Consider the following 72,089-nt stretch of genomic DNA (forward strand, 5'->3'; position numbering starts at 1 on the left):
ATCACAGCACTGATCCACCATCCTGGGAACTCCCCCCTAACACTCTGGTGTTCCCATGTAGCATCTGGGCTTAAACCTAAGGCCTCAAGTGTGGTAAAGTGCACACTCTGAGTCACCTCCAAGTCTCTATATACTCTCACTAACAGATAATGTTTACATTAGCACAGACCAGCACAAGGGTGTAACATTTTTTAAAAGTTGTTAAAGTCACAATAGTTAGTAAGAAGTAGAGGTGCAATCTGAGTTGAGGCAGTCTGGCTAAAAAAGCTGGAACTCATCACCAGATAACTGTATTTCCTCTCTACCTTCTAATTAAATAGATATCATCTGCAAAAGATGATCTCTTGGTTCATAGGTCAAATTACATTCTGCATTAGCTTTTCGAAATGTTCAGCTCATCGGAAGTCAAACTCTCCATTCCAGAGTCTTCACTCACTTTTTGCATATCCAATAGAAACCACAAAGACTTTGCTGTCCCCCCCCTACTCCCCCACCCCCCCACCCCTGCCTGAAAAACTCCAACTCTAGAAATGTTAATGATCCTGCTTAGGAGTCCAAGATTTTGTTTTTCTTCTCTTGTTCTTGTCTAGCTGTATGTTTCTCATCTTCTGTCCTCTCCAGCTGATCTTTCCCTCTACAAAGAGAAGTTACTGTTTCATGAGGCAACTATCTCATGCTACCCCACAGACTGGGTTTAAATCCTTTCCAGTCCATCCTACTTAGGTGGGGTATACTCAAGTCAGTGCATGCAGCCACTAAAAAGACAACCATTTCTGGTCAGAGGGTAAAAAGTATAATGGTTATGCAAAAGACCCTCATGCTGAAGGCCCCAAAGTCTCAGGTTCAATTCCCTGCACCACCATCAGCCAGAGCTGAGCAGTAGTTTGTTAAGAAAAAGAAAAAAAGATGATTACCTTGGTGTGGTCCCTTTCTTCTGAATTGCCCCTCCTTCTTTAAACTCTTTCTGATTTTATCTTCCATCCCAAGAGTCTACTCTTGATCTGCCTATCTTCCTATACTGAAATACCTACCCCTTCAGAAAGAAACAGTATGAGAATGTTTCTTAGATATTGGCCTTGAGTTTAAACCTCTTACCTGAATTCTTCTTCAGCATACTAAGCTGACTTTAGGCTGTTTCTTCTTGGGTGACTCTAGGTCAACTCAAATAATCACCGCAAGGCATTACACTCATTCATTCTCTTTTGAGAGTCATTTTCCACTTTGCTATATCAGCTCTTTTCCTTTCACACCATCCCTAGCTATCTTATTTCAAATAATAGCATCTCACCCTCACCACCGTCTATGTCTGCCGCCTCCTCTAGAATCTAGATGTAGAGACCCATTCTCAGGTAGGGGTAGATAGCATAATGGTTATGCAGAGACTCTCATACCTGAGGCTCCAAAGTCCCAGGTTCAGTCCTCTGCACCACCATAAGCCAGAAGTCAGCAGTGCTCTGGTTAATTAACTAATTAAAAATAAGAAAGGAAGGAAGGGAGAGAGAGAAAGAGAGAGAGAAAGAGACAGAGAGAGAGAGAGAAAAGAGCCATCTCCTTGTTCCCACCTCAAGTCTGCCTAGACCCGTCCTATTTCCCATGCAATGTTATAAACACACATCTAGTTACATGGCTGTAACTTTAAACAAATCCTTCAAAACTTTTTTTTTGTGTGTGTGTATAAGTAATTAGCATGGATATCAGTTTCACACTCTAATCTTCACCATCCTCACCAATCTCATTTCTGGCCACCTTCCATAAGCATCCTGTACTCTACCCAGTATTCCCTAAATACTTATGAATGAATGGTCCTATGGACAGAGAGGCCAAGTCTTTTCATCAAACTATCAAAAGATAAACTGAAACTTCTGAAAGGCTATTTGAACAAAAATCTATTTGGGAATGGGCAGTAACCAAACCAGGAAGAACTTTTTTTTTTTTTTTTTTTTGGCTTCCAGGGTTATTGCTGGGTGAGCTTGGTGCCTGCACCAGGAATCCACTGCTCCTGGAGGCCATTTCTTTCATTTTGTTGCCCTTGTTGTTTAACATTGTTGTTGTTATTGATGTTGTTGTTGTTGGATAGGACAGAGAGAAATGGAGAGAGGAGGGGAAGACAGAGAGGAGAAGAGAAAGATAGACACCTGCAGACCTGCTTCACTTCATATGTGTGTTTAACCCATTGTGCTACCACTGGACCTCCTGTCTTTGTCTTTTTTAATGGAAAAGACATGACAACAAAGCAAAGGGATTGCTTTGTTGCAGGCTACAGTTTAAGCTCATGCAGTTTAAGAAGATCTGACTGGCTGCATGTTAGTGTGTGTTTTGCTTATCTTGGTTCTTAGCTTTTGATTTGCTTATGTACAGGCCAGTTGAGCTTGAAGGCCTCTTTGTATAATTACTTTAACAAGACTCCATCACATAGCTTCCATGTCTACAAAACCCATCCCTCCTCTGTTCACTGAAGAATTCCTATAATTTTAATAAACTCATCCATAATGTTTAATGCAAATCACTCTCACACCAGATTCCCAGACTGTGTTGGGTTCCCCTTTATGGGGAATTTGTGGGTGGAGAACCTTAGCCAGTTTTGCCAGGGCCCTGAGATTGGTGGGCCCTGTCCCACTGTAGAGAGAGAAAAACCACTGTCAATCACCATATAGCTGATCAGAAGAGGATAGTGGAACACACACATATCCCCCGCAAGCACAGTATCAAATGTGTGCCCATCCATCCCAAGCTTCCAAGGGCATTTATTAAGGTCCAAGTAAGAGGTGGTTAGACATCATATAGACAAAGATCACAATACCTTTCTAAGGGAGAAAAGAAAACATCAGGGCAAGGGTGCTTGAAACTGTCATTATCCAAATGTCATTACATCAGGTACATTCTTTTGATGCCATAAGATATTGAGTTTATTCTAACTATCCCATGGGCACGCTCCAGACTCTGGGCAACAGTCAGACATCAGAGTTATGGATGACCTGCAAGTGGCAATACAACCCTCTACTTCGTATGGGCAGAAATTGCTAAAATATCCAGACCTCACCCTAGGACAGGATTTTGTGATAACGGGACAGAGCCTGAAATACAAGCCTCATGGGATATTATTCAAAAGCATGTATCTTGTAGACAAATAACAAACAAAATATATATTTTGCAAATGTAGATGCAAAGTAACAATCAGTAGGATTTCCAATAACAAGTATCAGGAGGGCTAGATGGTGGCACACTAGTTAAGTGCATATACTACAGTGCACAAGGACCCAGGTTCAGATCCCCAGTCCCCACTTGCAGGGGGGAAGCTTCACAAGCAGTGGAGCAGGGCTGTAGGTGTTTCTCTGTCTCTCTTCCTCTCTACCAATCCCTTCCCTCTCAATTTCTGGCTATCTATATCCAATAAATAAATAAAAAGTAAAAAAAAAAACTTTAAAGACTTTTTTTTTGAAAAAAGAATACCATATTTAAAAAAAAAAAAACAAGTATCAGGGAGTCTGGGATCAAAAAACTTCAACACACCTCTCAGTCACAATATTCATTGTATTTTATTGCTTCTGATGTATTCTAAATGCCACCCTCCACCTGATTGTGAATTCCAGGGGACCCAGGTTCACTCCATTGTACCCTCCTTCACCTACTGCAGTGTCTGGGATATTGTAAGTGCTTGGAAACATGAGATGGAAAAATGGCCTCCTCTGGGGACCTAACACTGAGATTTATTTCCATAAACATGAGGATGGAACAGATTACGAGGAGTGTACAAAGAAATACTTACTCTGGCCCAAGTGTGTGAAAAGTGTTTTGCCTCCTTTTGCAGGGCAGTATAAAGAAAATAGAAGCCACAACCTCACAGGACTAAAACACATTTAATAGTCTGAAAGTGGCTTAGTGAGTAGTCAAGATTTCTGGAGTCAACAATTGCCATTGTTGCCACTGCCTGCCTCTAGTGATGGGAAATAAACAGCCCATCTCCAGCCCACAAAAGACACAGATGCCTCCTAGGCCACAAGTTTGCTCTGTAATCTTGTCACATCGTCAAGCCTGAGTGGTGACTTTCCACAGATGCTGTCCACAGACAGGGTTGTTGGGGGGGGGGAAATGCAGGACACGGGGTCCTGGAAGCTACATTTTGTTTTCACTAGGTTTAAACTCAGAGAACTGAAATGCACACCTGCATATTTTGTTTTCACACATGGAATGGAGGCCCACATGGTTCCCTTTTTTTCCTGCACTCTATAGAGGGGGAGGAGTTTATTTCCTCAGGCCAATGAAAAGTGGGTCCCAGTGTGACCTAAGAAGGGTTATAAAGAAGAGGGGGTTTGGGCCTAGGTTTTTCTTTTCTTTTTCTTGGGCTCCTGCCATAATAGATGAGGTCCAGAGACCCTCAAGGAATCTATCCCCCAAGTCTTTTTTCCTACTTTACTTTGCACAACTCATAAAGAACGAATTTAGAAACCATAAGCCTGAATGCATGTCCTTTGAAATTCATTTTAAGCAAAGCAGTGACATTATTCAACAGAAAAAGGGGGATCCTTCTGACTTCCAGATTCCCTCAACAGGATGATGGTATTGTTGCTACAGGGGTAATTAATAAAAACAGCCTCAAGAATCAAGCAAACAAACAAAAGCAGTCCTTTCCAATTTGATCATGAAAATGTGAGTGTTCATCATCTGAAAGTTCATATGAAACAGGAAGTCAAGGAACCTGAGTCATTCAGTTTCACACCAGCCAGCGCAGATTACAGTACAGGCAGCAGCGCAAGTGCTCCAAAATGTGTGACAAGTGAAATTCTGTAAAATGCACCAGGTTAAAGATTCCAAGAAGTGGGGACCAGGCGGTGGCACACCTGGTAAAGCACTCACATTACAGTATGCAAAGCCCCTGGTCCCCACCTGCAGAGGGAAAGCTTCACAAGTGGTGAAGCAGGGCTGCAGGTGTCTCTCTGTCTTTCTCCCTCTCTATCTCCCCCTCCTGTCTCAATTTCTCTATCTCTATCCAATAATAAATAATACATTTAAACACTTTTTTAAAAAGATTTCAAGAGGTACATAATGAAGTGAGGATATAAACCAGCTACTTGTAAAATAAATAAATAAATAAATAAACCAGCTACTTATAAGGTTGTTTTAAAAGGAGAATTAGCCTTAGATTCTGGGCAACAAAGAAAAGGCTGAGGAAGTCAGTGCTTGCAATTTGGCCTACTCTTGGATCATCAATAGCAAGAGGCAAGGGGGAAGACCTAGGGGAGAGGGTGAAGACTGCTATACAGAGTGTCTTGCCACATAATTGATCAATAAGTCACCTGGCAGAGGGCCCCCAGCCAGAAAGCTTCGCACTCCCGTGCAACATGATCATCCCTGTCTCTTGCTGCTTTGAGTCAAGCTCAACCTTTAGATTCTGAGAGCACTAAGCAGAGAAAACAAGCAGTCAAATGAAGACAAACCCTTAGACCCAGAAAGCAGAAGTTACAAGGCCCAAGAGATTTTTTGGGGTATATATTTTGCCCTAACTTATGGATACATGTACATATGCCCACTGGGGAAAGAGATACAAACTGGGAGTATGGATCGACCTGGCAACACCCATGTTCAGGGAGAAGCAATTACAGAAGCCAGACCTTCCACCTTCTGCACCCCACAATGACCCTGGGTCTATACTCCCAGAGGGATACAGAATATGGAAGCTATCAAGAGAGGTGAGTAGATATGGAGTTCTGGGGGTGTGAATTGTGTGGAAATGTATCCCTCTTATCCTATGGTCTTGTCAATATTTCCATTTTATAAATAATTTTTAAAAAAACCCACCTTTAGAGTCTGTTTCAGGTAAACATAAAAGAGCCAAGAATTTTCAAAATTTTCAAAGCAATTTAGGATCTCTGTTGTCTAAAGAACTAGGAGGGGGGACAGTGAGTCCTCCCCAAATAGAATCTTTTTTATATGTGTCAATCAGGGTGGAGGGAAATAGCATGACAGGTTATGCAAAAGACTTTCCTGCCTGAGGTTCCCAGGTATTACCTTCAGTCCCCAGCACCATTGTGAGCTAGAGCAGAGCAGTGATTTGGTAAAAATAAATAAACAAATAAGTAAATAATTCAAAATGACTTAGACTGAACTCAAATTTTATTTTCCTACGGCTTCCAGGGAAGCCACTCCATTTTGTAATGAACCAGATCAGTTTTCCCTTCTGCTCTTCCCTGCTTTGCTTTCTGGGAGACTCACTCCTGTGAATGAATCACCTGGGCTTTTCTTGCCCTCTGGCATCTCCAGTTTCAGTCAGCCAGTTAGAGAAACAGGCAAATCAAAAGATGAGGGAGGAAAGCAACCCATTATTCCTGGGCTTTCCTTCTGCACCTAGATTCTGGCAGTAACCATGGGCTGCTGTGATGACAACTCATTCCCCAGTTCCAACTTTCTTTCCTCCCCCTCTTCTGGCCTAGGGGTAGTAGTCGACCAGCTCACAGCTGGCTGCCATTGACTGCCCCATATTAATCTTTGCTACTGTCACTAAATCTTCTCTCACCTATGCAATCATGTCTCTAATGAAATATTTTCTGTGGTCCGGAGGTGGTGCAGTGAATAAAGCATTGGATTCTCAACCATGAGGTCCCTGGGTAAGCACACATATCAAAGTGTACAAGGATGCAGGTTCAAGCCCCTGGTCCCCACTTGCAGAGGGAAATGCTTCATGAGTGGTGAAGCAGGGCTGCAGGTGTCTCTTTTTCTCTCTCCCTCTCTATCTCCCCCTCCCTTCTCAGTTTCTCCCAGGCTCTATCCAGTAATAGATAGATAAATAATTTTTAAAAGTAACTCTTGGGCTGGGGTAGATAGCACAATGGTTATACAAACACATACTCATACCAGAGGTTCCGAAGTCCCAGGTTCAATCCTTTGCACCACCATAAGCCAGAGCTGAGTAGTGCTCTGGTGAAAAAACAAATAAAAAAACAAATAAAAAGTAACTCTTTGGGGAAAAAAAGTAACTCATTTTTTTTTGTTTGTTTGTTCATATTATATCATTTAGCACTGAATTTCAGCATTGGAATAATGGTCACAACTTTAATTTAGGATATACTTATTTTGAATTACCTTTAAGATATCTGAGTAGACAAGTATAGGAGTAAATATCTTTTTAGTATGTATTTCTTTTTAAAAATTTTTATTTATAAAAAGGAAACATTGACAAAACCATAAGATAAGAGGGGTACAACTTCACACAGTTCCCACCACCAGAACTCTGTATCCCATCCCCTCCCCTGATAGCTTTCCTATTCTTTAACCCTCTGGGAATATGGACCTAAGGCCATTGTGGGATGCAGAAGGTGGAAGGTCTGGCTTCTGTAATTGCTTCCCTGCTGAACATGGACATTGACAGGTTGATCCATACTCCCAGCCTGCCTCTCTCTTTCCCTAGTGGGGAAGGGCTCTCATATTGGTGGGGTTGCCTATCCAGGGAAGTCTGGTCGGCATCATGCTGGCATCATGCTAGCATCTGGAACCTGGTGGTTGACAAGAGAGTTAACATACAAAGCCAAACAAATTGTTGACCAATCATCGACCTAAGGGCTGAAATAGTGCATATTTTAGTTATATTCCAAAGGGCCTGTGGCTATACTAGTTCTTTTTTTTTTTCTTTTTGCCCCTGATCCTGAAATCTGATATGCCAGTGAATCCAAGTTATTGTCTGGGGAGATGATGTCATGGCTGGAAAAAGGACCAGAAAGCTGGATCAGGGAAGAGAGTAGCTCCCTAATATGGGAAAGGGGTGTAAATTATTGTTGACTATAAACCCCATCAATTTGATGTGATCCGGGGCCCTAATCAACTTAGGAGCCTATGTGACCTTAAAGGAGCAAATCTAACAACTCAGAGTAGGTGTCTAAACTTGAACTTTCCTTTAAGAATTGTCTCTACACAGGTTTTGATTAATCTGATGAATTAATAGCCCCTGGTAGTGAGAAGTGCTTTTAAGATGCCAGATAAAAATCTTATGGAAACTCCATCTAGACCCTAAAAATGAAGACATGTGTGTGTGTGTGTAAAATGAATCTGCCCATTGCTTTTTTTTGTTGCCCAGATCTGATGTAAACATTTGAATACAAATATTAAAATATAAAATGACAAAATTGCTATATTTTATGTATGTATTTATTTATTTATTTCATCCAGGGTTATCACTGGGGCTCAGTGCCAGCACTATGAATCCACTGCTCCCGGAGGCTATTTCCCCCATTTTGTTGCCCTTGTTGTAGTTGTTATTGTTCTTGTTTTTATAGCTGTTGTTGTTGTTGGACAGAGAACAGTCAAGAGAGGAGGGGAAGACAGAGAAGGGGCAAGAAAGAGAGAGACCTACAGACAGGCTTCACCGCCTGTGAAGCGAGTCCCCTGAAAGTGGGGAGCTGGGGGCTCCAACCGGGGTCCTTCTGCAAGTCCTTGTGCTTTGCGCCATGTGCGTTTAACCCGCTGCGCTACCGCCCTGCCTCCCTCATCTTTTATTAAGCACACATTATACCATTTTTATGTTTTGTCTGTTGCAAAAATTTTAATGCCTTTAAAGCTAAGTGAACAAAGTACTATACTTATGTCTTCAGAAAAATGTTTTTACCATGAACGATAGGACTTTATATTGCATACATTTAAGTGAAGTTGCCGTGGTGACTAACTACAGAGGATTACTGTCATTTTTGGTGCTAGTCCATGGCCTAGAAATGTGACCTAGGTTTCAGTCCATCTCACCCACATTGAGTTTGAAAAACAATTTCATGATCCAGAATTCAGTCTTAAACAGTTGCCAGAGAAACTCTCCTCTATTTTCATTCCTAACTCTTCTAAGAACTGGATGCTATAGAATCTTACCTTTATCCATCTTATAGTTTTTTGTTTACTTATTTTAAGGAGAAAGATACAGAGAGAGGCCAGAGAACTGCTCAATTTGGGTTTATGGTAATGTTAGAGATTGAGCCTGGGAACTCAGAGCCTTAGGCATGAAAGTCTTTTGCATAATCATTATGCTGGCTCCACTACCCTATCTGTTTTATGATTACAATGGCTCTATCTGAGTATTAAAGACAAAAATATCATTTTGTAAATATAACCAAATGAGGCTACTTTTTGACACAATAAATGGCTGTGAACGCACAGCATACGTGTGCACTAAAACATCTCATAAAATAATGTTTACTTTCTGTCACCTGCAGTCTATTCTGAAAACTGCTATTCTACCATATTTTGTCTTTTCAAATGCTCATTGAGATCCACTTACTTGATTTCATAATTCACTTTTGGCTTACAATCACCAGTTTGGAATATTTTCTCTTCTTTTTTTTTTAAGTGTCTTTCTTTCTTTTTTAAGTTTGTTATTGGATAGAGCCAGAGAGGAATTGAGAAGGGAGGGGAGATAGAGAGAGAGAGACACCTGCAACTAACTCTACTTCATCACTCATGAAGCCTTCCCTTCAGGTGGGAACCAGGGGCTTGAACCAAGGTCCTTGTGCACAGTAGTATGTGTGCTTAACGAGGTGCACCACCTCTGCATCCCATTTCATGCTGGTTTCATTGTTTCACCACTAATGCCTCTGTGGACTCTCACAATGAACTGCAAGCTGTCAATGGTCTCTCAGTTACAGAGCCAGAGAAGGAGGAAGAATGGCCAATGGCAAATGACTGCTGCATGAAGATGATCTTCTACGCTCAGGTACGTGAACACCTGCACTGCTCACTGTCCCCACTGTCCTTATGAACTTCTCACTCTGTCTGCTCTAATACTGAAGGGTTTATCTATGTCATTTAGGAGAAATACTTTCCTGGACTTAATTACTTCCTGGAGTGGTACTTCTGCTAAGCAATTAGTATGTGTGTAACAAGAACACAGGGCATGGTGAGGATGACCAGGTTTCTATTTCTTGCTGGTTGCCAGAAACTCAAGCTGAACACAAATGAACATTCCCTTTTAGACCCATTTCATTTTTTTTTTTTTTTGATGAGACAGAGAAATTGAGAGGGCAGGGGAAGTAGAGATGGAGAGAGACAGAGAAACATTTTTTAAAGAATTCATTTATTAATACATGAGAAAAGAGAGAGAGAAAGAACCAGACATCACTCTGATACATGCGCTGCCAGGGATTGGAACTCATGGTTGTTCTCAATCCAATGCTTTATCCACTGCGCCACTTCCCGGCCCACAGATTCATTTGGTTCCAATCTTTATTTTTTTCCTCATCCCTAACTATATGTAATTTGCATTTTAAATATCTTTGGAAACCACCTTGAGACTTCTTCTCTCTTTCTCTCTGAACACCTTAGGCTATAGCAGAACAAAGGGTATAAAAGAAGAGTGGGAAGCCTTGCAATAAGGAGGATAAGGATGCGAGCTCTGGAATCTGGAGGTCTGCCATTACTTCCTGACTCTTTCACACTCTACAGGAACCTGAAAAGAGGATTCCTCACTTAGCTCCTCTTACTGCAGATTTTCTCATTGACTAGATAAAGGGGAAAAAGAAACACCTTCCTTAGGTGCTACTGAGATGCTTATGAAATAACAAACATAAGGTATTTAGCAGACTTTGTATTGTTCAGTAAATACTCAATGTTATTCACTGTAAAATATATATGTGTATATTATATATATATATTAATTTGTAACTATCTGGACACACACAGGAGCACACATCCCACTATTCTATAGACATATGACATGAACAAACATTAACAGCCGTTTATTACTTCAACACTAATGGGATGTGTGTGTGTGTGTGTGTGTCTGTGTATGTGGGGTGTTTTCTTAATATCTAGTCCCTTCAGAAGATTGACATGAAGTGTTTGCTAGGCAATTGTTAATCTACTTAGGCTTCCATAACAGAATACACAGACTTGGAGGCTTAAGCATCAGGGATTTATTTTCTCATAGTTCTGGAGACTAAAAGTTCAAGATAAGGTGTCAGCAAATTCCCTTATTAGTGAGAGATCCCTTCTTGGTGTGTAGACTTTGCCTTTTCCTGTGTTCTCACATGGCCTCTTCTCTTTACATGGAAAAGGTGGGGAGAGGGAGAGGGGGAGGAGAGAGAGAGAGAGATAGAGAGAAAGAGACCTAGACTCTCTTATAAAGATGCCAGTTCTGAGGGATGGGGGCTCATTTAACCCTAGTTGCCTGCTTAAAAGACCCACTCTTTGGGGTGGGGTGGTGGTACACCTGGTTGAGCACACATGTTACAATTTACAAGGACCTGAGTCTGAGCCCCTGGCCCCCCCACCTGCAGGAGGAAAGCTTTGCAAATGGTGAAGCAGGGCTGCAGGTGTCTTTCTCTGTCTCTCCCCTGCTCTATCTCCCACTTCCCTCTTGATTTCTGTCTCTACCCAATAAATAAATAAAGATAATGAAATGATCACCAAAAATAGACCTACTCTGCAAATATCATCACACTGTGGGGTTTGATTTCAACATAGAGAATATGGGGGACTAGAAATGGACCTACCCTATGATCCTAAGGAACCCAACACACCCATCCAAAAAGATTTGTGTATACCTATGTTCACAGCAGCACAATTTGTAATAGCCAAAACCTAGAAAGCAACCCAGGTGTCTAACAACAGATGAGTGGCTGAGCAAGTTGTGGTATATACACACAATGGAATACTACTCAGCTATCAAAAACTATCTTGGATGGAGCTTGAAGAAATCATGTTAAGTGGGAGTCGGGCTATAGCACAGCGGGTTAAGCACAGGTGGCGCAAAGCACAAAGACCGGCATAAGGATCCCGGTTCGAACCCTGGCTCCCCACCTGCAGGGGAGTCGCTTCATAGGAGGTGAAGCAGGTCTGCAGGTGTCTATCTTTCTCTCCTCCTCTCTGTCTTCCCCTCCTCTCTCCATTTCTCTCTGTCCTATCCAACAATGACAACAACAATAAAACAACAAGGGAAACAAAAGGGAATAAATAAATAAAATAAATATTAAAAAAAAAAGAAATCACGTTAAGTGAAATAAGTCAGAAACAGAAGGATGACCATGGGACGGTCTCACTCTCAGGCAGAAGCTAAAAAACAAGATCATAAGAGAAAACACAAGTAGAACCTGAGCTGGAGTTGGTGTTTTGTACCAAAGTAAAAGACTTTGGAGTGGGTGAGGGGGAAGAGTATAGGTCCAAAAAGGATGAGAGAGGACCTAGTGGGGGTTGTACTGTTATGTGGAAAACTGAGAAATGTTATGCATGCACAAACTATTGTATTTACTGTAGAATGTAAAACATTAATCCCCCAATAAAGAAATTTTAAAAAGAAATTACGGAGGAGGGGGCAGGGCGGTAGCACAGTGTGTTAAGTGCACATGGTGCAAAGCACAAGGACCAGCGTAAGGATCCTGGTTCGAGCCCCTGGCTCCCCACCTGCAGGGGGTCGCTTCACAGGCGTTGAAGCAGGTCTGCAGGTGTCTAGCTTTCTCTCCTCCTCTCTGTTTTCCCCTCCTCTTTCCCTTTCTCTCTGTCCTATCTATCAGCAGCAATAACAATAGTAACAACAACAAGGCCAACAAAAAAAAAAGGGGGGGGGAAATGGCTTCCAGAAGCAGTGGATTTGTGGTACAGGCACTGAACCCGAGCAATAACCCTGGAGGCAAAAAAATAAATAAATAAATTATGGGGAAGGCACAATTCAGTCCATAATAGTAGTAGTTATTGGTAGGAAAGGATATAGGGATTGGCAAGGAGATAAATAAAATAAAATAATAATAAAGTCAAACAAAGAGATGAAGAGATCTTCCCAATATGGGGAAGGGAGAAAAAGGGAGAGACAGAGATGCTTTGTAGGGAGGTCTTCTACCAGAGTCAAGAGTTTTCAGAAGGCAAGGCTGCCTGTGGCCATTACTGCAGAGGCTGTCATGCAGGAAACATCCCACCTTTCCTCTGACTGAGGCTCAAAGTGTCAGATGTGGTCATGTGAACTTAGATGAGGCTCTTCAAGAGAAGAAGTATTTCCCCACACCTTAATTGCTCCTAACCAGGTCAGATATGCCACCAGGGGCTTTGTTTTATTTTATCTGTTTCGAGTATGAATATATTCCACTGTCTAATATTTTCTATACTTAAAATAAATGTTAAGGAGCTCCCTTTTTCCTTTTTATTAGTGATTTAATATTGATAGGGTCCTGTTTGCCAAAGGTCAGTTATGTGTTCAGCATCGCCACATAAATAACCTCTCACACCTGGTGGTCATTTTCTGAGCAAGGGCATAGTTTATTCAGAATTCATAGTTAATTCAGAATTAAGAAAAAAGAGTTGAGTTAATTCCTTTTAGAGGGAACTCTAATGAGGAGAGAGTGATTGCAAGCCAAACCCTGCCAACTCTTATAAAAGTAGGGGAGAGTGTGTGAGTTTGTGTGTATGTACAAGTGCCAAGTCCTGAGACTCAGTCACATTTTCTTATTTAAAAAAAAAAACCAAAAAACCAAAAAACCTCAAACCAGTTGCCTTACCAAAAATGAGGCAATATGAAAGGTTATATGAAAAGTCCGAGTTCAAAATATCCGAACATATTCCAGTTCTGGCTAAAACTAAGATGAACTGGGGTTATTACAATGGGACGATTCCATTCCACATCAGTACAAGCATAAATACCACTCCACGGTGCAGAGAACTGTTTTTACCTTTTCCAACCACAAAAATATACAGGATAAGGCAGAAGGGGGAATGTAAGAAAGACAGGGATGAGGAAGAAGAGATGGAGAAGGAAACAAAGTTTAGGCTGCAGAGAGAAAGAACAATAACAGGAGAAACCGTCAGTAGTAGAGCATAGGGCTTAACATGAGTAAGATCCTGGAGAGAGCATATGCCACAGCAGAGTCGTGTTCTCTCTCTCTCTCAATAAGTTAAAAAAAATTAAAAAGAGAAGAGGAGCAAGAGGGGGAGTGATGGGAGGAGGGAGAACAGAGAAGTCAGAGGGTATACAGAGGAGAGAAAGGATGGGAGCAGGGAAGTGGGTAATTAAAACGGCTGTGGACAAAGAGTAAGTCAGGTGTGAGGTCCCTTGAACTTAGAGCTTTTGAATGTCCTTATGAATTTTTTATACTGTATACTTAAAAGCCTTTTTTTTTTTAATTAACCAGAGAGAAAACTAGCACTTCACTCTGGCACATGTAATGTTGGTGACCTCGTGCTCTCAGCCCAGATGCATTACCTGCTGTGGCATCTTCCAGCCACAAGGAGGTATTTTTTTAAAAAATATTTTATTTTATTTATTTATTCCCTTTTGTTGCCCTTGTTGTTTTATTGTTGTAGTTATTATTGTTGTTGTCATTGTTGGATAGGACAGAGAGAAATGGAGAGAGGAGGGGAAGACAGAGAGGGGGAGAGAAAGATAGACACCTGCAGACCTGCTTCACCGCCTGGGAAGCGACTCCCCTGCAGGTGGGGAGCCGGGGTTCGAACCGGGATCCTTATGCCGGTGTTTGTGCTTTGTGCCACCTGCGCTTAACCCGCTGTGCTACAGCCCGACTCCCCAAGGAGGTATTTTTTTTTTATCACTGACTTTTTGAGCTGTGTTGTTTTAATTTGAAGTTTTTCTTTGACTGAGTTTTTGTTGTTGTTTTTTTCATTTTTAACAGGACGGAGAGAAATTGAGAGAGAAGGGGAAAGAGGGAGAAAGAGAGACACCTGCAGCACTGCTTCACTGCTTCAAAAGCTGTAGGTAGGGAACTAGGGGCAGAGATTTGAAACTGAATCCTTAAGCATTGTACTGTGTGCACTCAAGTGCGTTTGCCACTGCCCAGCCCCTGTTTGTTGCTCTCTCTCTCTCTCTCTCTCTTTTTTTAATTTTTGGAATGCATTTTTTTTCACTAAACAAAGGCCATGGACACTGTTTCTCTTATCTGAAGGAGAAGAAGAAAAAGGAAAGATACCCAGAAGTGGTAATAAGTGTAGGGGCAACTTAGAAAGGAAGTGAAGGCCTTTTTCCATCCATGACATCATCTCCCCAGACAATGACTTGGGTCCACCTGCATATCAGATGTCAGGCTTAGGCAAAAACTAATAAAGTCATGGGCCCTTTGGAATATACTTAAAATAGACCTACTAGCTATTTCTAAAAAGGAGACCGTAAGGACAGATGGAAGGTAAGCAGATTCCATAGAAGCAGAGTTTTGGTGGTGGGAAATGTGTGGAGTTGTACCCCTCTTATCCAATGGTTTTGTCAGTGTTTCCTTTTTATAAATAAAATAAAATAAAACAAAATAAAAATAAAAAGGAGACCACATATATTTATCTGCAATATTCTTGGCTTTAGGTTCATGATTAATCAACAATATGGCTTTATATGTTAACTCTTTTTTAGCCACCAGGTTCCAGATGCTACCATGATGCCAACCAGACCTCCCTGGACAGATAACCCCACCAATTGTGTCCTGGAGCCCCATTTCCTCAGAGCTCTGCCCACTAGGGAAAGAGAGAGATGGGCTGGGAGTATGGTTCGACCTGCCGGCACCCATGTTCAGCAGGGAAGCAATTACAAAAGCCAGACCTTCCACATCTCATAATGACCCTGGGTCCATACTCCCAGAGGGATAAAGAATAGGAAAGCTATCAGGGGAGGGGATGGAATATGGGGCTCTGGTGGTGGGAAGTGTATCCCTCTTATCCTATGGTCTTGTCAGTGTTTCCATTTTATAAATAAATTATTTTTTTAAAGAAAAGAAAGAAAGTGAAGGCAGGATCATTAGTAAAAGGGATGACAGAGATAGAGATAGAGCTATGGATAGGTAGTTATAGAATCAGCCCATTTCTGTAACCTTGGTAGAACTATTGCAGTTTCCAATAAAGGAGATAAGGACACAGAACTCTGGTGGTGGGAACAGTGTGGAATTATACCCCTGTTATCTTACAGTTTTGTAAATCAGTATTAAATCACTAATAAAAATAAATGTAAAAAAAACAAAAAAGGCCACAGACACCCATCATGGAGCAAGGCAAAAGCAGAGCCCCTGTGTATATAAAAAGGGACACAGAGAGCTCCCTGCACTAAGCAGCAAAGGCTACTGTCCCCAGAGGTCTCAGAGAACACTGCCCGAAATCTGGGTGCCAGGGACAGAGATCCTTCACATTTGATTCTTCTTTCTCAATTCTACACAGAAAGCCATAAGCCTGCTTTGCAGTGACTGTTGCTGCCTACCTGCAGTGTTCAGGGCGCTTCAAAGACAGAGATCCCTTCAGCAGGAACCAGCCTGCTCTGGACAGTACTTTACTCTCAAAGCAAAGGAATGGCACAGTACAACTGCACGTGTTTCCCTAAACCTTCAGGAATTACTATCTATATCCTAGATGGAAGATGAACCCAGTGTGGGAGATGCTGTGTCATCAGACTGCCATCACAGATCAAGTCCACATGGCTCCACACACTCTTTGCCATAGCACAACCTGGCTGCTTTACTACTGTACTGAAGACTCACACCAAAACGATCTGGCCTGAAATTATTGCTGGAAGAGGCCTGACAGCCATCCCACCATGATCACCATCGCCACCACCATGCATCTGTACAGCCTCTGTGCAGCTTGATCTGCATTCAGCACACCACAAGTGGAAGGCGCACTAAGGCTCCTATAACCGAAACCTCCATCTGAGAATCAACCGTATAGCCCATTGCCATTAAACAACTTAGGCAGTAAACCAAATTTAGAACACCTAAGTGAGCACTGGAGTTCTTTCGGGTTCAAAGAGCTATTCTGGACATCACACCACTAAAAGCAATGTTAATAACAAGCAGCAATGACCAAAGTAAATTCAGTTTTGGTAATCAGCAAGGTGCTGCAGCTGTCACTCACCAGCAAGTGACAAAGTCAGACTTCACCCACCAACACCCATTTTGAGCATGACCACACACCTCTCTATATTTGGTTCCTCTTGGTCTTAGACAAATCTACTTAAGCCATTTTCTTAGTATCTCTCCCTCTCTGTCTTTCTCTCTCTCTCTCTCTTTATAACCACATCAGATAAAAAATCTTGTTCTTTAGCAATTTGGTTACTACACAAAATATTTCCAAGTGAAAATAGCAATTAGGTGAAGTTTAGGCCACAGCAGAGTCAACATTTGATGTATTTAAACAACCAGACCTGTATTTGTCTTTTGTTAGCCTAGAGCAACTTGCCGATTCCAAATATTTGTCCTTCCAAAACAAGTAGCTTCAAAAGTGAAAACTGGGGAAAAGATCATCTGTAAGTGATTTACTAGATTTCTGGGAAGCTCACAGAAAGAGCACAATTCCCCAAGACAAGACTGCAGAAGTTAACTAGCCCAGTCAGTGCTTTTGCTTGGGGCTAACCTTAACGTCATCTTATTTGTTTGTTTGTTTGTTTGTTTATTTCCTTTTGTTGCCCTTGTTGTTTTATTGTTGTATGACTGATGTCGTTGTTGGATAGGACAGAGAGAAATGGAGAGAGGAGGGGAAGACAAAGGGAGAGAGAATGATAGACACCTGCAGACCTGCTTCACCGCCTGTGAAGTGACTCTCCTGCAGGTGGGGAGCCGGGGGCTCGAACCTGGATCCATCCTTAAGCCGGTCCTTGCGCTTTGTGCCACCTGCGCTTAACTTGCTGCGCTACTGCCCGACTCCCAGCATCATCATTTTTTAAGGCTAAATTTTTGTTTTTAAAGCTATTGATGATTTCATAATGAATATGAGATTACAAAATTACAGGAGCAAGTTAGAGTTGGGGAATCTCAGCTCCTACCCCAGAATGACAGAATCAGGATTTGCATTTCAGTAAGATTCTCCAGATGAATTGTGTGCACATTAGAATGAAGAACATTGTTCTAAACCAAATCTGAAGCACTGTCCAGTGACACTTATTTCATTTGCTCCTTTAAGCTGGAAAAGTTTATATACCATGCCTAATGGCCACCATGTAATAATCTCTGTGGTTAGGTGCTGGGAGGAGCTGGTTTTCATTCCTGTTCTAGGTAATGGCATATAAATAAATAGGATAATCTCCATAACTCTCCCAGACAACTAAGGCACATTATATGTACAAGTTTTCTACCAAATCTCCTGAATGTTATCTTAATTTAGTAAATATCCTTTTTTTAAAAAAATAAATAAATAAATCTCATGTTGATTCTGAGTTTTGCTTAGCAGTTATGTAAGTCTGGCTAATTTCTAAAAATGCTAAAACATTTTTTTCATGCAAATGTAGTTTGGTAGATTATATCTTTCAGAACATAAGTCCCAGGAGGGATCAGTGATAAAAGGAGACCTTGAGGATGAAATTTTTGGAAAGTAAAGAGGAATTAATTGAAAGGAGTAGTTAAGGAAAATGTAGCTATGAATATATTTACTCCACTCCTTCCTGTGATAAGAGTTTAAACTAGTAAAAGAAGATTCATTAGTAAATGATGGTCTGGGGGTATGGATTGACCTGTCAACACCCATGTCCAATGGAGAAACAATTACAGAAGCCAGACCTCCTACATTCCGCACCCCAAAAAGAATTTTGGTTCATAATCCCCGAGAGATAAAGAGTAGGGAAGGTGGTAGGAATTGTATGGAATTGTACCTCTCTTATCCCACAATCTTTCTATCGTTATTAAATCACTAATAAAAAATAAAATAAAAGTAAATAAATAAATGATAGTATACAGCATACTAAGTCAAAAAGACACTTCAGGTGTGAATTGATTGAAAAGAGGAAAATGCCCCAAATACACCCCTAAATAAAAAAACAAAAAACAGCAGCTTAGTGCAATTTAATTAAAGCAATTTAGTGATGTGAGAAAACCCTATAGAAAAAAATGTCTCCAGATGGTGGCACTGTGTATGTTTTATAATTGTGTGCATTTTATAGTTTTAATTTGTTTATCTATACTTTTCTCTTTTTTTCTTTCTTTTTAATTGCTACCAGAGTTATTACTGGAGCTTGGTGCCTGCACGATAAATCCACAGCTCCTGGCAGCCATTTTTTCCTTTTGTTTTCTTTTATTTAATAGAAGAGACAGAAATTGTGGATGGGGGTGGGAAACAATACTGATGAAGCTTCCCTCCCTGCAGGTGGGACCTAGGAACTTGAACCCAAGCCCTTGCATATGGTAATGTATGTGCTCAACAGAGTGCACCACCACCCAGCTCCTTTATTTATAATTTTTATGTTGGTTTTGCAATAGAAACAAAACACAACATGGAGGATAAGTTCAAAAAGTTAGCATCATGGGAGCCAGGCAGTGGCACACCCAGTTGAGTATACACATTATATACACATTACTATGCACAAAGATCTGGACTCAAGTCCCCAGTCTCTACTTGCAGGAGTTTATTGTTTTCATGACCTTTCCTTTTCTACCAGACTGCACATTTCTTATGGGTGGGGCCACGCCTTGCTTATCTTTGTCCCTCCTTTAGTGCTTTACAATATAGCCTATATACACAATATAAACGCAATAAATTCCAGCTAACAGAACCAGTGACTAAAGTATGATCACCAGTTCTGGCTTCTTTTTTGTTCACTTGCTACTTCTAAACCATCTCTACCTCCCCTTAGCTCAGGAGTTCTTGGGGGTAGGGTGGGGGCTTGTGAATGTCATAACTGGGAGAGGGGAGATGTTACTCATATTGGTGAACAGAAACCAGGGATGGTGCTACAAGTCCTAGGTAGCAGAGGACAGACCGTCACGACAAAGAACTATCTCACCTAAATGTGAACACTATCAGGGTTGAGAAAAATTGCCTTTACTGTATATGAAAGTCTAGAAAGCCACGAGCATGCCACACTTTATTTTTTCTTCTTTTGCTGTTCCAATACACAGGAGTGGTTTTTACAGAAAGACTCTGAGATTAATAGGAGAAATCTCTGAACCTCTCTGGGCCCAATTTGGTCGATTATTTGCTGGTGGATAAGACCTGATTCACCTTTTGATCAGGGGTTGATGTAAAAGGATAAATCTTCAAGTGTTTTTAGAAACAGAAAGGCACATATTAATAAGCATTGCCAAGATACATGCTGAGGAGGAAACAGGGTATTTAGTAGGACATGAATCTTATTGTCTCACCAATAAACACCTTTACTTCCTATTCTGAGACATCCAATAAGCATTTATCAAGCACCAACCACATAGAATAAAAAATGCTACTAGAAATTTGATATAAAAAGTTATGCAAATGTATGACATGAAAGTAAAAATTGCAATCATTTCTGGGCTCCAAGCAACTAGAAATATTTTAAGCTGGGAAATGCTTTCCTTATTTCTCTATATGGGCATGAACTGGGTTGCTGAAAGTATGACCAAATTAAACCCACAACTCATTACTATGCCCATATAATCAGATGGTTATCATTTTTTGCTGAAGATAGTCTACTTTTATTTATATGAACTTTGTCTCCTTTGGTTGGGCTGCCAATACCTTAGACTCTTGAATTCTTAATCTATAGATCACAGATGTTGAGAACTCAAATCCAAGGAACTACCCAAAGAAAACACCAGAATCTTCTGAATGGAGAGAATTCTCAGAATGTAGATCTTAAACAGAACAAAAGAATGATGAAAGGCAGGAACAATTATTTTAAAATAAACCAGGTACACTGATTCTGTGGTCAGGCTCCAAAGGGTTGATTTGATCTGTGAGGATGAGCTAAAATATGGAGAATTATGTCTCAGGGATCCCAGTGCCCAGCGGTCCTACAACTATAGAACTGAGATTTTATCCACATACTTAACAAAGTTTTTTCATAGGGTATCTTCATATTTTTTCTAAGTATGATCAGGGAAGTGTGTGTAAATTAGATCCATGTGGAAATATGTCTGGTGAAAGGAAATATGTCTGGTGAAATTAAATATGTTAATTTTTATTTTACTTATTTGTCAGAACACTGCTCAGTTCAGTGCTGGGGACTGAACCTAGGACCTTTGGCGCTTCAGGCATTAAAGTATTTCTGCATAACCACTATCCTATCTCCCTAACAAGATAACTATTTTCTAAAATCTATGAGAAAACAAAATGCCCAACACACTTAAGAACAATTCATACTTAAGTGTAGCTGTGTGAATTGATAACTTTCCCATCTGTTCAATGAATATTTATAGAATGGCTTTTATGCGAATATTGCAAAAATAAGGTATTACGTTAGAGACAAAACCAGTAATTTTTTAATCTATCAGGGAACATATATGCATGAAAATATGTCACCCAAGATTTGTCATCTAGAGAACGAATGAAAAATAATCAAGTAAACAGCAAAGTTAGTAATAATTTCTATATATGAAAAGAAATATGTAAGATTTACAGCAGCAGGAAAAAAATTCATTGGCAGTAAAAGACTTGGGTTTGACCTTGAGTGGCAGGCAGACTCGTCAGGTTAGAAGACATCTTTCTTTCTTTCTTTCTTTTTTTTTTAGACAGAATCATTAGTGAGAGAAGAAATACAGAGGTGTGAATTCATTGACACATTCAGAAAGCAAATTAAAGTCCTTTTATATCTGAAATGTTACGCTAGCTTTCATGGATACAAAGCTGAATTGGTCACACATGACCCTTATAGAGTACACTGTCTAGTTTGATAACATGATTATAAATACCAGTACCATAATGCAATCATCTCGAAAGCCCTTCTGGAACTGTGCAAGATGATCTGCTAGAATACAGAGGAAAACAACGGATTCTCTGATTATATTTTTCCTAATTTTATCATTATAAATTCACATGTGTTTATATGTAGAATATGTACCACTAGAGTAGTGTGTTGACATTATTTATGAATGACTATTCATACACTAGGAACAAATACTCAAAATTATTTGCAAAACAGCACAAAAAGTAGTAGATCCCCACTGCAATGTTGTACCTTGTTATAATAGACATATAAACAAATTCCCTGACAGTCCAAGCCCTTGAGGTTGAGTAAAATCCAGATGAAGGCAGAGGAGAGGTAGAGACAAAGAGAAGGAGCAGGTAGGGATAGGCTGGAGAGTGGTGACGTGGAGACTCATTTGGAAGGTTGCAAACGGCCTAATTTCACATGTACAGAGAGCTCTTACAGGTGAGCTCTGTGTGAGGATAAATTTCTATCTGCAGAAGAGCAGTGTCTCATTCAAAAAACTGTATAGAAATTATATCTAGAAAAGGACCAGTCTATACAAAGACTAAATTTGTTTTTCATAAATTTGCTATTCTAATCCAGATTTAAAGGTTTCACCCTCTATAACAGGTTTAACAATTATAGTTTACACCTTTTGGAACCCTATATCTACATAATAATATTTTCTATGCAAGAAAAAAAATAATTTGTTTAAAGAAACCACATGTGCGTGAAATCATCTAGTCTGGTGCTTCTAAATCAGCCATACTCTGAACAGACAATGCTGCCAAGCTTAAGTCATCTACCAGTATCCCTAAGACTATAGACACACTGATTCTCATTCCTTTTACTGGATATGGGTTTTTTCCCCATAGAGTCCAAGACTTCCCACCACCGGTTTAGTTCAAATGTGCTTTTGGATAAAAATCTCTTTAATAAAATACTGCTTCTAGATACAAATTCCAAAACACTGATGGCCATCTTGATGTTGTTACCTTGGGATACGAGAAGAAGACAAAGCGAAAGAGTAATGCTGGAGATGCCATCAGATAGCAGAGTGCCACATTGTTTGTGCTCCACTACTGGAATGAATGTTGGATGGTAGCATACAGGAAGAAATGATTTCCTGTCAGTCCCTTGTGGCTGCTGGACTGCATGACTAATATAGTAGATACAGTATATTAATTGTCCTTTGATTCCAACTAGAAATTGCCAACTTCATAAGCACATACTAGAATACAGACTCTCACCAATGAGAAGGTCTTTTCACTGCTGTACAATGAAACTCTATTGACTGCTCGTAAGTGAAAGAGTTTTCTCTTCTGAGAGCTGGAGGCTATTGATTAGTTGTGACTTCAGTAGGCAAAATATTAACAAAGAGGAAAGTCCAAATTATTCTAGAATGAACTCTTGAATTTTCATAGTCCACCATGAAAAGTGTATGTCCTAAGAAAAAAAAATAAAATGTTAGTAAATCCTTCACCATCATAACAAAGGGAATTGGTTTCCACAGAGAAGCCCTAGATTTCTCTTGGGTCTTCTCCATCCATCCCACCTTGAATGAAGAACACTTCAAATGTCACTCGATGTTTCTGTAAGAATGGAAGTGGTTACAGAAGGCTGACTGCATTGCTCAATGTGAAACAGCAGTGAGCTAGTAAGACTACACTGGAGAAAGTGGAAAAAGCACAACTGAACTGCAGAGCTGGATGAGAAGTGTTTCAGGTTGTGTACAACTGAACTCTACAATTGGGCGAAAAGTTAAAGCAAGGGTAGGGAGGGGCAGACTTATACCAGGATTAAATAAAATAATCTTATCATCTTTCAAATCAAGCTAGTTGACATTAAATATGAGGCAGGAAGGCTCATATTTAATTCCTGTAAATAAAAAATGTGAATATTTAAATGTTTTATTGCCAGTGATAAGACTTGCAAAGACTTATGTGTGCTTGTCTCAATTCAGATATTAGTCTACACCATTTACACCTTTCTGAAATTTCTAAATGCCTTTCTCTCAGTGATAACATAGGAATCCATTAATGTGTCTCAAAGACAGCTGGACCACCCTAGTACTCTTCTAGGGGGCTCAAGAGTTCTACTTAATCAAATGCAACCTCATCTGGAAAAGTTTGAGTTCTGCACTAGAGCACATAATAAATAACAGGCTAGTATTTGGCACTTGCCTTAGTGGGACTTTGATTTCCTTTTTTTTTCTTTCTAGCCGGAAAGTGGTTTCTTAGGCTACAAGATGCCAATCTAGGATGAAGGCTACAACCAGCTCGGCTAAACTACTAGCTGTTTGTGACAATCAGTTCAATACATAACAGTGTCATAGTTTACACCTACCAGGATGGACGGATAGACAAACTGATGGATGGGTATAGAGATAGTTGAGTAAATCCGATGAAAAGCATGACACTTTGTGTACTTATCAACAAATGAACACCCACAAGCTTATTTTGTTCATTCCCTGATTGTTAGTAATGTTCATTCAGCACCAAATAAAACTGTCAGTTTTCCCTGTCTCTTATTCAAAGAATATGTAAACACCCCCCCCCACACACACACACACTCTTTAAATGATACATAGCTGAAAGAGTGGTTTAAATTTTCCAAAACTGTATACCCTGCAACACTATAGCATGGAGATTTTATTATGACTAATCCATATATTTTTGTGGCTTTATTTTTAGTGGATAAAAATGTAAGGTCCTTCAGCTGCCTGATGAGAAAAAAAAATTAATGCATACTATTAATAGTAAATGTGTAGTGTACATAAAGTCTGTGAGCTGGAAATATCTTTATAGAGATGATCTCGTTTGAAGTCCCACCCAATGCATAAATTCCTAGTAAGACATCCTCGACAGATGGTTATCCTGTCTGTCTTAACCTACCAGCCACCAGGAAATACTGTAGAAACCAGCACATTCACTGTGGTTTATTCAGTCTCAGTTTTTACACAACTCTTTCTCACTGATGGATATGCCATCTTGTAACTTCTCGATTACTTCAGGCTTATGGATCTGGAGACTTTTTTTTTTCAAAGAAACTCAGGTTCATAACTCGTGACCGACAATTTCTTTTACATGTTCTTTACCCATAAGATATCAAGTAAACAAGATATGAGTCAAAGAAAACCTTGGATATCAAATTCATCACCCCACTTTTCACATTTTTCCGTCATATACTGCCTATTGTTTCTAACACCGTGACATTTATCAGAGATAAATGCAAGGCTGTAATAAAATTCAATGAATTGTGCTGAAAGCAATAGAAAAAATGTAATTTAGGAACTTGTGTAAAAAGATGTTTTTCAGGCTTCAAGTACTGAAGCCTCAGCTAATTAAAAACAATGATTTGTGAAGCCACTCATGTGACATGGCCAAAAGCAATCTAAGTTTAGTAGTAACAGAAGCATAATTTTCTTAGTGGAAGGAAGTGAAATTATCAATGTGTGTGTGTGTGTGTGTGTGTGTGTGTGTGTGTGTGTGTGTGTGTGTGTGTGTGTAATCATGAGCTTCTAGTGTTTGGATAAAGTGAACTTATCCAGAAGAGAGCAATCAGGAAAACAAAGGAACTGGATGTGAAAGGGAACTGTGCTTCCCTTTCTGTTTGACCTGGAAGAAGAAACTATAGGGGAGTCAGACTTCAGCTCTCTGAAAGAAAGGGCTTCCTAATAGAGAAAGTTGTTCAGAGACAGCTAACACTAAGAGGCTGGTTCGTCAAGCATGAGAAGTCTCTTAATGGCAGCTGTGCCCCAGCACTAGCAGATGTATTTATGATAGATATGTAGTAAGTAAGCTTTGGAAACATAGAATCAAGTATTATTGAATACCTGCTATTTGTCAATTACCGGGCAATCAGCTTTCATGAAACAAAACAGACACAAATTTTGTACTCATGGAGTTTATCATCTAACTGGGGGAGAGTCTGATTATATAGCCTTTAAATTTCCACTTAACCTGAGGTTCTATGGTACTGTTACTCTGTATGCTCGACTATGCAGAATCTTATGTAGAACCAGAAACGTGACATTATAAATACTTCAGAGCAGGAAAGCTGTTTGCAACATGTCACCTTCCATCTTACATTTGCTGAGGGCCTGTTACATGCTGGGTACTGATGCCCCTTGAAGAACAACCTCCCTTTTAAAGGTCACAGTGTGAAATTTTAATCACCTTTTAAAACTAGTTTCCTCTTTGGCCAGTTAAGAGCCACACCACCAAACTGTAAGACAGCCGTTTAATTTATTCCCTCAAGCCAAGATGTTTTTGTAAGTGAAAAGAATACTATTAATAATTGCATCAAGACAACAGGTGTAAAAAGGGATTGTCCAGATTTACTAGGACATCTGGTCAGTCTATTAATAAAGCTGCTGGAGCAGAGGGGAAGCTCAGGCCTTCTGGGAATTTTCAAATCTTCTTTGAGATTAAATGAGTAGACTGGACATCAAGTGGTTTGTTAACTAGGCTTCCCCCTTCTTTTTTTTTTTTTTTGCCCTTGTTGTTTATCCTTGTTGTTGTTATTATTGTTGTTGTTACTGCTGTCATTGTTGATGGATAGGACAGAGAGAAATGGAGACAGGAGGGGAAGACAGAGAAGGGGAGAGAAAGATAGACACTAGCAGACCTGCTTCACCGCCTGTGAAGCAACTCCCCTGCAGGTGGGGAGCCAGGGGCTTGAACCGGGATCTTACGCCGGTCTTTGTGCTTCGCACAACCTGCGCTTAACCCACTGCGCTACCACCCAGCCCCCAAAAGAGATGGTTCTTAAACACTAGAGATTCATCCACAGGTGGACAACATATCTAATCAGTCTGCTCCTGAGGCGTTTTTAGAACTGATGCTCTCTGGTGGCAAGAAAAAGCTATAGAACCTGGGAGGTGTTGGTGAGGGGGCTGGTCTCTGCAGAGAATGAAGTCTGTAGAGAGGATTAATGAGAAAGTCTAGTCGTGCTTGCCACCCTGGTGTCAGTTTTCCCGATACTCCCTTCTACATAACAATGTTATCTGTGATTTAGTCTTTTTTATTTAGTGTCGGGCAGCCCCCCTGCTCCATCCTCCATTGCTGACACTATGGCCTATTTACATAATCATTGTTTTTGCCTGATCTATCTTCTTTCTGACCCGCCCTGCCTTCAGGGTATTAATTAATCCCTCTGGTTAAAACCTTCGCAACAGTTGCTAAGGGAGTTAATACCATTAGCCAGCTCTTTCCTTTTCTCCACCCCCTTTCCTAGCCATTTCCTTTTTCGACTTGCCACTTCGGGTTTTCTAATATATAAAAGTGTTGTCTCTGATCAATAAAGACATTGCATTCCTGCTCCGCCAGGAGTTCCTGGTCTCCCATGCTGCTGCCCGGGGAAGAAACACCCTCATGCTAGCCCAGTAACTTAGGAGAGATATGCCCACCTCCTGGATCTTGGGTTTATTATGGTACATTAAGTCCAAATTGCAGTCACTATTCCAAATACACAATTTAATATAAAATATGATTCCTAAAATTTTGTCATTTGTCTCTTGTTTATATGTGCTCCCATTCCATTTGGAAGACATTAGATATTTAGTCTATTCTGACACTCCTCATCAGTTCCCCTTTGCTTTTCACTCACTCCCAACCTGGAGCCTGTGCTTATTAATGTGCACTGAACTGAGAGGTCTGAGACTACTCTCACCAAACCAACTTGTGTCACTGGGCATCTTTTTTAGCTCCTGTTCCTGACTCTCTGTACTCTTTTAACATCTCGTAGATCTCTCCTAGGCTAGGTCCCTGCTGCAACTTTATCCATTTCTTTGCCTAGGGACAGGTTTCCTCAGTTATGGATGTGACTTCGTTATCTGCAAAAGATGCTTCTTTAGTCCTTATTCTTCTTGACATCTTTGTAGCACTGAGACTGCTGATCATGAATTCTTTTCTGAACTTTTTTTTCTTTTGACCTCTGTGACATCAATCTCATTCTTGTTCTCCTTTCCTAAGCACTTCTCCATGTGCCCTGATTCTCTGTATTCATCCATTGCCAACAAGTTAGATATCATGGAAGATTTAACCACTGCTTCTCTTCTTCCTAGTCACTTTAATTAAATCTCTTGGTATCAGCAACCACCAAACAGACTCATGAACCTAAATTCCATCTTTTATTTTTAAGGTCAGCTCTTTCTTGACCTCTGAGTTCAAAAGTACATTTGTCTATTTGATATCTTCCTTTGGGAGACCCATTATGCATATCAAACTCAAAACTTCACAAATGAATTTACCTTCTCCATAAGACTATTTCTTTTTTGATATTCTCATTTTCTTCAGATAGCAATAACATCTACTCTTGCACCTTGAACATAAATTAGCAACCATTTTAGCTCCTTCTGCTTCTTGACTACTGCCACATTGCAGTAGTCAATATTCTCTATTAGTTCTATCTCCTGATAATTTTTTTTCTTTTCCTCCTGTTGTGGCCAGGTATTCACTGCTCTGAGACAACTTTTTTTCAGATATAAAAATGAGAGAGAGACAGAGGGAGAACTAACACAGCAAGAAAGCTTTCCCCATGCACTTGGAATTAGACTGGAATCTGAGTTAGGTTGTGTGGGGCTACGTGTAAGCTTGATAGAGCTTAGGGAGAACTCCCCCCCATCCTTGGATGGAGGTCTGAGAAGGTACCCTCTTGTTAGTCTCTCTCAACCGAGGTGAGCAAAGGGGAGAAACTCAGACTTAGTTCTTTCCTTCTTGACTCTCAGGCCCACAAAACCTCACTGCCTCTCTTCATTAACTGCAGGCCACATGGCCGCCTACTTTAATATTCACTTACTCAAAGTTCACCTCACCTTCTGATCACAGAGGAGAACACACCTTATCACACACTCCTAGCAGTGCCCTTTGATGTCCTCAATTTGCATCAAACCTTGCTTATCTTCTCTCCATCTTGCCTTAACTGGTTCAACCCCTATTCTCCCCTCAAATGCCTTTGGGTAATTAAATGCCTGCATCTGGAGACTAATTATCTTGACCTTTATGTATCTGCATCAATTCATACCAGCCCCCTACCACAGGGGCAAGCTGACCTTTAAGAAACCTGTAATTTCTGACATATTTGAATAATGTTCTTTGTTTGGTTTTCTACTTAAACTTTGCTCACCTACTAATAAATGAGATCTGAGCACACTGAAGTCTTCCCGGTGTCTTTACTTCGTGTCGTCCCTTGCGCGAGTGAGAAAGAACCGGTCCGTTACCTTTCTCTTGGAGATCACCCCGCCAGAAAGCCTACAGGGTTGTACAGGTGAAAAAGCACTATCCAGGTGAGCTATCTTGCTGGTTATCCTAACAATTCTTAAAACTGTACTACCTAGCACTTTTCATTGCTGATACCTTACTTAAGGACTGTCTTGGGAGTCAGGTGGTAGCATAGCAGGTTTCCCCACCTGCAGGGAGTCGCTTTACAGGCAGTGAAGCAGGTCTGCAAGGTGTATTTCTTTTATTATTATTTTTTTTAATTTTTTTTATATTAGCTTTATTTATTTATTGAATAGAGACAGCCAGAAATTGAGAGGGGAGGGTAAGATAGAGAGGGAGAGAGACAGAGAAACACCTGCAGCCCTGCTTCACCACTCATGAAGCTTTCCCCCTGCAGGTGGGGACCAGGGGCTCGAACCTGGGTCCTTTTGCACTGTAATATGTGCGCTCAACCAGGTGCGCCACCACCTGGCCCCTTTTTTATTATTTAAAATTATTTAAATCTTTATTTATTTACTGGATAGAGACAGTCAGAAATTAAGAGGGAAGAGGGAGATAGAGAGGCAGAGAGACACTTGAAACACTGCTTTACCACTCGCATAGCTTTCCTTCTGCAGGTGGGGACTGAGGGCTCGAACCTGGGTCCTTGTACATTGCAACATGTGTGCTCAACCAGGTGCGCCACCACCCGGCCCCCCTTGTGTCTATCTTTCTCTCCCCCTCTCTGTCTTCCGCTCCTCTCTCCATTTTACTCTGTCCTATCTAACAAAGATGACACCAATAATAATAACTACAACAACAATTAAAAAAGGGCAACAAAAAGGGAAAATAAATAAAATAAACATTAAAAAAAGGACTGTCTCTTTTATTTAACTACTACAATATTTGTTTTGTTCATTCGGTCATCCAAATAAATTTTCTTCATACTGATACAGTAGCTTTTAAAAATACTCTCAGACTCAACATTCTTTAATAACTACTATGTACAAAACAATGTATAAGCTCTTTAGTAAGGCAAGTGAAGTCATTATTGTTATGGTGTAGCCATCTTCCTTAGACTGGTGTCCCAACTATCACCAGCTATATATGACTGAACAGCCATGCTGAAGTTTGTCTTTTTTTTTTTTTTCCAGAGTGCTGCCCAACCCTGGGTTCTGACAGTGTTGGAGATTAAACTTGGGACCTTAGAACCTCTGGCATGGAAATATTTTTCATAAACACTATGCTGTCTCTCTAGCACCAGTGGTTTTTTTTTTTTTTTTTCTCTTATCCTTCTATGCAAGTCATTCTAAACCATACAGTGTCTATCCTGTCCTTTTGGAATGCTGCCTCTGTTGATTCCATCTTGAAAAGTATGGAGTGAGACATTCAAATCACATGAAAAGGCTACACAGAGGTCCTGTAGTCCTGGCTAAGTCCAAACCAAATGCCAAATATACGAATACAGAAGATTCCAAAGAACTGTGGTCCCAGTTGAATCATTCTATTTGTCTCAGCTGAGGATCACATAACAATTTCAGAGCAAGCCGGCCAAGCCTGTCTGCTCCAGTAACTTTAACAATAAAGGGGTCTTGACCTCTGTAGGATGCAAAATACCTAAAAACAACATGAGTATTTTCATGGCAAAGTTAAGTATATTCAATCAATAGTGCCTCAGGAAGCATATGTTTATTCTAAGGCAGAACTTACTGGGAAATGAGGCAGAGAAGAAAGAGGAAAGGAAGAAGAGCACACAAAAGACTATAGGAGAGAAAAGAAAGGACTGAGTCAAGGCAAACTGCAGAAGGGAAGCTCTAGAATCTGAGACAAAATGTCATTCTCTGGAATGCTGGGTGGGGTCCTGCCTTGGGGCAGATCAGAGGATCTAAACCATCCTTCCAGATAATACAGACAGGAAGTTGAAAACTTCTGCTTTAGCCTCTAAGCAGAGGAAGCTTAAAGCCTTGCTTTAACCAAATATAAAGAAATGTCCCTGGGGTCGGGCAGTAGTGCACAAAACACACGGATGACTGGTGTCAGGATCCCTTAGAACCCCTGTTCCCCACCTACTGGGGGAAAGCTTCACAAGTGGTGAAGCAGTGCTACAGGTGTCTTTCTGTCTCTATCTCTCTCTATCACCCCTTCCCTCTTGATTTCTGGCTGTCTCTACCCAATAAATAAAGATAATTTTTTTAAAAGCCTGCACGGCAAGGAAAAAAGTACTAACAAATTTTTAAAAATCAAGGGGGCCAGATGGTGGCATGTCTGGCTCAGCACACACATTACCATGCACAAGGACTCAGGTTTAAACCCTTTCTGCCCACCTGCAGGAGAGCAGTGAAGCAAGTATGGCAGGCGTCTTTCTTTCTTTCTTTCTTTCTTTCTTTCTTTCTTTCTTTCTTCCTTCCTTCCTTCCTTCCTTCCTTCCTTCCTTTCTTTCTTCCTTTCTTTCTTTCTCTCTTTTTTCCTTTCTCCCTATCACTCCCTCCCATCTCAATTTCTCTCTGTCCCAACAGATAAAGGCAGTGGGGGAGGGGGAATTTAGAGCGGCATTTACCGCATATGAGCTCCAGAGATAACCCAGGTGGCAATAAAAAAAAAAAAAAGGAAAATCAAGTATTCAAGTCAGCAATCTGTGTCTAGGGTTCCCTTCCTAAAAACATAAAAACAAAAAACCTCTAGATACCTGCTGGAGGGACTAGGAAAGACAATCACATAATTGAAATATAATTTGCTAAGATAGAAAGGTGTCGAAAGGTCTTGAACAGTGGGTTTATGTGATCTGTTTGGGGTTTTAAACAAATCAGTGTGAATACAGTGTTAATAACAAACAAGAGGGAGGGAAGAAGCAGAGGCAGCAAGGGAACTATTACAGTAATCTAGTTAGTAAATGACGACTTAGAATATTAACAGTGGGGGGCTGGTAATGCAGCAAGTTAAGCTCACATGGCCCAAAACACAAGGACTGGTGTGAGGATCCCAGTTCAAGCCCCCAGCTCCCCACCTGCAGGGGGGTCGCTTCACAGGCAGTGAAGCGGGTCTGCAGGTGTCTTTCTCTCCTCCCCTCTGTCTTCCCCTCCTCTCTCCATTTCTCTCTGTCCAACAGCAATGTCAACAATAATAACAACAACAATAAACAACAAGGGCAACAAAGGGAAAAAAATAGCCTCCAGGAGGAGTGGATTTGTAGTGTAGGCACTGAGTCCCAGCAATAACCTGGAGGCAAAAAAAAAAAAATGTTAACAATGGTGGTGATAACAAGTGGAAATATCTAAAGATAGAACTTATAGACTTTCCTTTGCTTTTTTTTCATGAACTGGATGTAAAATGTGGGGCCCGGGAGGTAGTGCAGTGGATAAAGCATTGGACTCTCATCCATGAGGTCCTAAGTTCAATCCCAGGCAGCACATGTACCAGAGTGACCTCTAGTTCTTTCTCCTCCTCCTATCTTTCTCATGAATAAATAAATGAGAGAGAGAGAGAGAGAGAGAGAGAGAGAAACTGGATGTGTAATGTACAAGTAAAAGGAATTGAAGGATGATTTCACATTTTTGGTTTTGAAAACTAAGAGAATGGTGTCATTGACATGAAGAATCCTGAAGAAGAAGATGATTTGGGGAGCAGAAAAATGAATTTGGGCTTTCCTATTTAGAATCCATATTTACCAGTTTTAAAGAATTTATTAACTATCTCTTATGACAAAATTGAATAGGCATTTGGACATTCAATAAATTCACTTTTGGGGGGCTGGGCAGTGGTACACCAGGTTAAATGTACATAGTACTAAGTGCAAGGACCCACAAAAGGGTCTTATTTCAAGCCCTGACTCCCCACCTGCAGGAGGCTCTCTTCACAATCTTCACAAGCGGTGAAGCTGGTCTATAGGTGTCTTTCTCTCTCCCTCTCTAACTTCCCCTTCCCCTGTCAGTTTTTCTCTATCCTACCCAATAAAATGGTAATAAAAAAAAATGGCCTCCAGGAGCAGTGGATTTGTAGTGCAGTTACCAAGCCCCAGTAAAACCTTGGAGGCTAAATAAATAAATAAATAAATAAATTCACTTCTTGAGTTCAGAGTTCAGGAAAGAGCACCAGGTCAAGATGTGAAGTCAGAAATATCCATAAATTTGGGGTGTAAAGTCATGAGGCTGGCTAAGACCACCCAGAAATTGAGTATAGCTGATGATCTGAGAAGTGCAAATGAAAACAACCACTGTACACCTATAACAATGTCACATATTAGGAAAGACAGAAACACCAACTGTTGGAGAGACTGTGGGGAAAGGGAGTCTCCTATATTGCTGGTGAGAATGCAAGTTGGTTTGACCACTATGGAAAATACTCTGCAGTTTCATCAAAACTCTAGAAATGAACTTGCCTTATGACTCAGCAACCCCTCTCCTAGGGATTTACCCACAGAAAATGAAAGTAGCTATCCTAAAAGACCCGTGTACACCAATGTTCATAGCAGCATAATTTTTAACAGCCCAAACTTGTGAGCAACCCATATGTCCAAAGAAAGATGGATGGATGAGGAAGTTCTGGTACATATACACAATGGAGGACTATGCAGCTGTTTGAAATGATGACATCATTCCTTTGCAGCTGTGTGGTCAGAACTTGAAGACATCATGTTGAGTGAGATAAACCAGAAAGAGAAAGACCAGTATCAAATGATCTCACTTATAGGTCAAATTTCAGAACAAAGAATGGTAGGGGAGAACACAAGGTGAAATCTGAACTGGGTGTGATGTAACACAACAAAGCAATGGACTCTGGGGAAAGAGGGAATGGGGCAGGATGAAGGGACATTGAGGTCCTGTTGTGTTTCCTAGATACCAAAGGGAGATGAGAGTCTGTGCCTCTGTGTTAAAAGCTATACTGTAAACCAATGTGTATTTGGTAATGTTTTTTTTTTTTTTTTTGCACGGTTGCTTCAACTCAGAGATCTTTTAAAAGATCTATTTTATTTTATTGTAATTTTGCCTCCAGCGTTATTGCTAGGACTCGGTGCCAGCACTAGGAATCCACTGCTCCTGGAGGCCATCTTTTTGCATTTTATTTGATAGGACAGAGAAAAATTGAGAGAGGAGAAGGAGATAGGGAGAGAAAAAGACTGACATGTGCAGACCTGCTTCACTGTTTGTGCAGCGTCCCCCCTGCAGGTGGGGAGCCAGGAGCTCAAATCCAGATCCTTGCATGGGTCCCTGCACTTTGTACTATGTGTGCTTAACCAGGTGCACCATCACCCAGGCCTTGTTTATTTTATTTATTTATTTATTTATTTATTTATTTATGAGAAAGATAGGCAGAAAGAGAAAGAAGCAGACATTACTCTGGCACACATGCTGCCAGGGATTGAACATGGGACCTCTTGCTTGGGAGTCCAATGCTTTTTCCATTCACCAGACCAGAGTTTAGAGATTTCTATACAATAAAGATAAATAAATAAAATAAGGTGAGTGTAGAAAGAAAGGGGGTAGGGTTCACACACTGATCCCTAATCATCTCCCATCTCTAAAGTTGAGGCAACGATAGGAAAGCCGTCTGCCAGGAGCGACTAGAGAGGTAGGTGAGAAACTAGGCAAGTGTGATGTCCTGGGTGTGACGCAAAGCAAGCTTGCCAGGTAGAGTGTGTGATCAGACATTGCTGATAGGTCAAGCAGGAGTATTGGTGATTTAGTAGATCTCATTAAGAGAATATTTCTGGGTGGGATGTAATAAAAGCCTGGCTGGAATAGACTGGAGAAAAATCAGAGGAGTGAAACATAACACCAGATGTAGCCTAGTCTCTCGAAGAAATTTGTTATAGAAATTTGGAAGGGTGGTGGGTGAACAGAGCAACGTAGTCAGGAAGGTGGCTCTGATGCAAGACAGGGGACTGAGTCCCAGCTTTGACCGCTGGTGCTCTGGAGTGATGCTCTAATTCTCTCTCCCTCTCATGAAATCAGGAAAATATTTTTCTGTTTGCCTCCAGGGTTATTGCTGGGGCTCGGTGCCTACAAATCTACTGCTCCTGAAGGCTCTTTTTTTTTTTCCCCTTTTGTTGCCCTTGTTGTTTATTGTTGTCCTATAGGACAGAGAGAAATCAAGAGAAGATGAGAAGAGAGGGGGAGAGAAAGATAGACACCTGCTGAACTGCTTCACTGCTTGTGAAGCGACTCCCCTGCAGGTGGGGAGCCAGGGCCCCGAACTGGGATTTTTGAGAGCTTGTTTGGAGGTTCTAGCAGGGGAGCACAGCTACTCGTATACCCTCGACTGAAGACCGGTCCTTCTCTATTTGTAAAGGCTGTCCTCTTCAATGAGCACGCAGCTTCGGGAGGGACACACATGGAGCAGTGAGGGAGGAAGGGGACACCTGCCTAACCAGCCAGATCAGCTGAATCAACCCTGGCGATCAATGGGGTTACAGATGTCGCAGCCAGATTGCCCTCACATCTCAAACCAGAATTCTTACACCAGTCTTTGTGCTTCATGCCATGTGTGCTTAACCCACTGCACTACCGCCCAGCCCCCCCTTAAAATAAATCTTTAAACACACAACACACACACACACACACACACACACACACACACACTATTGGAAGAAGAGAGGATACTGGAAAATAAGTGCAGCCAAGAAAAGATTTACTTGTTGCTAAGATATATATATATATATATATATATATATATATATATATATATATATATATATATTATAGAAGTGACATCTGCCACTGGGAGTAGTATAGTAGACAGAGAAACAGTGATGGTGCAGGAGGGCAGAGCAGACTTCTCCGGCCAGCAAGGACTAGGTGAGAGAATGTAGGGCTGACCTTCCTGTCCTGGACACCTGCATTAACAGGACTGAAGTTTTGGGTGGGGGTAGATAGCATAATGGTTATGCAAAGAGACTTTCATGTCTGAGGCTCCGAAGTCCCAGGTTCAATCCCCCACACCACCATAAGCCAGAGCTGAACAGTACTCTGGTTTTAAAATAAATAAATAAATAAAAAATGAAAAATAAAGGAGAAAAAAACCAGGACTGAAATCTGGGGTAAGTGCAGGAGTGACTCTATTCACATGTGCAGGCTCATGGGAGTTCTCTTTACACTACTTCTGTCTCCTATAGTGAAAGGAAACAAGGTCCCCTGCTTGAGTGAGAATGGGGAGGTGCTGAAATCCCGGTGGGAGGGTGGAGGGGTAGGTAGCATAATGCAAACAGACTCTCATGCCTGAGGCTCTAAAGTTCCAGGTTCAATCCCCTGCACCACCATAAACTAGAGCTGAGCAGTGCTCTGATAAAAAAAAAAAAAAAATCCCAGTGGGAAAAAAATGAAACATATAAGATATGCAGGAGATGGGACATGTGTGAAAATTAAAAAAAGTATGACCTTTAGGGTAGTAATCAGGCTTTCTGGTACTTTGTAGAACACTTATTAGTAATCAGATATTTAAAGTGAATAAGTCAATTTGGTGTTGTGTGTTTTTTCTTTTTTTTTTTTAAATCTGGTGTTTTTTACCCATTTATTTATTTATATGATAGGACAGAGAGAAATTCAGAGGGAAGGGGGGACAGACAGGGAGAGAGACAAGACAGCTGCCGCACTGCTTTACCACTGGTGAAGCTTTCCCCCTGCAAGTGGAATCAGAGACTCCCCAGGGTTTGAACCTGGGTCCTTCTACATTATAATGTATATATTTAACCAGATGTGCCACCACCTGGTCCCCTTGTGTGATTTTTTTCTAAAGCCATTTAGCTGCCCTGATACAGGTGCAGAATAGATCTGAAAGCAGCTTTATTAGCATAATGGGGGGAAGAGCTGAATAACTCATAAAGGAAAGATGAGGTCAGGATTCAGAGGATCCTGACTTCCACAATCTATTGTAGAAGTTTTACTGCATAGCAGAGAATAGGAATGGTGTAATTCTTAGAGGGGAGTGTGGGGCTAGGACATGTAAGATCCTTTTTAAAAGTGAGGAGACAATGCCTGCTTGTGGACAAGGCAGAGAAGAGGAAGTTGATGATGCAGACAAAAGGGGCTCATCGGAAGGGTAAAGTCCTAAGAGAGGTCATAGGATGTAGAACAGGGAGCAGAAGAGCAGGAACCAGGCTCTGCTGGTCATGAGGTTGAGCTTACTTGTGGGGAATAGTGGCAGGAAGACTGGGCTTGCTATTATGAGGATTTCTTTCTCTCTTTCTCCATAGTCCTTTAATTGTGATTTTTCTTAATTTATTTATTGAGTAGATACAGACTTTCCCAAAGACCAAGGGGGAAGTTAAAGAAGGTGAGAGAGACACCTATAGCATTGCTTCATCACTTGTGAAGCTTCCTCCCTGCAGGTGGGGACCAGAGGCTTGAACCTCAGTCGTTGAGCATGGTAATGTGTGCATTCAACCTGGTGCACTACTGCCCAGCCTTGACTTCTGTTTTCTTCATGGTCATCAAGTGAGGTCATTAGCAGAGAAGAGGGTTGGTGTGGGAAGTTTGGGAGAAAGAGGAGAGGCTCTAACTAACTTTTGGGAAAACTGGCATGTGCACTTTCTCTGGGAGCACAAAATTCCTGACCACTGTTGAGTGCCCAAGTGACAAAGCTTTTATCCAGGATATAAAGTTAAAAAATAGTCAGGTTACTTTCAACTTGAAGCCTCCAGTCTGGTCCTATAATTTTCTTGAGTAACTAACTACTAAGAGGGTAGTGATGTGTACACCTATGTTCATAGCGGCACAATTCGTAATAGCTAAAACCTGGAAGCAAACCAGGTGCCCAACAACAGATGAATGGCTGAGAAAGCTGTGGTATATATACACAATGGAGTATTACGCAGCTATTAAAAACAATGAACCCACCTTCTCTGACCCATCTTAGATGGAGCTAGAAAGAATTATGTTAAGTGAGCTAAGTCAGAAAGACAAAGATGAGTATGCAATAGTCCCACTCATAAACAGAAGTTGAGCAGAAGAACAGAAAGTAAACTCAAAGCAGGATTTGACTGAGTTTGGAGTAGAGCACCAAAGTAAATATCTCTGGATTGAGGGTGAGGGTGGATGTTCAGCTTCATTGGGTGGGTGGGGGTGGAGGATGGGATGGGACACAGTCTTTTGATGGTGGGAATGGTGTTTATGTACTCTTCTATTAACTTGTAGTCATAGAAATCACTACTTAATTAATATGAGAAGGGTAAAATTGATTGAATATCTCAAACTTTTTAATGCACAGACCATAGGCTGAGTCTTTTAAACTTAGACTCTCTAAAAAGCTTAGACCAGGGAGAACAGAAACAATGGGTGGCATTACTTTATAAGACACAACTATATACAAATAATGTCAAAGGACATAAATTATGGTGCTGTGTGTATGATATAGCAAATCCTAATAATGGGATTTTCAAAGTTAACCCAATTGCCAAATAATTTGATTACAGCAACAACTATCTATTGTCTTCTTAACCCTAAGACAGCAGGAACCTCCCGCTTCCTCTATAGAGTCTATATTTTCCCCACTCCTGGAACCTCTAGGGTAGGGCTCACTTTCCTGCATGCTTCTCTCAATTCATACCAAATGATATTGCATCCGCTGATCTCAACCTAATCAACACAATGATTACCACCTCAGCAAGTTTAACTTCAGACTGTGTCCAGAGACATCAAGCATGGAATGTCAACCCTTCACCCTCATTACTCGGGTGAGACCTTTCCTTTCATAGGATTCTCTTAATTCCATTTCAGGTGGTTCACTTCCTAACAAAGCCCCAAAACCTACTTATATACCAGGTCCCATGAGATAGGGCATATGTTCACATGTATCCATAAATTAGGGCAAAATATATACCTGAAAGCAAAAATGCACAATAGTCTGCAGTGAGTCAATATATGCAGCAAGCAAGTAGAAAGTCCTAAAAAGACACCATAAAGTTCCTAATGAAATAATGTCTACTTAGACTTACATACCCTCCTTACCTACTTCCTATTATACTTCCCTCAGTCACTCCAAAGCTAACCTTATCAAAGTAAGGACTACAAAAGCTGAATAAGGGCAAGAGACTGGCATACTTTAATGATGACTCTTTAGTCACTATCAGGCCACCCCATCAGCTGGGGCCCTAGTAGGGGAGTCCTGAGATTCCCAAACAGACATGATGGGCCTAGACCTTGAGTAAATCCCTCTCTCCTTTGCTTCCAGTAATCTCTATCAGGAGCAACACAATAAACTCCTTTGTGGACCCCCATAGGACCTTGCCCTTAACATGGATCAACCACAGTACAGAATGTTCCATCCTCCGAAGGGAGGCTGGACAACATATTCTATCTGCCACCTGAGGAAGATGGCTCCTGAAACTGAGGCAGCTTGGAACATTCCTACTCATGACCACAGAATGTGAGCTCAGATCTAGAGGGACGCAGAGGTCACATAGGCTCCTAAGCTGAATATGGGACCCAGATCACATCAAATTGATGGGATTTATGGTCAACAATATTTATACACCTATATTTGGGAGCTACTCTCTTCCCTGATCCAGCTTTCTGGTCCTTTTTCCAGCCATGACATCATCATCTCCCCAGACAATAACTTGGATCCACCTGCATATCAGATATCAGGCTCAGGGAAAAAAAAAGAAAAAAGAAAAAAACTAGTATAGTCATGGGCTCTTTGGAATATAACTAAAATAAGCCTACTAACTATCTACAAAATGGAGACACACCCTCAACTAATCATCTGAAGTATTCCAGCCTTTAGGTTCATGATTAGTCAACAATTTGTTTGGCTCTATATGTTGACTCTTTTTTCAGCCACTAGGTTCAAGATACTACTGTGATGCCAACTGGACTTTCCTGGGAGGAATGACCCCACCAATGTGTCCTGAAGCCCCACTCCCCCAGAACCCTGCCCCACTAGGGAAAGAGAGAGACAGGTTGAGAGTATGGATCGACTTACCAATGCCCATGTTCAGCGGGGAAGCTATTACAGAAGCCAGACCTTCCACTTTCTGCACCCAATAATGATCCTGGGTCCATACTCCCAGAGGGATAAAGAATAGGAATGCTATCAGGAGAGGGGATAGGATATGGAGTCCTGGTGGTGGGAATTATGTGGAGTTGTACCCCTCTTATCTTATGGTTTTGGTAAGTGTTTCATTTTTATAAATAAAAACCAGTAATAATAATAATAGAGGATGACAAGTTGGTCTTGCCAGGGAAACCTGCAATTCAACAGAGTTTTACCCTTGGCGGGGGAAATAATATTGTTTCTAGAACCAAGGGAAGTGGCAGAGAGGAACACGAGGGTGACACTGCATGTGTTGTTCTGACTGCTGGTCTTTTTAAATGAGTTTCTATTTTAAGAACCTGGATGTCAATAGTGCTTAATTTAATCAGCTTTTGGCAGGTTGAAAGGAAATTGGAAATCTGAGTCTGGAGACAAGTTTGCATTAGAAGTTCAAAATTAAACAAACAAACAAACAAGAAGTTCAGGCTCAGGGGCAAGGGGTGTTGTAGGACCTCGAAGGATGGCTTATCATTTTATCCCAACAGACAGTTGTGACCCCACAGGGCAAAGTCTATGAATTAGACCTTGTTTGTGTGGATCTTAATGAGGATCTCTCCTTCCCCTCCCCACCTGCTCCCTCAAGCTCTCATTTCTTGCAGTGACCTGCAGAATTGTTTCTCCTGGCTCTGAGATCAGTTCTGACCTTAGCACAAGGAGATGTTAGGAGTTGTAGTTCAGAATTCAAGGGACCCTAACCGCCTTAAACCAGCAGATCTTCTATAACAAGGCTCCAGACTTCTTTCTCCGGTATATTCCCCACTCTTCCACCAATTGTAGGCTGCTTTTAGATCTATGGTGATTTCTCCCTTCATCTAGGCTGTCCCTCATTGCCTATCCATTTGTTTTTGTTCCCTCCACATTTCTCAAATATCACCTCTTTGAACTTTCTCTAGTTCTCTACATGCTTAATTTCCCCATCAATCCCTACTGACTCTATAAGCACTTTCTACATTGTGCTATTTGTCAGTGTGTTTGCTATGTGTTATCAAGAGTCCTTGAGAGACTGTGCCACATTCATCTCCCATACACATATGTATCGTATGTAAGTCATGTGGTAAGCACTTTATTTACTAGGTAGCACTATCAGGTCCAATTTATAGAAAGTGAAAAAAAACAAAAACAGTTTCACATCTTTCCCTAAGATCAAACTTTACACTGGTTCAAGAACTATAGCATCTAGGGCTGTTTTTTTTTTAATTATAGGCCCAAGACTCCAGAGAATCCAAGTTCAAACTCCAGCTCTTTCTTTCTCTCTCTCTTTCTTTCTTTCACTCATTCTTTCTTTCTTTCTTTCTCTTTCTTCCTTTCTTTCTTTCCTTCTTTTCTTTTTTTTAAAGTTGATTTATTCTTTTTTAACCAGCTCTGGCTTATGGTGGTATGGTGGATTGAATCTGGGACTTTGGAGCCTCAGGCATGAGAGTCTCTTTGCATAACCATTATGCTATCTACCCCCATCCTTTTCTTTTTCTTTTTCTTTTTTTTTTACCTGAGCACTGAGCAGCTCTGATTTATCATGGTGCAAGGGATTGAACCTGGGACTTCAGAGCTTCATGAATAATCCAGCACTTTCATATGCAAGAGATGAATGTTGCTATCTTCTCAAATAAATGAATCAATTTTTTAAAATTTATTTTATTATTGGCTAAAGACAAAGAAATTGAGGAGGGACAGAGCCAGAGAGACACCTGCAGCTCTGCTTCACCACTTGTGAAGCTTTCCCCCTGCAGGTGGCTTAAACCAGGTGCTTGAACCTGGGTCCTTGTGCACTGCAGTGTGTGCATTTAACTGGGTATACCACCACCTGGCCTGTGAATCTTTTTTTTTTTAAACACACACACAAATACACCTTGACCTAGTTTTTCTTTCTTTCTTCTTTTTTTTTTTTTTTTGCCTCCAGGGTTATTGCTGGGGCTTGGTGCCTGCACTAGGAATCCACTGCTCCTGGAGGCTATTTTTCCCCACTTTGTTGCCCTTGTTGTTGTGCTTGTTGTAGTTGTTATTGTTGTCATAGCTGTGACTGTTGTTGGATAGGACAGAGAGAAATGGAGAGAGGAGGGGAAGACAGAGAGGGGGAGAGAAAGATAGACACCTGCAGACCTGCTTCACCACTTACGAAGTGATCTCCTGCAGGTGGGGAGCTGGAGCTCAAACCAGGTTCCTTAAGCTTTGTGCCATGTGTGCTTAACCCACTGTGCTACCGCCCAGCTCCCAGACCTAGTTTTTCTATAAGGCTCCCCAGATAACCTTCTGTGACATCCAAAAAGTCTGCAATTTACCAGATCATTGGTAGTTCTAACTAAATCACACAAACTAGATTATACTTCAATTTGTTAATTCCAACCAAAGCCGTCTAAATGGCCCAGTCACTTCATCTTAGCTCAAGCTCTGAAGCAAAAGCCTTCCAGCTGTAGAGGGTAGTGGTTAAATAGGTTTGTGGCTTCTTTGGCTTTTCACTGAAATAAACTTTTCAGCCAGTGAAATAAGTTTAATTTGAACTCCCCACCCAACAACCAAATAGTCTGAGGAAATTAGTGGGTTTGTAGTAGATGCAAATATGTGGAAATAAGGAGAATTCCATACCCCAAATCTTTCCCAGGCCTCCCTGAAACAACTTTGGCCAATCCTTTCAACCAAAGGTCTAGGTCAATTGAAACTGCAAATTGAATGCAAGGGCTGAAGGGGAGAGAGCTTCAGCAAAAGCTGCCTCTTAAAACAGAGGGATAAGAGTAGTGGGTTAAACAAGGCATTTGTATTCATATCATCAGCTGAGCTAGACTTTACCTACAACAAAATTTCTCATTACCTTTGACTCTGAAACTATTACTACATTATGTAAATTTCTATGGACGTATAAGGGATTATTTCGTGCTGGTTATGTTTTATTTGTACAATCACATCTTATAATTGAGACATATTACTAGACCCAAGGGTTTCTGTGTAACATGAAATAAGATGTTTCTGGGAGTCAGGCTGTAGTGCAGTGGGTTAAGCGCAGGTGGCGCAAAGTACAAGGACCGGCATAAGGATCCCCGAACCCCGGCTCCCCACCTGCAGGGGAGTCGCTTCACAGGCGGTGAAGCAGGTCTGCAGGTGTCTATCTTTCTCTCCCCCTCTCTGTCTTCCCCTCCTCTCTCCGTTTCTCTCTGTCCTATCCAACAACAATGACAATAATAACTACAACAATAAAACAACAAGGGCAACAAAAGGGAATAAATAAATAAAATAAAATATTAAAAAAAAGAAATAAGATGTTTCTATCACCAAAGATACATTTCCTGCTAAACCAAAGTGATTTATTTACTTTGCAAGTAGAGAAACCATGCAGTGATAAAAGTATTCCATTCAGCATGTTAGTGGTTAATTAACTTGATATGAGAGAGAAGGTGTGGAAGGAAGGGAGGAAATTCTCTGCTAGCCATTGAGTGATGGTTCATTCAGCAGACACTTTTCCTTCCTTTTCTCCATGTTAAAAAAGAAAAAGAAAGTAATAAGGTGGTGGGGTGGGGGGAGGTGGACCAGGAAGAGGAGGCAGCAGAGTAGAAAGGGACTGAATTATTCTTTCCCCTCTCTTAAAAGATGCCAAGCTAACAATCTGGAGGAAGTGGAGAGAGGCAGAGCCCAGCTTTCTCTGGGCTTCAGTTTGAAGTCTCCATGGATTGCAGATTTAATACACATCTGCATTCCAGCAACCCACTCCCACCAGAAGCTGCTATTCCCAAGTGCCTGTTACTAAATATAGCAGCAGCATTTCTGACTGACAGGCAGGCAGGCTCCTGCAGTGCATCCCCCCCCCCCCCCACACACACCCCATTTCACTTCACACACTCCTAATATGGTTAAGTGCTGCAGTCTACCATCCTGTGACAGGAGGAAGAGAGAGGCAGCTCCACCCACCTCTTCCAGTTAACTCTTTGAAGAAAGCAGATTCACCTCAACTCACTGCACACTCTTGGGTTACAAAGACTCCCATGTCAAGTGGACAGAAGCTGGAAACTAGGATCCAGCCCCCCTTTTAAATAGCAATGTTTGTGGACCCAAAGTGAGGTCAAGGAAGTGGGGCCAAGGGAACAGCTGGATCCCCATGGGGTCAGTGAAATGAAGCAAGAGGAGGAAAAAAGAGAATAAACATTCTCCAGGAAGGAGGCAGTAGGAAAGAGAACTGCTCCTTCCCATAGGCTGTGAGTCTGTGTCCTGTAGCTGCTGCAGCCCTAGGCTGAAGAAAGACAAGTGTCCTGGCTTTTTAGAACAGACCCAAGTAAACTGCAGAGAAAGCAAAAAATGGAGTCTGGGACCATTCTATACACTCCCCAGCCTGCTGGAGACCCACTATGCCAAGGACTGGGCTGCTTAGCATTTCACAGTATTTACCAAGGGCCACAGGACTACTGGCTTTGCAGGAATCATCAGGAAGAGCCAGCCAGTGGTTGGTTGGGCAATTCATACCTCTAAGAACTTGCTAAAGTGACGATGAAATACTTAAAAACCTTGTCTTCTTTTTCCTCTGGAGGGGGGTGAGAAAGAAAGAAAGAAAGAAAGAAAGAAAGAAAGAAAATCATGTAATATGCCAATAAAAGGGCTATTAGGACTATTCTTTTTTTGAAAGGGGATGATAAATAACACAATGAAGGTAAGTTTCAAGATGGCTTCAAGGTGCTTATTTCTGCTGCTTCTCAGTGCTTTAATGGCATCCATAATAATTTGGTAGAGGGAGTTGGGCGGTAGCGAATCGGGTTAAGCACACTTGGCACAAAGCACAAGGACCAGCAGAAGGATCCAGGTTCCAGCTCCTGGCTCCCCACCTGAAGGGAGTCGCTTCACAAGAGGTGAAGCAGGTCTGCAGGTGTCTATCTTTCTCTCCCCCTCTCTGTCTTCCCCTCCTCTCTCCATTTCTCTCTGTCCTATCTGACAACAATAATAATGACAACAATAAAACAGAAAGGGCAACAAAAGGGAATAAATAAATGTAAAAATAAAAAAGTTTAAAAAAAAGAAAAACAACAAGGGCAACCAAAGGGAAAATAAATAAATAAATATTAAAAAAATAATTTGGTAGAAGGAGTATGAGTCTGCAGAGGCTAAGCAAGGTAAGGAAGGCTAAGTAAGAAGGGGTCAGACAGCTAGATCACTGGGTAGAGCACATGCCTTGTTGTATGGGTGGCACAGGCTTGAGCCCCAGAACCACATGAGAAGTACCATGTCACTCACCACTGAAGGTTCCTGTGTGTGCCATGATGCTTCTCTCTCTGCCTCTCGATCTGAATGGGTCATCCCAGAAGCAGTGAAATCATACATGAGCAAGACCTCACACTTATCCACAAACAGGGAAGAGTATCTTTCACACGGTATAAAGTATCTATTTCTTCAAGGGTCAAGATTACACTCTTGGGTATGGGCTGTTCTCCTTGTTCACCGTTGTGTAGTGATATCATCAGTGGCTGGTGCTTATTTACATTTTGGAGAAATACATTATGAAAACTGCTTTTTAAACTCATAAAAGTCAATAATAAAATATAGCCTGATTAAAAAACAGGCAGAAGGGAGGCTGAGCAGTAGTGCAGCAGGTTAAGCGCACATGATGCAAAGCGCACAGACTGACATAAGGATCCCGGTTTGAGCCTCCAGCTCCCCACCTGCAGGGGGGTCGTTTCACAAATGGTGAAGCAGGTCTGTGGGTGTCTATCTTTCTCTCCCCCTCTCTGCCTTCCCCTCCTCTCGCCATTTCTCTCTATCATATCCAACAACAGCAATGGCAACAATAACAATAATAATAAGGGCAACAATATGGGGGAAAAATAGCCTCCAGGAGCAGTGGATTCGGAGTGCAGGCACAAAACCCCAGAGATAACCCTAGAGGTAAATATAAATAGATAAATAAATAAATGACCAGGCAGAAGATCTAAATAAATCATTCTCCAAAGATGATAAAGAGGTGACCACTCAGAACATGAAAAGAAGCTCATCATCTTATTATAGAGAAAATACAAACCACACAATAACATATCACTTCATACCTGTGAGAATGGTTATTTTCCAAAAGCACCAACAAGCATTTCAGGGAAGGGGATATGGAGAGACAGGACTCCTTGATATAATCATTAGGGAAAATAGTGCAGAGAGTCTTCAGAAAACTAAAAATAGAAACCCCCTACAATTCAGTCACATCACTTTTGGGTATTTACCTCCAAATATCAAAGTTTTAATTTGAAGAGACATAAATACTCCTATTTATAACAGCCAAGAGTTGGAAACAACTTAAGTGCTCATCCCCAGGTGACTGGATAAGTATGTGGTATATATACATAATGAAGTACTATTTAGCTATAACAAAGATCAAAGCTCATCACTGCACCAACACAGATGGAATTATTATAAGGGCATTACACTAAGTGAAGTAATCCAGATGAAGAAATAAGCAGAGAATGATCTCATTCATATGTGGTGTATATAGAAAGCAAACTATGAACTAATTAAAAAAAATAGACTTTTAAAAGGCAAGAGAAATTAGAAGCTAGCAGCAGGGAGAAGAGGGAGTGGGGAAATTAGGATAAAAGGATCAATTATGGGAGTCCGGAGGCAGCGCAGCAGATTAAGTGCATGTGGCGCAAAGCCAAGGACCGGCAGAAGGATCCCGGTTAGAGCCCCCCCTTCCCCACCTGCAGGAGAGTCGCTTCACGGTGAAGCAGGTCTTCAAGTGGCTGTCTTTCTCTCCCTCTCTCTGTCTTCCCCTCCTCTCTCCATTTCTCTCTGTCCTATTCAACAACGACGATATCCGTAACAACAAACGAGGGCAATAAAAGGAGATAAATAAATATTTAAAAAAAAATCAATTATATGGCAAAGGAGAGAACTGGATTCTTAGTAGTGAACTTAATGGGATATAAAAAAAATGTTGCTTTAGGGAGTCGGGCGGTAACACAGTGGGTTAAGCGCACGTGGCACAAGGCACAAGGACCAGCGTAAGGATCCTGGTTCGAGCCCGGGCTACCCACCTGCAGTGGAGCCGCTTCACAGGCGGTGAAGCAAGTCTGCAGGTGTCTGTCCTCTCTCCCTCTCTCTGTCTTCCCCTCCTCTCTCCATTTCTCTGTCCTATCCAACAATGACGACATCAATAACAACAACAATAAGAACTACAACAATAAAACAACAAGGGCAACAAAATGGAATAAATAAATAAATAAATAAATAAACAAAATGTTGCTTTATAGAGGCATACCTAAAACCTATACAATGTTACATTGCAGTGTCACATCAATTTAAGAAATAAAGGAATGCCACATTCAATATTTAACCTTATCAAGGTCACAGTCCCTAGGAAGGATATTACAGGAGGACTCTACATTCAAAAGCAAGAGAGTGGTTAGGTTTATTTATGAAAAAGGCACAGGCTGAGACTCTGCTAGATGTCATCATAGTGCTAATAAAATATGGTTGTGTACATGGAGTGAATTTATTTTATTTTATTTAAACATTTTGGAAAATGACAAAGGAAACACTGTGAGGGAAGGGGAGATCCATAGAAGGGGAGAAAGAATGATACACCTACAGCACTGCTTCACCACTCATGAAGTATTCCCCCTGTATGTGTCAGGTAGGGGCTTGAACCCAAGTCCTTGTACCACCTAGTCTTTGAGTAAATTTCTCCTCTTTCCAGTCTCACTTAGCCCTGCCTCTTTAGGGGGTTAAGAATCCCATCTTGGCTTACTTTTCAAGGCTGGCGGTTGAAAATGGAATGTTCAGTTCCTATCAAAATGCTTGATTCAAATGAAGCCCCTTTAGTAACTGGTTCCTGATACAAGAGGCAGCTTAGGATGTTTGAGGGGTGGAGACAAGCAACACAGCCATAATTTACTTCTTTCATTTATGCTTTTATATACAATGATTCTAGTTCTCTTTGTATAGACATATGACTTCCAACTATTATACAGAGTGTTGAGTGGTCTGGGAGTCCAATGCTCCGTAGTGGACAGAGCATTGGACTCAAGCATAAGGTCCTGAGTTCAATCCCCGGCAGCACATATACCAGTGATGTCTGGTTCTTTCTGTCTCTCCTATCTTTCTCATGAATAAATAAATTCTTTTTAAAAAAAAAGAGTGTTGGGAAATGTAAGGGAGGGAGAAAAATATAAAATTTGATATACAGGGGGCTGAGCAGTAGCGCAGTGGGTTAAGCGCACATGGTGCGAAGTGCAGGGACCGGCCGTAAGGATCTGGGTTCAAGCCCCCATCTCGGTCGCTTTGCAGGAAGTGAAGCAGGTCTGTAGGTGTCTATCTTTCTCTTCTCCTTTCTGTCTTCCCCTCCTCTCTCCATTTCACTCTGTCCTGTCCAACAATAATGACAGCAATAACAACAACAACGATAAAAACAACAAGGGCAACAAAGAGGAAAGAATGGCCTCCAGGAGCAGTGGATTTGTAGTGCAGACACCAAGCCCCAGCAATAACCCTGGAGGAAAAATAATAATAATAATAATAAAATTTGATATATAGAATCTTATCTTGTATCAGTTGAAATATCTAAACAAACAAACAAACAAACAAATAAAAACAGATCATTCTTCAGCTCTGGCTTATAGTGGTGCTGATGATTGAACTTGGGACCTCAGACATGGAAGTCTTTTGTGTAACCACTACACCATCTCCCCACCTCTAGTTGAAATATCTTTAGACTCCATTATAAAATAAATTGGCAGGGAAGGGACACTGCAAAAGTTTAAAAGCACTACTTAATATTCAATACAACACAGGCTAAAAAATAAAAGGTTTTGTCAGAACTGTATCATAGGCCATATTTATAACCCAAATGGGAAAGAGTGTAGAAGAAAGTGAATGTTTTTCTAGAATTTTTTCTTTCAATGATTTGAAATTTTATTTCACTAATTCATAAACTCAAAGCTACAACTCAATTCAAGCCCACCTGCCCAACCCCACCCTGGGTTAGGGGAGATACTTTATAGCAAAGGTTGACTGCTTTGACATTTTGCATTTCAGGAGTCTTAATACTGGGGCATAACTCCAGTACTGTGGTGTCTCTTCTCTCTCCCTCTCTATCTGAGAAAAATAGAGAAAACTGGTCTAGTACCTGTGAAATTGCATATCTGCAAAGTCCTGGAAGAGGAAAAAAAAAGGTGGGCTGGGCAGTGGCACACCCAGTAGAATGCACATGTCACTATATGCAAGGGTTCAGGTTCAAGTCCTAGGCTCCACCATTCAGGGGCACGTGGTAAAGCAATACTACAAATGTCTTTCTCTCTCCTTCCCTATCTCCCTCTTCCCTCTCAATTTATATCCCTATAAAAGAAGGAAAGAGGGGCCAGGCAGTGGCACACCTGGTTGCACACATGTTACAGTTTGCAAAGGCCCAGGTTCAAGCCCCCGATCTCAGCCTGCAGGGGAAAAAAAAAAAAACTTCACAAGTGTTGAAGCAGTGCTATAGATCTCTATCTAGCTCCCCTTCCCCTCTCCATTTCTATCTCTAGCCAATAAATAAATAAAAGCTCTAAAAAATAAAATATAAAAGAAAGGCAGAAAGTGGGGGAGAGAGAGAGAAGAAAAAGATCATCAAGAGCAGTGGATTCACCATGTAGGTACTGAGTCCCAGCAATAACCCAGTGGCAATAAAATAAAAGTAAAATAAAAGTAAACCAGGAGCCTGGTGTTCTCATCTTCACAAACGACTTACATTGGAAGTTAATACTTATATTAACCATTAAGATTCATTCACTTGGTTAAACAATTGCATACTCTACAACACTTATTTTCACTAATGCAATGAAGAATGCAAGGCATGATGGATGACTTTTGGCAGTGGAAGCTGTGTTTTAGAAAGCATCGTTTGAGGAGAAAGACCTCTCTTGAGATGGGGGTTATAGCCAACTTGGAAAAAAAAAAGTGAAAGTGCTGATAGATGAACCAGTTTAGGAGTTTGAGGAATGACACAAAATCTGTGCTTGACTCAAGACTCATAAAATAGCAGACAAAGGCAGAAAGATGAGATTGGCGTGTGAGGAAGGATCAGAAGGAGCCAGGAAGATGTTCAGATTTCTGTTCCAGATTCAACAGGAGAGCATAGGAGACGTTTTAGCTGGGACGAAAAATGATCTGGTTTCCAGATTAAAAGGCACGAGTTCCTAAACAGTACTCTGATGATGCATAATTACAGCTTTATCATCAAAGAGATATTACACAGATATTCAGAGACCTGTTGCCTATCTGTTCATTATCTTTGCATCTCAATAAGCTCTTTCCATTTCAGTCTCTGGAACTTTACAAAGTCTGTATCACTAGCAGCCTGAGTCATTTCAGGAGTTGGTCCAGATCTCAGAATGTATCACATGAGAATGTCTTCTTTTCCCTTTGGGTCAGGAACCTGAAGGCGCAAGACAGTTAGCTCTCGCCACCCACCTAGACAGCTGAACTCCCCCACCAAGTTATCAAGAAGGCCGGTGGCCACAGCTGAACTCCCCCACCAAGTTATCAAGAAGGCCGGTGGCCAGACTTTCATACCACAAGTCAGGTTCTAGGCTTGCACTAAGCCAAACCTTAAAAAACAAGCCTGTCTCCTATTTCAGACACCAGACTGGAAACAGACAGTTAATGAAGCAGCATGAAAGAAATAGTGTTTTCAGCAGCTGTGCTTTGGGGTAATTTTCTTTCTTCTAGCTTTCAGCTTCTGACACCATTCTCCATGAGCACAGAGGCAAATATATATATATATATATATATATTTTATACCAGAACACTGTTTAGCTCTGGCTTATGGTGGTGTGTGTGTGGGGGGGGGGGAGGGTTGAACCAGGCAGGAACTTTGAAGCCTTAGGACTGACAGTCTCTGCATAATCATTATGCTATCTACCCTCTACCCTGGAGGCAATAATCACCACACTGGATTCCTACCTGCCAAATCCAGTGTAACTTCTGATGTCTTAGGGGGTGAGTGAGAAGGGAGATGGTCAGTGTGTCTAAGGCATAATGCAGTGAAGTTATATTTTTATTGATGGGGAATCTTTTCATCAGAGTTGACCACTCTCATGCTCGACATGTCAGTGACATTCCTATGCCCTAGGTAACGTCTCTGGAGCCTCCATAACCCATCTCATTCTAGTGAGTTTCTTTTATGTAGGCCTTCCTTAGGCTTGGGCTATAAAGATAGCTAGCTAGTTGGAGGTGCTTATGAAGTGTAATCCAATGAACAGAAGCATAAATCCCAGGTCTAATTTAATAATGCTTTTCAGCTTTAAGATGAGCTGACATGCCCTTTGTAAGACTACTGGTTGGGAAAGCCTGTGGATCAATACTGGTTTAAAGGTTGTTTCTCTATGTTTATACATGGGATACAACAAAGAAAGATTTTTCTTTTTTTCTAGTAAGCAGCAGTGAGATATGTTTCTTTGAAAGTGGGTGAGAATGGAATCAATGATCTTGTTTTTGCAATGAATATTAGCTAAACATTGCATTTTAAAAATATTTTAAGATGTATTAGGGTAGACTTATGTGAATGTGTGTTTGGCAAAGTTCTGGATGGTCTTCTTTAAGGAGAGGGAAAAAAATCCCCTCATCCAAGGCTAAATAAACTATTCTCTCTGTGTGTGATTTAATAATGATTAATAATATTAGAAGATAACAGGGTACAATTCCATACAGTTTCCACCACCAGAGTTCTGTGTCCCATCCTCTCCCTTGGAAACTTTCCTATTCTTTATCCTTTTTGGAGTATGGATCAAAATTCTTTATGGGGTGCAGAAAGTGGAAGGTCTGGCTTCTGTGATTGCTTCTCCACTGGACATTACCCCCAGCATTTTTCTATCTTTCCCTAGTGGGGTAGGACTTTGGAGAAGTGAGGTTTCAGGACACATTATTGAGGTTGTCTGCCCAGGGAAGTCAGGATGGCATGATAGTAGCATCTGTAATTTGGTGGCTAAAAGGCAGTAAGATATAAAGCAGGATAAATTGTTTTGTAAACAGGAACCCAAAGGTAGGAATAGAGGAGATGAAATTAGGGGTCTTCAAGAAAGAAGCTAGTACATCTATTTTAGGTATATTTCATGTGGCCCATGATTTCAGTAATTTTTGCCTGAGCCTGATAAAAGAAACTATTCAGAGGCTGATACTGCCTCCCATGAAGTAATTGTAATTAGAGCCAGAAAATGCAGTCATTGAAAGGCATCAGCAAGAACCAGGCTGTGACAGGTAGCTGTGGTTTCATCTGTAAGGCTCTACTACAAGAGCATGCTCTTCAGCGGACTTACAAGTCCTACACTGCTTTATAAAAGAAAATATTAGGAAGGACTAAGAAAAATGGCAGATGATCCCTAGGAGATTAAACAGGGAAATTCTTCTGGGTTGACTTAGAAAGGAAATAATTGAATTCTTTTGAAATGACCTTTTGTCTTAAAGGACATGTGAGGAATTGGAGAAGGAAGTCACCAGAGCCAGGCACAGGATCAGATCAAGTCTTCACAGACCAACTGCTGGAAATAGATTAAATTAAATGCTGCCAATTAAATTAGGTCACCTCAGCACTTTGATCAGAGAAACCATTTACAAAGTGTGATGCTGCTCAGTATTTGGCCATATCCACCCAAGGAAGAGAAGCAGAAGAACCAATTACTGGAGCAGTTGCTGTGGACATGTACCAAGCTTCTAGTAAGTATGCACGTGTTCTTTGGAGTCTACTTTCGCACTATGTGTCCCTTCTCCACAGTTCATTTTCCTATTTTGTGCCCCACAGGCAAACTCTTTTTTACTTCTGCATAGCTGACATCTGCTTGGGTTTGAGACTTCAGAGTGAGAAGAGAGAGCTATCTAGGTTATTTCTTTGCCTCATTCCTTAACCAATGGGACTTTAGTTCCCAGTCTGCTTGGGAAAGAAACTCCCTTCCCTTGTCCTGCCAGCTGGAGGTAGGAATAGCCTTCTGCTCTGGCTAATCTCTAGAGGCTCCCACTATTTGCCACCCGCCCCCCCCCCCCCCCACCTCTCATAATAGCACCTTCACTGCATTCTCTTTACATACAGCACTTGAGTGGGACTGTACTTCCTTCTGGGACACTGACTCAATGCATGGTCACAAAAGGGACTACTGCTCTATTTTGAGGCAGGTAGTCAAAGTATGACATAAAATTCTTCTTTAGACTCAGTGCCTCAAAGTAGGAAAAAAAGTGACATCAGGGGAGTCAGGTGGTAGCTCAGTGGGTAAAGCGCATGTGGTGCAAAAACACAAGGACTGGCAGAAGGATCCCGGTTGAAGTCCTCGGCTCCCCACCTGCAGGGGAGTCACTTCGCAAGCGGTGAAGCAGGTCTGCAGGTGTCTATCTTTCTCTCCCCCTCTCTGTCTTCTTCTCCTCCCTCCATTTCTCTCTGTCCTATCCAACAACAATACATCAATCATAACTCCAACAATAAAACAACAAGGGCAACAAAAGGGAATAAAGATTAAAAAAATATTTTTAAAAAAGTGACATCAGAATTCAGTTCATTGTCTTCTTTGGATATTTACAGCTGGAAGTTCATGTTTGTTATTTACACATGATGGGAGGTCTGGACCAGAACCTTATCTATCTTAAGATTTGCACTGGGGTAACCAGCAAGAAGGTGCAAGAGAGGAGAATATAATTTTACTAAGCTTTTTGACTCATGTCAAAATAAGCAAGGCTCATGGTCCGGGAGATGACACAGTGGATATGAGGTCCTGAGTTTAATTCCAGGCAGCGCATGTACCAGAGTGATGTCTGGTTCTTTCTTTCTCTCCTCCTATCTTTCTCATTAATAAATAAAATTAAAAAAAACTGAAGCCCTAAAAGTAGTCACTTGTTTCTAAAATAGTAGAGACCTTTTGCATTTATCTTGCTTCCTCTCTCTGAGTAGGCAGGCAAGATGAGAGAAAAACAGAAGAAAGAAAACAGAAGAGATGGGGATGGCAGGGGAAGAGGAAGGGGGGAGAGGAAGGGAAGCAGAAGACAAGCAAGGAAGGAAGCTGAAAAGGGGTGGATTTAGGGGAGGAAGGGCAGAAGGGAGAATAGAGAGAAGGGAGGCCTCTTCCATGGATGGAAGTGAGAACTACTAATTCTTAAATTTCAGACAGGCTAAATAAATACTTTTAGAAAACTGAATGCTGGCAATTAGCATGCCCAGTATTACCTTACCTTGTAGAATGTACGTGTCTGTCTATGGCTGGTTTGCCTTTGGGCCAGTTGAATGAGGCCAGACATGATCCAAAATCTATCACCAGTTCTAGGGACCAGAGAGGTGGCTCAGACTAGAGTATATACTTTGCATGCATGACTCATTGGGTTCATTCTCTGCTATCCCCATGAAAACGAGGGTATTAAAACACACAGAGAATATCAAAAATGGTGGAACATTGTTCGTCTTTCCCTCTTTTCCTGCCTGTCTCTCTCTCCCTCTCTCTCTAGGACATGCAGATGAACTTGTGTTTGGGACTCAGCAAGTCCAGAAAAATACATTGGTCAGAAAAGTGCTTGGATGAGTGGTGGTGACCCAAGAACTTGTAACTGCATTTTGCCTCAGAAAGCCTGAATCCAGGACACTTGTTTATTCAAAAGTGATTCTCTCCAAAAATATCTTTTGTGTGTGTGAAAACTCAGCCCAGGGCTTGATTCACAAGTTGTTAGTGACAGGGAATGAGAGTCTCTTTCCTCTTCCTTACTGCTGTGCTTTCTTCCAGGGGAAATAAGTGTGGCAAGGCTCCAGGTAGAGAGCCTCACATTGTGGGCTGATTTAGAAAAGCACCCCTGGAATTTGTACTGGGGATGCTGTGTGATGCCGACCAACTAATGAGGAATCCTCTCAGAAGCCTGAAATTCAAGTGGTGAGATGGAGGATTCCTCATTAGTTGGTCGGCAGTTTGGTTGTTCAAAGGGTTATTTGTGAGGAGGGAGAAAAGGTCTCCATGGACCTGTCTGATTTCATTATCTCTGACAGAGCACACAGATGCAACCGGGCTATGGACAGCTGGGGAGGGCCATCTTTGGTGCTGGGGTGAAGCAAAGGCTCGAGGCTGCTCACAGATGCTTATCTGCTGAGGTTTCTCAAATACCGGTGGGCCTCAGTCTATCACCTAGCATGTGCTTCTTGGTCATTAAATCCCCAGCATTCTAATCAGACGTCAAACACCAACAGATCTCCACTCCTTAATTCATCCCCTTAGTGTAACGTCTACTGTTGTACTTCTTACAGCAAAGCTCCGTTCTCTGACTAATGTCCCTGTGAATCCAGATTGAGCCACAAGCAAACTGCTGACAGTTCCTCTGCAGCTCTGATACATGGCACAGACCCAGTATTTAATAAAAAGGACTGATGCCAGGGCCGGGTGGCAGCATTCCCAGCAGAGCAAACAGTGTGTTACAGTGTGCAAGGATTAGGGTTCAAGCCTCTAGTCCCCACCTGCAGAAGGGAAGCTTCACAAATGTTGAATCAGTACTGTAGGTGCCTGTTTCTCTTTTTTCTTTCTACTTCCCCCTTCACTCTCAATTTTTCTTTGTCTCTATCAAAAGTAAATACATAGACAAATAAAATATTTTTAAAAAATAGGGTGCTTCCATGCAGACTGTAAACCAGAGGACATTTGAATCCCAAGTCTAGGTATAGACCTCACAGTATCCTTAGAGACATAGATTCGCTTGGTGGCAACAACTGATTTGGAGACCACTGGAAAGATTGATTTGTTTGCTCATAAGAAAGACTAGCTTCATGAAGGTTGTTGGCACAGCCAAGTGAGCAGTCTTCTCCCACATATGTTTTTCTAGCCGCCAAATGAGGTCTCCAGTCCTAAGAGACAAGTGCCCTTATGAAAAAAAAATGCCTAAGGGAATTTTGTGATGGTCTGGGATGAATACAGAGGTTGGTGAGATTGTACTGTCAACACAGATGGGCATGGAGAGAGGGGAGTCCCAAACAGGCTGTCTTGGTCCCAACTCCAGCTTCCTTACCAGTTCCATGACAGCCTTTCTCAACCCTGTATAAATGCAAAGATCAGCCAAGAGCTTTTGTAAAGAGTCCTGATACGGTGGTCTGGGAGTTGGCACAGTGGATAAAGCATAGGATTCTCAAGCATGAGGTCCTGAGTTCAATCCTTTGCAGCACATGTACGTACCAGAGTGATGCCTGGTTCTCTCTCTCTCTCTCTCTCCCTCATATCTTCATGAATAAATAAATAAAATCTTTGACAAAAAGAATATTGATACTGGGGCCAGGCAGTGGCACACCTGGTTGAGCACACACACTACAGTGCACAAGGACCTGGGTTCAAGCACCTGCAGAGGGAAAGCTTCATAAGTAGTGAAGCAGTGCTGCAGGTGTCTCTCTGTCTCTCTCCCTCTCTATCTCCTCCCTCCCCTCTCAATTTCTGTCTCTATCCAGTAATAAATAATAATAATAATAGAATACTGATACCCAGACAAGCCCCTCAGAATAATTAAAACAGGATCAAATTTATGTTCCGTTATAAAAAGCTAGAGGTTATTTTTCTGTGGAGCAAATTTCAATGGTAAGGCAGAGGGTGAGTGTTTCTGTAGTGTCCTTCCCCACCCCACCCCCACTCCCTGCTGTCATTCTCACTTTCACTGTTACCTACCCCACTCCACTCCACCTCCACACACACCTCTCTGAGTCAGATTCTTTCTCTCACCACAGAGTTACCAGGTACAGAACTGTCAGCTTTTAAATTTTTTACTTCTGTTCTTTCTTTATTTTTAATTTAACAGGACAGGGAGGCAGAAAGAGAGAGACCTGGGTCCAGAAGGCGGTGCAGTGGCTAAAGCATTAAACTTTCAAGCATAAGGTCCTGAGTTTGATACCAGAGTGATGTCCAGTTCTTTCTCTCTCTCCTCCTATATTTCTTTCTTTCTTTTTTAACTTAAAAATTTTTTTAAAAATATTTATTTTCTTCTTTGTCGCCCTTTTTATTGTTGTTGTAGTTCTTATAGTTGTTGTTATTGATGTCGCTATTGTTAGGACAGATAGAAATGGAGAGAGGAGAGGAAGACAGAGAGGGGGAGAGAAAGATAGACACCTTCAGACCTGCTTGACCACCTGTGAAGCAACTGCCTTGCAGGTAGGGAGCCGGGGGCTCGAACGGGGATCCTCACGCCGGTCCTTACGCTTCAGGCCACGTGTGCTTACCCCACTGTGCTACCACCCGACTCCTTCCTCCTATATTTCTAATAAATAAATAAATAAATAAATCTTAAGAGAGAGAGAGAGAGAGAGACCTACATCACTTCTTCACCATCTGTGAAGCTTTGCTCCTGCAGGTAGGGATTAAGGGCTTGAACCCTGGGTCTTTGAGCATGGTAATGGGTATGCTTAACTAGGTGTGCTGCCTGGCTCCAAGAGAAAATTAATTAAGAAAAGGATTATTAGACACCCTTCTATCTACAAAGGAAGGGCGGACAGTTTCTATATAGGGAAGACACCCCACCCAGTCTGGGGCTTCTTGGTTATTGGCTTTTCCCTGTTCTCCTCCCACACTCCCTCCCGTTGTCTGTGATGCCTCAGTTCATATTTGTTTGGCCTTCATGATCCGTTGGCCTCCCCCAGGTAAGGGTGAGTGGCTCTCTGGGTAAGTGACAGTTCATGATTTCCTCTCAGATGGTCTTGTCTCCAGACCAGTTGTGTTTCCCAGGTGACTTTACGTCGGGGGAGGGGAGTTGCATGCTTTCTCAGGTGCTACCTCCTTCCAGCTCCCTTTTCTATGATCTGAACAAGTGAGGTTGGGTTGTCATAGCTGCAACCAAGATGTTTACAGCCAAAAAGGAAAAATGGAGTTAGTTTGACAGAGGACCAATCACTACTGACTGTTCAAGCTCTCACCTGCTCGGGGACAGAGTAGTTCTGGGCCCTGGGGTCTTCAGCAACCCACAGACCTATGTCCAAGCTATAAAAACTGCCACCTAAGCCCAGAGAGTGACCTTTCATTTCTTATTAAAATTATAGTCACCACAAAAAGAAGCTTTTAAAATTGTTTTGTTTTATTTATTTATTATTGGACAGACAGAGAGAAATTGAGAGGCAAGGGGGAGATAGAGAGGGAGAGATACAGAGAGACACCTGCACCCCTGCACTACCACTTGTGATGCTTTCCCCCTGCAGGTGGGGACCAGGGGCTTGAACCTGGGTCCTTGCACACTATAACGTATGCGCTTAACCAGGTGCACCACCACCTGGCCCCCAGATGCTCTCTTTGTAGCACACACAGAAGATGAGAACAGTATCATCACCTAGTAACATGTCTTTTCAAGTTTGAGAAGCACTGTTGGCAACTGCAACCACAACAAACAGTCCACATCAGAGGGTGCATGGTTCTGCCTCAAACATGGGAATTCAGGCCAATTCAAATATTTCCAAAACACCTAGCAGAGCCAAATGCTCAGCTCCGTGCACTTAAGGGGCAAACACTTCAGTCCCCATCTCCAGGAGCTGTTTTTAAATGGCCCTCCTGTTAGTATTTTGGTTAGGTTTTGTAAGATCAACATTTCACAGATTTTGAGTAGCTTCTAGGTCTAATGTCTGGGATTTGGGGCTGTGCACAGTCAAAGACACCATAGTTATGTCACTAGGTGCAAACCAGAAGTAATAGTAACTAATAATTAATAGAGCCAAACAATGTATAAGTACACAGTGTTTACTACAAAATGAGAATGACTAAATATAAAATCTCATGATTTTAATGAGATTAAAATGGCCTGTCACAACTGATGTAAATGATTACAACTCTCTCAGGATGTCACAGAGTGACATTTTCCAAAAGAAATTTCCAAACATCTATACTTATGAAAATATTCTTTTGAGATTTTCCAAAACAGTTTCCAATTCTATTAATTTTCCCTTGTTACCATAAATATTCTCCTACTTTTCACACTGTAACCCCTGTATATATATATATATGTGTGTGTGTTTATAGGCAGTATAATTAAGATTCATTGAAATTTTTGGTACATATCTAGATCTCTTAAACATAAAAAGAAATCCTAAGTCAGTTTTTGAGACTGCAAGCATAGTATTGTTTAGAAATTCAACTGAGGCATATTAAAAATGCTTAGTTTATTTGAGTAAATAAGCAGGACTGAGAAAGACAAATATGATCTTATTATGGAATCTGGAAAAAATTACATTTATATGTATAGAGAGCACACTGGGAGCTGCCAGAGGCAGAGGGTGAAGAGTGTCCAGAAACATGAACTTTCATTTATAGAATGTCATTTATTTCTTAAAATAAGTACAGCATGATGACTACAGTTGGTAATATTGCATATTGGTAGCGCATAGGGTTAAGCGCACATGGTGCAAAAGCCCAAGGACCAGCTAGTGGGGTCGCTTCACTAGTAGTGAAGCAGGTCTGCAGGTGTCTATCTTTCTCTCCCCGTCTCTGTCTTCCCCTCCTCCATTTCTCTCTGTTCTTTCCAACAACAACAACATCAGCAACAATAATAATAAAAAACAACACAGCAGTGATAAAACAACAAGGGGGGAAAAGTAGCCTCCAGGAGCAGTGGATTCATGGTGCAGGCACCGAGCCCCAGCAATAACACTGGAGGCAAAAAAAAAAATAAATAAAAGTTTTCACCAATGACCAACAACGTAGCTCACCTGGTAGTGCACCTGCTGGGTGTTTTGTCATGCACATGGCCCAGGTTTTAACCTGATCACCACCACACTACAGGAGGCTCTGGTGCTGTGGGTGTTTTCCCCCCCTTCTCTCCCTCTGTGTCTCTATCTTTGTCTTTCTATCTGAAAAAGTTGATTTGGAATGAAGTTCTAATAATGAGAAAATAAAAGTTCCCATCACAAGAAAGAATACGTAACTCTGTATGTGTACAGAACATATCTATAACACTCATTGTGCAATACAAATAAATATTGAATCTTTAAGTTGTATAACAAAAACTAATATAAGGTCTTTTGGTGGAGACAGAGGAAGCAGAGGGGGTCAGGTGGTGGCATGCCTGGTTGAGCGCACATGTTAACAATGTTACGGATTTGAGTCCCCTGTCCCCACCTGCAGGGGAAAGTTTTTCCAGTGGTGAAGGAGGGCTGCTGGTGACTTTCTCTTCCTTCTTTATCTCCCATTTCCCTTTCAGTTTCTGGTTATCTAGCCAATAAATAAATAAAGATAATTAAAAAGAGAGAGAGAAAGAAAGGAAGGAAGGAAGGAAGGAAGGAAGGAAGGAAGGAAGGAAGAAAGAAAGAAAGAAAGAAAGGAAGAAAGAAAGAAAGAAACGGAGAGAAATAGAATGAAAGAAACCACAGCACCAAAGCTTTCATCAGTGCAGTAGGAGTCGGGCTCAAACCTGGGTCGCATATGTGTCAAAGCAGCACATTATGCAAGTGAGCTATTTGTGCTGAGCCTAATGTAATGTTATATGTTAAGTGTACTTTGTCAGATGGCCAACAACAGCAATCAAAAAACAGTAATACACTTGGTGTCCTTTATTCAAGGGGAAACAATCCAGGAACTGGGGCAAGTGCACAAAAATGAGTAGAAGACACTCTTCTGAGGACTTTGAGCAAGTACACGTTTTATAGTGCCTTAAAGGAAGGTAATAGAGAAACAAGGCATGATTGACGGGAAGACCCAGCATTTCCTTACTAGGCCAATAGGTCCTATTTTCTACCATAAGACAAGCTAATTAAAACTGAATAGGACTGGGACTAGTTTATGTTGGGTTTCCTTAGCAGGTGCTTTCCATAAAAGTGGCATATTTAGGATTGGGCTGACCTCCCCTTTATAGGTCTTAATTTACAACTTAACTCATCAACTTCAAATTTTAAAAAAAATTCACTTGTGTAAAATTCTGATCCAGTAAGTCAGTGCCAAAGCAGTAGAGATTAGACAGGGAAAAAAAAAAAAAAGGAAAGGGAGGCTGGGTGGTGGGCACCTGGTTGAGCATACACAGTACAGTGTGCAAGGACCCAGGTTCAAGCCTCTGGTTCCCACCTGCGGGGGAAAGCTTTGTGAGTGGTGAAGCAGGGCTGTGGGTGTCTCTCTGTCTCTTTCCCTCTCTACTCTCTATCTCCTCCTTCTTCTCAATTTCCATCTGTCTCTATCCAATAAATAAAATGAAGATAATAATTTTTTTAAATAAATGAAAGGCTTCATAAAGAAAGGGTATACAAATCAGGACATTTTTTGATTGGTTAGAGCTTACAAGACCTAGTTGGCTATTTATTTTTGGTTGTCCTTGGTATTTTGATTTTATAAGCTTAAGGCATTTACAGGTGATATTTATGAGGCAACTCAGGGTTTCCAAGGTTTTGGAGTATAATTTAATATTGGCATTTAACAATTTCATCTCTTTAACTCCCCTCATCCAAATGTAATCAAATGCAGTGGAACTTTTCATAAGACATCCATCAGTTCATCCATCCATCCATCCATCCATTCATTTAATCATCATCTGGCTTTTATCACTCCATATCAACTTTTTCAGATAAATAGAGATAGCGAAATGGAGGGAAAGAGAGAAAGATAGCAACAGCAAGCTTCCCCCAGTGAAGGAGAGCAGGACTGGAATCTAGGTGTTTTGCACTAGCAAAACAGCACTTATTGCAAAACAGGCAATATCACCTATTCATGACACCTATATAGAATGTAGCTTTTAAAAAATATATATATATATTATTTCCTTTTTGTTGCCCTTGTTTTTTATTGTTGTAGTTATTATTGTTGTTGCTATTGATGTTGTTGTTGTGGGCTAGGACAGAGAGAAATTGAGAGAGGAGGGGAGGAGAAGGATAGACACCTGCAGACCTGCTTGTGAAGCGACTCCCCTTCAGGTGGGAAGCCAGGGGCTCGAACCGGGATCTTTATGCTGGTCCTTGGGCTTTGTGCCACCTGTGCTTAACCCACTGCGCTACCGCCTGACTCCCTAGAATGTAGTTGGGTTTTTGTCCATAGATCCTCATATCTCTGGCTAGAAATCCATTGAGAGAAATGTTATACAGCTAAATAGAAGGTGCTTTTTGTTGTCAATACTGAAGAGGGATGAAAAACTATCTTTCTAAATCCTTATCCAGGACCCCTGTGAGAAAAGATTAACAACAGAAAAACAAACAAGATTTTATTAACTGGAATACTGTATATAGACATGGTCAATGTCCTGGGGAAAAGAGTAACTACAGGAGAGCACTTGGAGTTTAGGCTTAAAATACCAGCTTCAGCCAAATCAAAGAAAGGAGTGCTGGAGAAAGATAAGGTCACAAGGTACCTAAACCTGATAAACAGATTTAAGCCACAGCCTTTTAGAATGACAAGCTTCTTATCACTGAGAGGGAAACTCCCTCAAGATTCAAGATATCCTTTAGAAATATGTTTCCCTGGTCTGGGCAGTAGCACTGCGGGTTAAACACACATGGTGCAAAGCACAAGGACCCAAGGACCAGTGTAAAAATCCTGGTTTGAGCCCCGGCTCCCCACCTGCAGGGGAGTTGCTTTACAGGCGATGAAGCAGGTCTGCAGGTATCTGTCTTTCTCTCTGCCCTTCTGTCTCCCCTCCTCTCTTGATTTCTCTCTGTCCTATCCAACAACAATTACAGCAATGGCAAAAATAACATTAACAACAATAAGAACAAGGGCAACAAAATAGGAAAGATTGCCTCCAGGAGCAGGCACTGTGCCCCAGCAATAACCCTGGAGGCAAATATATATATATATTTCCCTTACAAAAGGATAACTTCTATTTGGTTTTTGAGTTTTGCTGGAGTGTGGTAGGGGAAAAAAAAAGCTAAAAATAACACTTAAGGAAAGAAGACTATTTTAAGGTGGCACATCCTGGCCTCCTAGACCCCAAAATGCCCTTCTGGGCACCAGATAAGATGCCTAAGGGTGAATGCTAATAAGTAAACCCTGAAAATTGGCACAGATTCCAATCAACAGGGTACTGAAGCCAACCAGTTTGAGAAAGCCTGGGGGTGGGAGCGTCACATATTTCTGTCTTTCTCCGACCTGGCTTTGGTACTCAGCAGTCTGGGAAGAGCTGGCCAGCCGTCTGGAAACAATTTCATAGGCAGAGATGATTTTGAAACTAACGAAAGGATTGTTACAGCCTCCAACTTTGGACTGTCTTTTCCACAGTAGCTTTCAAGAGAGTAGCATGGAAATCTCAAACCAGATTCACTTTCCAAAACTGTCTAGCTTCCTACCTGCTGCTGTGGTGTCCTGTGATAAAAGGAGGATCTGCCAGCTCAGAAGTGAGGGATGAATTACTTGCCCACCCTACTGGAAGACAACTTGTTAAAGGGATACTGAAATGTTCCTGTGAAGTCACACGCCACCAAGCCAAGCTCTAAATAAGATGGCGGCCACCATCTTCAGAGAATTCTTAAAGGGGAGAGAAGTTGCACTTATACGCATATTAGTATCTGAAATCTCTGTGTTCACAGACCCTATTCTTGAAGCATGAGCAAAGATATCCTACCAAGGTAAGGAAAGGAAATACACCGAACAGGGTGGGGGGTCACCCATCCTTAGGAGTCCTTATATAACTCCCATACCAGTCCCTTCTCTATAAAAGCAGAGGTTGGTGCTCGGTTCCAAGGGATATCCTTACTCAACTGTGAAAATAACCCCTTCTCAAAGATTCTGTCCTTATCAACAGTTGTCAGAGGTCTGGGACACATAAGTAGTTGAAGTCTTGAGTCAAGTATACATCTTTTGTGACTATTTCTTTAATTAATTAATTAACTCGTTAATTAATGAGAAAGAACAAGAGAGAACCAGAGCATCACACTGGTATCCAGGCATCTAACTCAGGACCTCAGGCTTGAGAGTTCAGTGCCACTTTCAAGGCCATAATGTATACACCACAGCCTTTAAAATAAAATAAAAAGATTTATTTGTCTTTATGAAGCGGTGGGGGGGGAGGGGAGTAGAGAGAGAGCCAGAACACTGCTCAGCTCTGGCATAAGGTGGTATGGGGGATTAAGCTCACAGCCTCTGAGACCTCAGGCATGTAAGTTGATACTCTAACAGGCTGAGCTATCTCCTCAACCCTACACATTTTATCTTTAACTCTGCATTTATTTTGTGAAATGTTTTTAAATATTGTTGATTTGATGTTGATTTACAAAACTGTAAGATCTCAGGGGTATAGTTTCAACATGTGTGTGCACAACTCACTGTACTTGTCACACAGTCTCTCTGCTCTCCCCCTCCCCCCGTCCCCACTCCCCATCCCAGAATTCATTTTAGGGCTAAAGAACAGAGGGGTGGAAAGGGAGAGTTACTCAGAATGTAAACACTGCTCAAAAGCCACTACCCAGATAGTGTCCGCAAAGCCTGAGAAGTCAATATTATCTTGGCCCTCAGTCTGTGCCTGTGACCTCCACCCATAGGCCTGTCCTTGACATTGAGGACAATGAAAACTGTCAGGGAGTGGGGCACAATTATACTAGCCTTTATCAAGCAATCATTTGTGCCCAGTATGATGCTGATTGTTTTTATATATTAAATGATTTAATCCACTCAACTCCTGAAATGTTTAGATGATGCCCCACTTCATTTTTTTTTTCAAGAGAAAAAAAAAGTCATAGAAAAGGCAGGTGACTCTCAAAGTCACACGGTGAATGAAGGGAAAACAAGACTCAAACCCTTTCATTCCAACTGGCAAGAACAGACCAGGAAGTTGGTCTTTCTGGAATCCTCAGAACATTCACATTGCATTACAGTTGTTTGGCACTGAACACAGTCAGTCACAAATGTTGCATCAATTTTCATGACATCCTTTGAAGCTTTACTTACTGATTTTTATCTTATTAAGGTGCATTAGTTTGCACAATTTTATGTCTTAGGGTTACAATTTTATACGCCCTCCTCCTCCTCCTCCTCCTCCTCCTCCTCCTCCTCCTCCTCCTCCTCCTCCTCCTCCTCCTCCCCCCTCCTCCTCCTCCTCCTCCTCCTCCTCCTCCTCCTCCTCCTCCTCCTCCTCCTCCTCCTCCTCCTCCTCCTCCTCCTCCTCCTCCTCCTCCTCCTCCTCCTCCTCCTCCTCCTCCTCCTCCTCCTCCTCCTCCTCCTCCTTCTTCTTCTTCTTTCCTCCAGGGTTATTGCTGGGGCTCTGTGCCAGTACTATGAATCCACTGCTCCTGAAGGCTATTTTCCCCATTTTGTTGCCCTTGTTGTGGTTGTTATTATTGTTATAGTTGTTATTGTTGGATAGGACAGAGAGAAATCGAGAGAGGAGAGAAAGACAGAGAGGAGGACAGAAAGACACCTGCTGGAGCTCCAGTGGCTCAGTCGGTTAGTGCTCAGTACTTATACAGACAGACACCTGCAGACCTGCTTCACTGCCCCTGCAGATGGGGAATTGGGGGCTCGAACCGGAGATCCTTACACCAGTCTTTGCGCTTTACGCCATGTGCACTTAACTCACTGTGCTACCGCCCAGCTCCCCAATTTTATACTTTTTCATTTCAAGTTGTATAATTCCACTAAGTTAAAAATTCCTTGAGCTCACACACTAGCTTTAATATTTCTTTGTGTTCTTAAAAGCACCTAATGAGGCAATTTACAGAAAATGGGCAACTGATAAATACATGCATAATGCATCTAAAAAAAGAGGAAGTTAGGGCAGGGGTAGATAGCATAATGGTTATACAAAGAGATTATCATGCCTGAGGCCCCAAAATCCCAGGTTCAATCCCCCACATCACCAGATGCCAGAGCTGAGCAATGCTCTGGTTAAAAAATAATAAATAAATAAATTCCTAATTATCTAGTGAGGGGAAGCAATGCCTACTATAATAATAAAGAATAAGGCTTGTCATCTCTACTCCCCAGGCATGGGTCATTTTTTTTAAACAAATTCCAAGTTGATCTCAAGTTCCAAAATAGGAAAATGCCAGTTCGATTAATTAACTTTCTGAAATAGCCACACTGAGAATGAACAGGGCATTGGTGGCCTCCACAGCTTCCAGAATGTGTCAGTGGGGAAAGATTCCTGCAAAGCTCCAATGTAAATCAAGCCTGACTCCCTTAAGCCCCAGATTCTCACAACTTCAGAGAAGCATTCCTTTAATCTTTTCTCTCTCAAGGGCTTATAACTTGTGTAGTGGCTGGAGGGCAGGAGTCACAAAATGAGCAGAAGAGGGGCCCTGTGCATCAGGAGGGAGGGAGATAAGGAGTAAATCCTTCAAGCAAAGATCCAGGAACAGAAATGCTAGGAGACCAAGGTGTGTTCCTAACTTTCAGATACAAAAAAGCATGCCAGGGGACTGGGGGAGGGCTGAGGCAACCTAACATCACACCTTGAAAGGAAAGCACATAAAGAGGCCAGGAGCCTTCCCACCCCTGGCCCCCAAGGGCTATATCTTCGACCTGGCCCTCTTTTGAACTATGCATCCCAAAGGAGCACATGCACTCACACAACAAACCAAACTTTTCTTAATTCCCTTTTCTCTTTGGAAGTCCACAGCTGTGATTTCTCTAAACAGTGTTAGCCATAATCTCCCCGCCTGGGACATGTTGCATACAAGATAGTATTCGGCAAGGAAAAGGAATAGCAGTGTCTTGCAGTAGATAACAAACACTCCGTCTCCCTCCAGTTTTCTATTATTTAGCAGGATCTGTCACCTAGCTTTTGTTCTTTCTCTCTCTTTTTTCATAATTTTTTTTAAAAAAACTATTATCTTTATTTATTTATTGGATAGAGACAGCCATAAATCAAGAGGGAAGGAGGTGATAAAAAGGGAGAGAGACAGAGACACCCGCAGCACTGCTTCACCACTGGCAAAGCTTTCCCCTTACAGATGGGGACCAGGGGCTCCAACCCAGATCCTTGCACATTGTAACATATGTGCTCAACCAGGTGTGCCACTACCCAGCCCCCAATTTTGTTCTTTCTCCATCCTATACACAACTGATATGGACCATTCTTTAAGACGCCATCATGGGGATAGAGATATGATATGGAACTAGTCTTTTCCACATTTCTCTGATATTTTTTCTGGCTCTAACCTCTGGCCAAAGGCAGAGACCAACCTTTGGATTCACTGCCCTCCCAGATCCAGGGCTGAACCAATAGGGATTCAACCAGTGGTGCACATCTGTGCTCAAGACCTGGGGGAAGGGAGACTGTCTTCCCAGATGGTCCACTGGGAAGGGAGGGCAGAGCTTCTCTCTACTGGTGATGCCAGAGCCTGCCACCCAGCTTCAGTTTTTCCCAGTGTGATGTGATAGACGTGCTGCCTTGAGGGACCTGATGCTATGCCTGCTGTTTTGAAAAATGAAAATATTTGCCTCCAATTCCAGTTACCATCTGCTTGTAACCTTTCTGCCTAGCCAGATGCCAACTTGAAACTGCCACTGTAGCCTTTGGGTCTCCCTGGACTTCCCTGACAGACTGGCCATTAGCTTCCTCTTGGAAATATTCGAGCAGCCAAGAGCCATCATTATGAGCTCACCACAAGCAGTCTGTTTCACCACCACCACCCCCCCCCCCAAGGGCTGAGTACTGTGGATCACTTCTGGGCTCCCATGCTGAGGACCAGAAAAGGAAAAGCAAGGTTTGGAAACCAAAACAGGAGAAGTTGGTAAAGCATTATACTTTTCAGCATATAGCCAGGTAGATTTCAGGGGACAATTTTTTTTTTTTTTACTATACTGCCATGGACATGTGATTAAAACCGGTCCAAGAAAACAAAAAAGTAAAAAAATTTTAATAGTCTGATAGATAAAATGTGGAAAAACTCCTCTCTAAGAAGATACAGGGAGTTGGGGCAAGGGAATGTCTCACCCAGAAAAGTGAAGTCATTAGCATACTGGAAGGCCTGGGTTCCAGGTCTGACCACCACATGGGAATTACCTGTGAGAGGCAAGCTTTTTAACACTTATTTATTTATTTCCTTTTGTTGCCCTTGTTGTTTTATTGTTGTCACTATTGTTGTTGTTATTGATTTTGTCGTTGCTGGATAGGACAGAGAGAAATAGAGAGAGGAGGGAAAGACAGAGGGGGGGAGAGAAAGACACCTGCAGACCTGCTTCACCACTTGTGAAGTGACTCCTCTGCAGGTGGGGTGCTGGGGGCTTGAACTGGGATCCTTAACGCCAGTCCTTGCGCTTTGTGCCACATGTGCTTAACCCGCTGCTCTACTGCCTGACTCCCACTGCTCATTTTTAGTATAAAATATAGGCCCCTAGATGCTTTGTCATCTGCCCATGATTGGCATGTCTTTGTTACTAAGAAAATATCAAAATTCACTTTATACAAAGCAAGGTGTAGTTGCAGTGCCTTTGTCTCTGGGATAAAACATAAGCCCGACAAAATCACATTGATTAATTAGACAGTAATGAGAGAGGAAATGGGCTAACCCAGCCAAGTTCTCATAAGCATCTAAACAGTCAGTTGTGTAGTGTAGAGATGGCATGAAGCTTTCAGATATGATTCAGTCATCTTGGTGGGAATCCAGGAAGCAGGTGACAATCAGATGTTTCAGGAAGCAACACCACATTCCTAGGCAGGCAGAGTAACAATGACACCTAGGATTTGTAGGCAGTACTTCTCATGACAGTAATACTCCTGCCAGGCTGTGATATGAACTTCACAAATTTTATTTCTCTGAATCCTCTAAGTGAGACAGGTACGATTTTCATCCTGTATTTTCAGATGGAGAAATTGAAGTCTAGAAATGATAAGCCTCCTGGTAATTGCCAGACTATGGATATAAAGCAAAGGTCATGGTTTTCCATGCAAATTTCACCCCACCCCTCCCTCGCTGGAAGTCTGCATTAAAGTAAGGAAGGAGCCTGGCCAGCCTTTATCATCTGTGACAATCTATTGACCAGGGATGGTTTAGGAACTTCTAACAGTCAGCATCTAGCATTTCCCTATGGAAAGAAGTAGAAGGAAGGAGGCTGTGGATCACATAATTAAACAGTAGGATCAACAAATCTTGAGTCACCTTCCTTCTCAGTTTCATTTTATAGGAGTTGATAAATGCCCTCACTGTATAAATAACTTGAAGTTGAGTAACCATTCTCTGCCATTAAAAACATTCAAATAAATACCTAGGCCATGAGTCCTTCCCAGGGAAGAGTAACCAGAGTCCTTGTGAATGGCCCCATTCATGTGCCCACTTCAGAGATGAGAAGGGAAATGTTCAGCAAGTAACTTGCCCAAAGTTACACAGCTACTAAGTGACAAGACTGAAATCTGGTCTGGGTGAATCCAGGGCCAATGTTTGGGTGCTTTCCAATACACACAATGAAAAACTTGGTCAATAATGAAAGGTATTCAATCATAATCCTGTCCTGTACAGAGGCTATGCAAGGGTTCACTGAAGATAAAGTTAAATAAGAAATCTAGTTTTCACAACAGAATGCCAGTTCCAGCAAGGAACTTTGTGCTGAGCACAAAAGTTCCTTTTATGAGAGGATCACATAACTAGTCACCTTGTATGGCAGGAGAAGGTGGAGGCTGTGATTCAGAAGCTAGTCCCCAGCACACTGAATGCTGCATAGAGACCAGAGCATCACTTTCAGACTCAATCATGTGATATGAACAAGGCTACAGATATCCATTCCCGACCTAGTCAGAACTGGGCCATTCCCCAATAGATAGCACCACAGTTCAAGTGGTAACACAACAGTTCAAGTGAAAACACTTTGAAAATACAAACAGTAGTAGGGGAAAAAAAAAAACTTAATAGAGAGAAAAAAGGGAAGGAGTAGGAATTCACAGATAATAGGAATATGATCATTGTGAAAATGGATCCCTAAGGGCATATGTTACAGTGCACAAGGACCAAGGTTCAAGCCCCTGGTACCTGCCTGCAGGGGTGGAAGCCTCACACATGGTGAAGCAGTGTTGCAGGTGTCTCTCTGTCTCTCTCCCTCTCTCTCCTCTTTCCTCTCAATTTCTGGCTGTCTCTAGCCAATAAATTAATAGAGATAATAATAAAAAAAATTAGAAAGAAAATGGATCCCTTCCTGTTCACATAGGAATATCAATTCTCTGACCAAGCTGCACAATGTGTACATTCCTAATATGTTTGCGGTACACTTTCATAGATAACATTCTGATAGTGTTTACTTAAAACTAGTCACCGTTCTACCCTGAGGTATTAGTTAAAATTACAACATAGGACAGAACTACAAGGAATCATGTGGGCTGAAATAAACCAGAAGGGGAAAGGACAAATACTGGATGATCTCATTTACAGATAGGATCTAAGAAATTAAGCAAAAGATAATGCAGGGTGAGACCTTGATGGGCTTCGATCTGTTGCAGAGGATCTGGGGACACAGACGGAGAATGGAAGAGCACTAAGGGGAGGTTGGGGACTTCTGTCCCGGTGGTGCAACAGGATGCCGGTTTGGTGGAGTTTGAAATGTCCTGATACCTATCTCAGGGAAATGCGGAAATGTACTCTTCACAAAAACAATTCTGCAGATCAATATTTCCCCCAAAATGTGATACTGAAGTTGGTTGCAGATGCTATCATGATGCCATCCTGACTTCCCTGGGCAGAAGACCTCACCAATATGTCCTTACCTCAGCTCTTCAGAGCCCTGCCTGGTTAGGAAAAAATAGAAACAGGCTGGAGGTATGAATTGACCTGCCAACGTCCATCTCCAGTAGAGAAGCAATTACAGAAGCCAGAACTCCCACCTTCTGCACCCCATAAAGATTTTTGGTCCATATTCTCAGAGGGATAAAGAATAGGGGAGCTTCCAGTGAAGGAGATGAAACATGGAACTCTGGTGTTGGGAACTGTATGGAATTATACCCCTATTCCCCATCTTAAAATCTTGTTAATTATTTTTTAAAAAAAGGTGGGAGATGTTTTATCTGAGAAAAACCTAGTTAAAATATACTGGCAGTAGACTTTCTGACTTCTTCTGTCTTACACAGGCTGCCTGAACAACCTATCTTTAAGTCCTTGGAAATGCCTCTGAAAATGAATTGATTATGGCTTGTTTTTTTTTTTTAAGTGAATTATAGAGGGCTGGGAGGAGGCACTTTGTGTCAAGCACGCATAGTATGAAGTGCAAGGACCCACACAAGAATCCTTGTTCGAGGCCATGGCTCCCCACCTGCAGGGGGGTTGCTTCACAAGCAGTGAAGCAGGTCTGCAGGTATTTTCCTCTCCCCCCCATCTTCCCCTCCTCTCTCTTTCTCTCTGTCCTATCCAACAGCAAGCAGCAGCAACAAACAACAAGAAGGAAAAAAGATGGCCGCCAGGAGCAGTGGATTCATAATGCAGACACCAAGCTCCAGCAATAACCCTAAGGGGGAAAAAAAAAGAAGAAGGAGGAGGAGGAGGAGGAGAATGAGGAGAAGGAGAAGGAGGAGGAGGAGGAGGAGGAGGAGGAGGAGGAGGAGAAGGAGAAGGAGAAGGAGAGGAGGAGAAGGAGAAGGAGAAGGAGAAGGAGAAGAAGAAGAAGAAGAAGAAGAAGAAGAAGAAGAAGAAGAAGAAGAAGAAGAAGAAGAAGAATGAGAAGAAGAAGGAGAAATTCTGTAATGTGGGGGCTTGGCAGTGAAACACCCAGCTGAGCGCATATGTTAGAATGTACAAGGATCCAGTCCCCACCTGCAAAGGGAAGGTGCAGTGAAGCAGGGTTGCAGGTGTCTCTTTATTTCTCTCTCTCCCCCTTCCATCTCAATTTCTCTGTTTCTATCCTAAATAAATAACAAAAATAAACACTTAAAAAACATACGTATTTTTAATTTTTTTATATTTATTTTTATTTATTTATTCCCTTTTTTGTTGCCCTTGTTGTTTTATTGTTGTAGTTATTATTGTTGTCATTGTTGTTGGATAGGACAGAGAGAAATGGAGAGAGGAGGGGAAGACAGAGAGAGGGAGAGAAAGATAGATACCTGCAGACCTGCTTCATCGCTTGTGAAGCGACTCCCCTGCAGCTGGGGAGCCAGGGCTTGAACCAGGATCCTTATGCGGGTCCTTGTGCTTAGCGCCACCTGCGCTTAACCCGCTGCGCTACAGCCCGACTCCCAAAAACATACGTATTTTAAGAAAGAAACTCTGAAGTGCTAATGCTCCTGGAATATGGGACTTAGTATTGCCTCCTGATTTTTCTTATTCTTCCCATCAATATCTCCCTCCAACCCTTCCCAAAGCACCAGTCTCCTTCCTTTCTGAGGAAATGAAGGCCCCAGGCAAAGAATTTCATCTCCTAGATCTTCCCTTTTCTTCTACTGATTCATCCATTTTTTGGTAAATATCAAATACTAAAAATGTTAAAATACTGAGTTTCCACTATGAACCAATGATATAACTTGTACTCTCCTAGCTAGAACATACTTAAAGCACCTTTTTATTCTCTCTGATTCTATTGAAATTGAAGTTGTTGACCACTGCTCAGCAATCA

Source organism: Erinaceus europaeus, chromosome 7 (assembly GCF_950295315.1).
Source record: "Erinaceus europaeus chromosome 7, mEriEur2.1, whole genome shotgun sequence".
In the NCBI taxonomy this organism is placed as follows: Eukaryota; Metazoa; Chordata; class Mammalia; order Eulipotyphla; family Erinaceidae; genus Erinaceus; species Erinaceus europaeus.